This window comes from Miniopterus natalensis, chromosome 16 (genome assembly GCF_054644295.1).
Source record: "Miniopterus natalensis isolate mMinNat1 chromosome 16, mMinNat1.hap1, whole genome shotgun sequence".
Taxonomy (NCBI): Eukaryota; Metazoa; Chordata; class Mammalia; order Chiroptera; family Miniopteridae; genus Miniopterus; species Miniopterus natalensis.
In genome coordinates, this window is record NC_142096.1 from 28,359,181 (window position 1) to 28,419,616 (window position 60,436).

The 60,436-nt window shown below is 37.4% G+C and overlaps 1 protein-coding gene across 1 annotated transcript; it reads right to left on the minus strand.

The window, feature by feature from the left end:
- Positions 1-4,724: 4,724 nt before the first annotated feature.
- On the minus strand, positions 4,725-48,289 carry UBE2W (ubiquitin conjugating enzyme E2 W). Its single transcript, XM_087825444.1, is given in 7 exon segments — positions 4,725-5,012; positions 5,129-5,149; positions 11,948-12,023; positions 15,506-15,661; positions 25,028-25,130; positions 31,505-31,596; positions 48,250-48,289. Coding segments are annotated over 7 exon segments (621 nt in total). The 5' UTR covers positions 48,265-48,289; the 3' UTR covers positions 4,725-4,854.
- Positions 48,290-60,436: the final 12,147 nt, after the last annotated feature.

Here is a 60,436-nt window from a genome sequence, read left to right on the forward strand (position 1 = left end):
CATTCCCATTATTTGTCAGTTCATCTTTGATGCAACAATCAAACAGCCACTAGATACCTGTTTCAGAATCTGAAGAAGTTATTATCCACCACAGGAATCTGATGACATATAATATTGCATATATTTAAAATTTCAGAAGGGAGAAAGTAATAAACTATTCTAGTTACTTTATACCAAATATTTGTGTATCTAGTCAAAACAATAAGGATTAAGATCTTTCTCCAGGTGAACTGTATAGAAAAGCTATTTTTTAGCATTTCCCCTGGGGATTAAAGAAAAAAACCTTTATTTCCCTGCTACCTAAAAGGAAGAATTTACACAAGTCTAGTCCTTTAGGGGTGAATATCAAATTCCTTAAGAGAATATCCATAAAATTTACTTTTAAAAATTTATCTTAAAAAACTGAAAAGCATTTCTCTCTTTAAAATCTACGGCATTAGTACCTACTTGACATTTTTTTTTTTTTGAAAGGGCACCAAGTTCCTGGCCTAAACATGCAAAATAAGGAATTGATGTATTACTGTCTAAACAGAATTTGGCAAACCAGAAGAATGGCCTTAAAATAAATAAATAAATAAATTAGAAAGGAGAGTGTACACGTTGTCTGAATATGAAAGCAGGATTCTGTAGGTCTCCGCAGCAGACAGTGCCCCACAGAGGGAAGCAAGAAAGAGCGAAGGTGCATGTTCCTATGTACATTTTCTTGGCATCCTGGCTGTCCTTCAACAACTTATCACAGAGAAATAAGTCATTTTATAATTACAAAGCCATTAACTGCCCTCTCTAGAGCAATGACCCAGGTAAACGTTGTATGTCTTTCAATAATGTAACTTACATTTAAAATTAACTCGTTAAATCTAAGTGCAAAGGACTTTTCAATGATTCCTAAGATCAAGGGAGAAATAAATTATCTGATTGCAAATTTTGAATTGTTGGTGTTTCTATATTTTAGGATATTTTGCCTTAATTTCTTCTCTTTAAACCATAAAATGTACTGAAATTATTTGGTTTCCTTTACTATCCTCTGCTTCATTTTAATTTTTATGGTGTCTCCATGTAGAGAGAGAGGTATGTTAAAACACTGTTATTCATATTTTAAAAACTCAACTGAGGCTATATATGACCTATTAATATATAGTATAGCATTGTTAATCTTTGACCTGGTATATTGATTCCTTTGGTGAATAAATGTCACAGGTCATTTTTTTTATAAAAGGATTTTAGTACGATGACCAGCAGAATGAAGAGAAATTCACCCATTCTAACCCCCGAAAATGATCAAGTCAAATCAGTTTAGAGCAGTTACGTAAAATATGAAAAATACATAATTTACAACTGCAATTTTCATATTAAAAGGCAGTTAAAAACTAATAGTAGTTCAAAGCATCCCAAAAAACATTTTCTGTCTTGGTTAAATAGGCCATCTAGTAAGATTGATAGGCTACTGTGAGAACTTATGTATGCCTAGTCAAGAGAGAACAAAAATGTTTTGTTTTAATTTTAAAAAGTGGTAGTTGCTAACTAGCAATATAAACAGTGTCCACAATTTGGTGGCTGGCTATAGTTTTAATTTTTTTTTCAAGTTATTTCTAAAGCAGACATATTTTTGAAGTCTACCCACCCCTGAGTTCAGCAATTATACTTTAGAGTGTAAAATTATATGCCATTAACAACATGTACAAAGCTACAAAATGTTGTCTATACAGAGATTAAAAACAAATTTTTAAATATTCTTTGCCAATTAATGATTGGATGGTTTTGCTGGGGTACATATTTCAAACCTTTCAGCCAATTGGCTTTTATTTTTAAGCCCAAATTGATCCATAAATTCACTGCAGGATATGTCAAAAGAGTGCAACAATATGCATTAGTAAAAATAACATTGTAGTAGAAACAGATTTTGCATATGTGAAAAGGTAATTTATAAAATACATTAATCACTTTTTAAAAAGAGAACCTAGTTGCAGTATCATTAACTTACATGGTACTGAGATTGGACTTTTCAACAATTTTTTTCTATAGAAAAATTGTATCTAGCTGTAAGCAAAGTCTTTTAAACAACAAAACAAAACAAAAACCAAATCACTCCAGGAATAACTGTATGGTTGTGTGAGACAAATAAGCAAACATACCATTCTATAGTGTACTTCTGCCTAAATTTTAAAATAAAAATGTCCACACTCTTTTGTTAAAACATTAAGCCTCTGTCAAAAATGTATTTCTTATTTTAGGGTACAGGATTGAAGGACAAGATGATACTTACAAGTAAAGAAAATTTACAAGAAAAAACTTGACAAAAGTTTTTCAAACTATTGTAACATTCAAACTTGACTTAAAACATAACAAAAGAAACAAAATTGCAAACAAAAATGTTTTGGGGTTTTCCAAACATAAATAAATGAAATAGTGTTTAAGCAGTAGGGCTCATGCTGATGGCTAGCAGGAAGTAACAGAATGTACTCTACTTGGAAAATCATTAATGTACAAACAAGCCCAAATTACGGACTGCAGCAGTTTAATTATCACTGCCATTTTTCTTCCAAAATAAAGCCTTGATTAAACCATTCATACCCTATATTACTCATACCTTTACTTCAGAGATTGAGGAACTATATACAACAAATGAATTTATTTTCACCATAGGGATAACATATTGTACCTCTCTGCCAATGTTATTTGAAAACCTTCCATGTCAAAACAATTTGACAGCAGATATAAACAATTCCATAAATACGCAATGATCTTTCATTACAGTCCTTTAAAGATGCATGTTAATTCATGCTGTTAACCTTAGGATCACAGTGCATAGAATCCAAATAGAAACAAGTTGGGGTGACTTTCAAAGTAATGTTGGATCCCTCACTTTATTTATAATCCCACTAGAACCGTTAAGTTCATTTCATAGGCCCTATTAAGCATTAATCACTGGGTGGCAGGAGTTAATGAAAATTTTTCCTGTTATGACGTCCATTGCCGGCAATGAACGTCCCAAAACCGTCAAGGAAGTCATTGTTATTGCACAATACATGAGGACCAGGAACTTTTCCAAAAGCTTAAAAAAATAAAAATAAAAAATGGAATTATATTTGACATTTCCTGACACCTGCATTAATACTGTATGACTAATAAAAGCATGTCAGTTGCCTGGACTGAACCAGCGATCAACATGCGCCCAGAATGCACACGAGTAAAAATGCAGTAAAAGGAAGTAGTCTTCATTGCCTATAGGTCACTTCCAGTCAAAGGTTAAAGTTCAAAGACTGAATGATCAAAGTGCTCATTTTCTCAGTAGGACTATCTTCTGCTAGGAGGATGATAACAGTGGCATCAACAAGTATCATCTTGAAGAAAAGGAGAAAAAAACATAATTAAAGTCAATGTGTGTTAGTAAAATCTGTAAGTTAGTCTAACATAAAAATAATTTCAAGTAGCAAGAAAATATGTTTTACATGTCTGACTTGCTTCCCTCAATTCCTGCAAATAAAAAGTCCAATTTGTGTTCAATTATATAGTGACAAACAAATCAAGTCCTATTCTTTTAGGGAAACAGTAGTTCACACAAATCTTAAAATGATGTATTATTAGTATGTTAGTTCTATTTAAAATAATAGATTAATATATGTTAGCACATGTTAGGATTTATCAGTCTTAAAATAATTCTTTTATGGGCAACAATTTAAAATGGTAATAAGATAAGAAGTGCACCCCTGAGCAATATATTTAACACAGAACAAACAAGTCATGTCTTCAGCCTATTGAAGGAAATAACTTAATAAATGAGGTACAATATCCAAATCATTCAAATAATGTTATTAATTTCTCTTTAGAAAATGATTTTCAGCAAGTATAGATACATATGCGAAGGAGGTCATTTTAAAAACCTGCAGAATTATTTACTAATGCCTTCTGATAGCCTCAACAACACACTGTATTTCTGTAACATGCAGTACAATCTTCTGGGTTTGTGACTTGTTTTACAAAATTTATTTCACAAAACATATCTGAAGGATTTATTTTCAGGACTGGGTATTCTTCAGGTAGAAGCTAGACTAGCTAACTACTCGAGCTGTTAAAGCTCCCTAACAGAAAATTCTGAAAAACTGGCCGAAATATTTCACAAACCATCCCATGTTAGGATCAATATATTGCTAACAACAGTCCCATTCATAAAGACTCAATGAGAGCTAAAAATCAGGAAACTGACTTCTATGCTAGGCAAACTAAGCATAGAAGCATGTACACTAAGGTGTACGTTCTATGATCCTACACTTTAAGGGTAGAATGTGCAACCAACATCCAAAATGATTGGGAGACCCATGAAAAGCTATTCTCCCTATCTTGATTCCCATGCTGGGTCAGACTGAAAAGAAATTTAAAACTAATATCATGCTACCTGCCTTGAATACTGTATCCTTAGAGAAATAAACTTACTAAGTTCTGAAGATGGAGTTCAATGAAACACTACAAATCCATGATGGCTGTATGGAATTAAGATTCTCTGAGCAAGCTCAGCCAGGCATGGCTCAGCAGTTGAGCATCGACCTAGGATCCAGCCGATCAGGGTTCGATTCCTGGTCAGGGCACATGTCTGGGTTGCGGGCTAGACAGCTGATCAATGACTCTCATCATTGATGTTTCTCTCTCTCTCTCTCTCTCTCTCTCTCTCTCCCTCCCTCTCCTTTCCTCTCTCTGAAATCAATAAAGATATATTAAAAAAAAAAAAAAAAAAAGATTCTCTGAGCAAACACTTAAGTACAGAGACAGGTATGAACCAGAACTATGGCCACCTTTCCCTTAAAAAAGAAGGCTGCCACTAAGAAGCAAAAACTCACTGTTAGCAGAACAGTGTCCTGGCTAGATGAATGGATTATTCGATACCAGAACTGGCTTACAAAAAAAAGTTGTTACAGTAAACCCATCTTAGATCAAGACAAATATAGGTCTATAAAGGGTGCTGAAAGAACACAATGTACTTAACCTCCTGGCTAAAGTATTTGTGGCAAAAGGATGGCCTGAAAAAAAAAATCTACTAACCATTTAAATTTTTCCTGGAACTGCAGAAGCCCTACTAAAATTATACCCTCAAATAGAATATACAAATTACTAGTTCCAAACAGGTGACACCTACCATGGCTAACTTCACTGGGTTCTGGGAAACATGAATGAGAGAGAACTATATTAGAAGAAGGTCATCTAGTTTCCCCCAGAGTATAAGAACCACCAGATTACAGTGGAAACCATCTCCCTGGATATTCCCAGGGACAGAAGACTAGAAAAAAAAAAAGAATGCAGTATAAGGTCAGTAGATATGAAGTGGGATGCTACCTCCAAGAAAGACAAAAATCAATCTTTACAGTTAGATTTGACGCTCAACAGTTTAGGGAATTAAAGTTTTCCTTTGATGAACTGATTCAAGACAGATTTCAGAGTAGACAACAGACTGTTGTCTACAGACTGGCAAAAGACTGTTAAAGTGAGTATAAAAGTTTGGACTTATGAATTTAGAAAGTGATTTGTAACCCAAAAAGGTAGCACAAATAAAAAGGTTCACAACTAATGTAGATAATCTATGAATTTATAAGGCAAGGAGAAAAGGAGTTTGTTAATACTAGTTTGAGATTAATTTTATGTTCCTGTATCTCCTTATAATCCTACAGAAAATGTTTCAGCTGAACGGAACCAGAATGTAGTCTATAGTTTTGCAAAAGATATTCCTCTACTCCAAAGTTACAAATTCCTCAGTTTATTGAATATAACATCTAAACATTATGCCGATTTATTTTCTATAAGCCTAGTTTTCTGGAGCCAACACTCAAGAGCATTCTTAAGCTATATAGTTCAATAATCTATCACCTTAAGAAAAATGCTTCAGTAACCACACATCTGTACTCCCATCTGTAGAAAGCAGTAATTTATGAAACTAAGCTGTGAATGTTTAATAGTAATCCCAGAAAACAGATGGGTATTATTAAAGGATTCTAGTTGGCTGCTGGCTCATTGAAAGTTTTATAATCTCATAAAAAGATTATTTTTTATCTTTTTCAAGAACAATTATGTCTACTTTATAACACAGAATGTGAGGCTCAATCATTCATTCACTTGTACACTGAACTGGATATAGACCTGTTTTCTAAAGAACATTCTAGCTCTGAACCACAGGTAAATCCCACAGCCCCTCAGTATGCTGAGACAAACTGTTCAAATACCTATTTTGGTTAGGTCCCTGTATTTTTTTTAACACTATTCTCTCAACTCGATTTTTTCAAAGCATATGGAACCCTGTTTTATCGACATAAAACATTTGCATCCCAATGCAGATATTACCTTAGTCAATTTCAAGTAAGCAACAATAAAGAATATGTATTCACATATTAATGACTTTTACATTACACACCTAGGCCATTTACTATAGCTTACTGCTCCTGGGCTACAGACCAGCACAGTATATTACTGTACTGAATATGGTAGGCAACTGTAACACAACGGTAAACATCTAAAGTACCGAAACATAGAAAAGGTACAGTAAAAATACAGTATTAAAGATTATGAGTTTATAATCTTATGGGAACACTGTTGACTGAAACATCATTACGTGGCACAGATATGTAAGTTATAATGTATACAAAGACAATTAATAGTACGGTAGCAGTGACGGGGATAATTTTCAAAGTATAGTAACTAATAATGTGGACAATCACAAATTTAAGCTGAGAGAGAGGCTTTTTTCAAGAACCCAACACTGGAAGTATCTGGCAGCTCAATTCTGGTGTCAGCTGAGTCTTCTAAAACCAGTAGATGAACTAAATTTCGCATTCGTTGTTTGTCATTAATTGTGCCTCCATCCTGCATCCAGAAGCCCCCTCTGAAGTACACATATATCACCAATCTAAATCCAAAACCTCTCCTGCCTCCTTGATTACTAAACTTTTGACCCATCCTGGCCGACCCAAGGATGTTGGTTAGCACCACTGTGGAGCTTGGTACCTGAGGCCTACAATTCTGCATTGTTTCTAGAAACTGAAACAGTGTTTCAGGGAGTTCATCCAATTCCAATCATGTCTTTGTTTAGTGTCTGATCTTTTTGTTTAGCTTTGTAGGTCTCACCTTGTAACCCCTTCAGAATTAGGAATAACAAAAGACCATATTACTTGGTAACTTGGTGTTATAAAGAGAATATGATCAATGAAGATCTTCTGGAACTAAAGCAGCTAAGCAGAAAAACTAACACCTGCAAAACTCTAAAACCTGATGTGTTCTGTTTTATAACGGAGTATGATTACCCTTTTGATAAGACTTTCCAAATTCAACTAAAATGTCAAGGTAGGCTATTTTTTATATTGCCCATAACTGTTACTCTAAATAAGTGTGAAAAGAAGACACTATATGCTACACAGCTGCCAACACTTCAGCTTTTTAAAGATGAAGAAACAGTTCAAAGAAGATTCTCTGCACGTATCCACCCACATCTATGACAGAGCAGTTGCTTTACCACCACAAAGTATATACTAATATTAGCCTTCTTTGATTTCACATCAGGCTCACTCGTAGAGCAAAACTGTTGATTTAGCCTGGCTGGGCGTGGCTCAGCGGTTGAGTGTTGACCTAGGATCCAGGCAACTGAGGTTAGAATCCCGGTCAGGGCTTGATCCCCAGTCAGGGACATGCAAGAGGCAGCCAATCAATGACTCTCTCATCATTGATGTTTCTCTCTCCCTCCCTCTCTCTCCCTCTCTCTCTCTCCTTTTCTCTCTCTGAAATCAATAAGGATATATTTTTAAAAACAATTGTTGATTTAAGGGTGAATATGGGAAGGGGATGACTTAAGCATGCAGGGTTCAAGCAGGAGCAGAAAACACACTGACATAAGAATGGTCACTATAAGTTAATGAACTGAGGATGTTTGAAACAAAATTATCTGTGAATGAAAAAAACCATCTGTTCCTGGGGCTAGCTGTCCCAGGACTGAGACTGGACTAGGATAGTCACGATTTAGTTGAATTAGAATCCAGTGTCTTTAAAAATGGCTAATTTGGTTTAAGGGGGAGGGAGAGGAAGAGAGAATACTTTTAATCTATTTATTGAGAAAATTAATTCCTGTACAAACCCTGGACTATTTTACATTAAGAAAGAAGTAAATTTTGTTTAAAAAGTCTCTATTTTCTTGGTACTTTTTGGCTAACTTAGAGATGATCCATCCTTAAACTATTAAGACTTTTCTAGTTTAGTTATGAAAGTATGGATTTCTCAGTAACAGATAAAAACTATTAACTCTATTGAAATAACTTCTATGAAGTGTATTTTATTATAAAGAATTAATTGTGACTTTTCTCCATTTCTTATTCAAAAGCAGGTAATAAGAAATTCTGGAAGTATTCTTAGATAAAGGGCTTCTCATAAGTACTTTCAACTATATAAGACAGCATCAGAGAGCTTGAAAGATGATTATCTTTTTGAAATTTTCCTACCAGGGAATAAGGAAGGGACATATACCGTCTAACACTAGGGTGGGATATAGTGGTAGAGAGGGTTATTCTTTCTTATTTTAAAATCTTCACCCAAGGATATTTTTAGAGAGAGGAAGGGGGTAGGGGAGAGGGAGGGATGGATGGATGGATGGATGGATGGATGGATGGATGGATGGATGGATGGATGGAGGGAGGAGGGAGGGGGGAGGGGGGAGGGGGGAGGGGGGAGGGAGGGGGGGAGAGTGGGGAGGAAGAGAGAAGAGAGACAGAAAGAGAAACATTGATTGGTTGTCTTCTGCATGTGTCATGACCTGGAATCGAACCGAAAACCTTTCAGAGCACAGGATGAGGCTCAGCCAACTAAGCCACTCCAGCTGGGCAAAAGAGAGTTATACTTTAAAAATAGATGTATTTTTAAAATTCACCACTCTAAGACAATTTCCTTTCAAAATTTAACACTTGGTTTAAAAACACTAGAAAAGACAATGGAATTTTTCTATTAGTGAGGTTGAGTCTAAAATAAAATGACCACTATCTTAGGAACTTTGACACTTTAAAGGCACAGCAAAAAGAGATAGCATAGTGCTTGGTCCTACAAGGCAAGAGGATATTAAAAAAAGAAAAGTCAGCAATGTGAATTGAAGTACAGGGCCATATAATTAAAGTAGGATCTTGTTAAAAGTTTTAGTGGAACTTCAGTGCTAAGAATTCCTGAAGTCTGATTATCAATGCATCTTATTTGGAAAGTTGTCCTTTTATAGCTAAGAATCCCTGAAACAGAGTTCTCAAGTGACTAGCTATGTCAGAATGACCTGGGGATACCTCAAAAACTAAAACTAGCATTCTAGGCACAGTAATAAAGTTTATTAAATTACTTAAAGGAGGGGGTAACCAACAAGGCTTTGGTGAAGGAGTTCCCAAGAAGAGAGGGGTGTGTGTGGAAGGATTCATTCCAGGCAAAGAGCATGTGGAGAGGCAACATGGAGGATGAGGAACAGAGTGTATGTTATAAATAATGTTCCACTGAACATTTCATGCATAAAATGTTTCTTGTGTTAAAGATGATTTTCTTAGGAAGAGTTCTCTGGAGTTTAGTAACTAAGACAAAAGGTTGGTCTTAAACCTCACACTTAGTAAATATCGCTGAGCTTCCTTAAAGGACTACATTAAGTTGCTATCCAACTAGCAAGTAAGACCACTATTTTATTCTACCCTTCATTCCAGCACTGCACTCATTTACAAAACTCTGTCAATTCAATGTTTCAAAATAATAAATTTGTAATTATTTTAGTGTATTGAGTTTCTTTGCCTATGCTTTTAATTAACTGTATTTATGCTTAAGCAACTTTCATAAATGGCCTTTATTTTTAATAAGCTATGTTTAACTTTTTTTTAAATGATGTTTAACAATTTTTTTAACTTTATAGTGACAGTGATTTGAAGGTTTTTGGTGCTTTCATAAAAGGTTTACATTTTCATATAACTAAATGTTTAATTTCTTTGTGATCCTTTAATTTCAGAAATGCTTCCTTCCAGAGTTAATACCCAACTTTAAAAAAATACCTTTTCAAATGGTTGTAATTAAAAAAATAATTTAATTCAATTTACAGAAGATGTTTTTTATATATAATGAAAATGTAAATTCTTTTTTTCACAAAATGATTACTAACTCTCTAATAAGAGTGCTTACTAAGTAATTGTTTCCCTTCTCACTGATTTGTGACACCTTATTTACCATATATACAAATCTTACATACTTTCAAGAAGACCTAGAAAAGAGTAATTATATTTCAATGTCTATTCTTGCATCAATATGTTTTGGTGTCTGGTAGATTAATTTTCCTTCATTATCTTTTAGTTCAAAATTCAAACTGATTTTCCACCTGTCATTTTTTTCCAAACCTTTAAAACACCTACACCATCATTCATTCCACTAGATTTTTACTGACTGACATAAGACCTATAATTTGTCAAGAATATGCTTTTTTATTTTAATTTTTAAATTTTTTTAATTTTTAAAAAATATATCTTTATTGATTTCAGAGAGAGGAATTGAGAAGGAGGGAGAGAGACAGAAACATCAATGATGAGAGAGTCATTGATCGGCTGCAGCCCGCAACCTGGGCATGTGCCCTGGCCGGGAATCGAACCCTGATTGCCTGGATCCTAGGTCAATGCTCAACCACTGAGCCATGCCCGGCTGGGCTATTTTAATTTTTTTAAATAATACTAGTTTCTCATCAAAGTAGTTTCCCACAGCTCTTAAAAGTTTTGTTATTTCCTCTTCTAGGTTTCTGTATTTCTCATTAACATTATACCAAATATCCCTATTTCTGTGGCTCTTCTTTCATTGTGCTTACTAACCCGTAACTGCCAGAATATTGCTATTGCATTGACTCTAGTCATCTTTTATTTCAACACCTAGAGAACACCTATAATTTTTTGTTGTTGTTGTTGTTAATCCTCACCCGAGGATATTTTTTCCATTGCTTTCGAGAAGGGGGGCAGGGAGAGAGAGAAACATCGATGTAAGAAGGACACATCCATTAGTTGCCTCCCGACTGGGAGTGGGGAGTGAACTCGAAACCCTTTGGTGCATGCCGACACTCTAAACCACTGAGCACATGGGCCAGGGCAAGAATGCCTATAATTTTAAAAAGTTTTTAATGGACTCGAATTAACTGAAGTAACAGATTTCATACTGGATAGAAAGGTAAGGGGAAAGGCTCCATTCCTATTCATTAGTTCTGTTGGTTCTAATTCTTATTAGGTAACATTTTTTAAAAAAGCAAAACAAAGGAAATGCTTTTATGTATACAAAGTCACAGGGAGTGGGTTTTGTTCACTTGCCTCAAAAAGCACATTGAGAATATAAACTTTTTGTTTTTAATTTTAAACATCTCTTTAGGGAAGCAGTAAGGTCAGTTTTGAAAAGGTGCTAGCAGCTTTCAATTAAAAAAACTACCATCACCCTCCCCCCACAAAGAACAAGAGAAATTTAAAATTATGGAGAGTACATAAAGCTACAATCAGCAGAACCTCATACTTTTTGAAGAATAACTACTAGAATAGGAAGCACTTTCTTTAATTTAATGGGTCAGCTCTAACAATGTGGTGCCCCCTCCCAGAGAGCAGCACCAGAACTGAAGGAGTATACAGGAATCAAAATTTCTATTTCAAACAGCAGGTTTCCCAATCACTAGCTCTAATTTGATCTAAAGATTATGAAGGACTTCTTTTTTGTAATAAAATGGTAGTTTCAAAATATTAAAGCAATTTTATGATGGTTATGATTTTATGTGCCCCATTAAGAAGCTAGTCTAACTTACCCATAAAATATCCTAAAGTATTTTAAAGAATTTTCTCTATATTATAAAAATCCAACATCAGTTATATTTCCTTCTTTTTCTCAAGCAAATAGATATATAACCTTTCAAACCAAAAATGCTAAAAAGTTATTATTCTAAAATAAAACTGCTTACCATGATACCACCATTTTGTTTTCTTTGGATTCTTGTTACATGTTCGAACATAAAAAGAATTATCTGGTGGTCGTCTCTGAAACCAAAAAAGAGTTTAAATAGATAAGAAGTTGTAAAACAGAAAAACATAAGGGAAAGATAGTTTTAACAAAAACTTCTGCAAAATTATTACAAAATGCATTCAAAAACAATATAACTGCTGATGGCATTAACTGAAAGAAATCCTAGGGAATACAGGTTCCTGACACTGAAACTGCTTTTAAAAATCTAGGGGTGTGTGGTGTAGTTTGGGGTAGGTACCAGTGGGGTAGGATCCAGTAATCACTAGAGAATGACAATCAACCAAAAGTGGCAGCATTAGATTGTAAAAAATTTTGGTTTCATTTATCTTATCTCCCTAGAAATAATTTAATAATTACTTTTATGAGCTAATTAAAACAAAAAAGTCTACCTAATTAGATTTGTCTGAGGAACTAATGCAACTTCTACGCCTCCACAAAGGATTACTGCTTTTCTGTAAGATCACCAAGGACAGACCAAAGTATTCAGTTTCCAAATAAGAAGAAAAAGGGGAAAAGATATATTGGCATTTCTGCTGTACATATGCCCTGACTAGCACCATATTCCAAACATATGGCAGCTCTGTAAGGGAGCTACATCAGAAACAGTGATGCCAAAAATGAAGATAGGTTATAGAAGAGAATTATCCTGAAAACTGTTATATATTGATTAGACACAAGAAATATGTGACACTAATGATTTGGAAACATGTCAAATCTGTACTAAGTCACTGAGGGCAGGTTTGTAGATAATAGGATAGGTTCAACCAAAAAGCAATGGAGAGCAGGATTACCTAGATAGCAGGAAAGAAAACTCACCTCTAAAACTCACATACATGACTCTGATCTTAGCTGAGCCTCATAATGCCTCTATGAGTTAATATTATTTAACAAAAGGGAAGAGTAGAACATAAGACGTCCAACAACTATCCCAAGATTACCCTGTTAAGGAAATCCCTGAAAAATTAATATTAGGAAATTAGACGCCTGACTATTTCAAAGAATAGACGGTCTGCTGTTGCTTGGCCTGCAAAGTCATAACCAGTGTTCATGTGGAATAAATTGCTACTACTATGGCAAATAATTTCATAAACTACTTTTATGTGTATATTAATTAGAACCCAATTAAAAAAACATTTAAGAAAGAAAATAAGCCACTCATTCTATTTGCTTAAGTCAAGAATACAACCAAACTGATAAGTGATCAAGGAGATTGGGTTCTTAGAAAAAATGAACTATATAAAAAGACAGATTACCAAAATTGTTTAGAAATGGAGTATAGGCTGGGAAGTTCGGACTATCTATATTATAAGGGGGCTGACAATAAAGGGTAGATTACTGAAAAACCCCTGGTCTCAATATCAGAAATTGTCTTCAATCTTTTCAAACCTACTGAAATAATAGATTAAATGCCTTCAGCTTAGGAAACCTCCTTGACTATGAAAAGGGAAACTGAAACAAAAGAATTATAACTGAATCAAAGTTCTCAAATGCCTATAGTAAAAATGAAAATTTGTATTCAATGAGTCGACTAGTAAAGTGAAACTCACACAACCATGTCCACCACAAAATAAAATTCACCTGTTTTACTAGAAGAGTTTTCGGTAAGTATTTAAAAGACTTTGTAAAGCTTATTTGAAGCTAGATCCCCTCAATGTCAAAGTAAGTTTCCTCTTTGTCTTTGTAACCTACTCCTTAGCACAGTAAAAATAGCATATAGTAGGTACCTAATAAACGTTTGCTGAATTTCTTATTTCACAGAACTAATGCTGCCAGAATTCTGACTTCCAGATCATCCTCACTGAATGTATTAGTTTATATTATGTAATATAGTTTATCAATAATTTAAATGGAATGATTAGTCTTATATACTAAGTATGCAAGAAATAGTAGCAAACCACTAGAATGTGAGGGTCATGGTGAGGCTTAGAAAAAGATGAAGAAGGTAGAGAATAGTCATTTTCTAGTTTTTAATAATAAATAATTATATTTAAATGTTAACAAAAGTTAATAATCATCAAGCATGAGAAGCTATGTGTGCAGAGATCACTGGTATTCATCTCTTAACTTTTCTTATTCAATCCTATGTTACTGCCTCACCTTTCTATAGACATTAAACATGAGCAGGGACATAGAAGCCCTTGTCGTCACAAACTGCTCTGCTCTACACTTAAAGCTTAAAACTGGTATGTGTGCTGTGGGTGGAGTTGGGGGAGGAGAAAATATGAAAGTAATAAATGAGAAAGATTTGTTTCCAAAGCCCTCGGGGTTAACAAAAGCTCAAGTGTAGCCTTAAAATGCAGCTTAGAAAAGCCAACAGCAAAGAGGAAACTAAAGTTAAAAAGTGATACTAACATTAAATAATATGTACCCTATTTCACCTCTTCTAAAATGTACATTTTTCCTGCACATTTAATATTCCTGAATGGAGATGCATGTCTTAACTAATAGTGTGTCACAAGTTTAACTGCCCAAGTTAATTTCCTTTCTTATATGGTATATAAAATTGCATATTAAGGGCTCTTAATGCTATAATTTGAAAAAACACAACCCATTATTTCCCATGCCTAGTTGAACAAACTCCTCCTTTTTTCTTTTTAAACCTAACATCAAGAAATTTGTTATGGAGATAACATCCCAAGAAACTTACTTTGCAAATAGTGACTTAAAGTGTTTGAGTCTAGATAACGTACCGTTTAAAAATAAAGTACTATTTAATAAAAATGATAGTTCAATTTAGAGAACAGGAAAATAACCTCTCAGCTCTCTAATCTCAAAGGTAAATTTGTTTCTTCTGTAAACAGAATACAAAGGAAACTCCCATGGGGAAGAGTAAGGCTTTAAAACCATAGAACTCCAGGAACATTGAGCTGCACTAACCCTCAAGCAGGAGTGACAAGAGGACCAGAAATGCAGAGGATTTAGGGACTTTAAAAAGATATCCTAAATTTAACTCACGTGACTTTTCTTTTTGGTCTTTTCTCCTCTGCATCAGACAAAGAATCTGTAGATTTGTAAAGGAGAGTAAGAGGAAAAGTCCTAAAAATTCTACTGGTAATCTAGTCTTCCTTCTGCAACCTAATCATGATAACAAAGCTCTGGTTCCTGCGAAATGCCCTAAAGAAGAACTGACAGGGTAAGAGCCAGCAGAGGGGAGAGGGGAGCTCCCTATGAAGCTTGTTCCTGGGGCTTTCCACTGTAAAATCTAGAAGCAAGAATTTGTTATACACTTTTGTGCATGTTTATGAAAATAAAATTCAGATTGTTTAGAACATCTGCAGTTATTTCCTGTTTAAGAAATATAAAACAATGTTTGACTTCTATTTGGAATGAAAGATTATCAAAATAACTTCCCAATCTATTATTAAACATGACATTCCCTATAACTTTATAATAAAAAGCATTAAGAGCTTCCTTCAAATAAAATGTGTACCAAAATAGTTTCTCTACCTAAACTGAAAGAAGAGATATTACCTGGAATAATTCTGAAAAGTCCTACCTTTTCTTTGCAGCTGGAAAGCATGCTAATAATGCTAAGACAAACTGATTGGACTGAGAGCGCTGGGGACCAGTCTTCTGTTAGAATGGATAAACAGATATGACCATTGCTATAAACATGAGGATGAACGGGAATATTTTCACCAGTAAACATGACCTAAGAAAGAATAAAATTCCATTAACACTCAAATATTCTGTATTACCAAAAAAAATTTAAAATATTCTCCACATAACTTAGTATTTTTAAAACCAAATAAAAAACAAACAAAATCAGTGCCAGGAACAGGATAAACAACTGCTTGTTTCTCCCATCAATTCAGTAAATGCTGGGTTCAACTGTATGAATGCCTATGTCAAAGAGACAAAAAAACCCCGTTATCTATTTTATATTTTTTACAAAACCCCTATAAAAATGTCCAAATTACCATGTATTTTTAAACTCATGAAAGACAACTCGCCATTTATAAGAATGGCTTTTCAAATTCTATTCATTGATCTCCGCATATAGACATCAATACAATAAAATTTCAAGCAGAAAGTATTCAATTGTGAGACAATGAGTTACAGTTGGGAAGAACACCCCTTCCACCAGTAACAATGCTATCACCTCAGGTGCTATATGCAAAAGGAAATGACTGCTATATATTCCACCTCCTCTAAGCTCACACATCCATTATGATGGGCACAAATTACTACTTATTAATCAGCAAATAACTAGGTGCCTAGACCCCCCAAAAAGGGGGGGAGGGGTTGAACGAGTCTCCCAATTACTTGCTCTTTCTCTGCCTTTTCTTTTACTCAATTCTTATAATAGTTTTTTCTTTCTCCATCTTGCTTCACCACTGTTTTGAAAGGTAATCAATCTATTATTTCCTTCCTTTGCCCTAAAAACTCAACAAATACCCTAACAGTAGTTTCTTATACCTAAGCATCTTAATAGGCAGGAGAGTATGTCCATATATACTGAGGAATCTGTAAACATAGTGCAAAGTAGGTCAAAGAAAGTAGAAGTCTTATATTTAAGAATGCTTATATGTTACTTCATAATAAATTATTAATTTTGATATAAAAATTAATTCACCAGTCTTTAACTGAATTTTATACTGCAATAAGATGCACCATTTTTATTCTGTTTAATATTTATTTCTAATTCCTGACCTGGCCTTTAAAAAAATTACCTGAAGATCTGGCTAAAAATACAAATTTAAGGACCCCATTTTTACAGATTCTGAATCAGTAGATATAGTGGGATTTTTATAAAGCTCATCAAATATAAACCAGTAGTTCCCAAACAAGACTTTCAGTATCTTTCTCAGTACTGCAAACTGCTTCACACCTGAATATAGCAGAATCTTAGTAGGGAAAAACTTTACCTTAATTTACGACAGAAACTGATGAAACATACAGGGTGGGGCAAAAGTAGGCTTACAGTTGTAAATAAGCGAAAGACAGATTATTCTTATATTATTATTTATTAATTATTGTATTATTTTTCCTTACAAACAACTATAAACCACTTTTGCCTTACACTGTATATTGCTCTAGGCATACCTTTCCCCCACTTAAAGAAAAAGAGAGAGCCAGTGAAGTAGCTGTGGTCAGAGTAAGGTATGCCATAGTTTAATATAGGACACATTGTGGAAAATTACCATAAGCTAGGATTTTGCTTTTATTTTTAAACAGCTAGCTACAAAACTAATTTTATTACAATCTTACAAATATTTACATTTTAACAAAGCACTCTTTCATACAAGTAGGAGTTCTCTACTATTTCAAATACACTACTAACATATGGGACTCATTTCCTTGGCTGAAGCTAATATAAGACAGAAAAAGGATTTTTCTTCTCAAAGGAATGCCCTTACAAACACTTTTTTTCTCTCTCTTTAAATTCTGGCCATTCACCCTCCATTCACACTGAAGAGAACTAAAATAAAGCTGAAAAATAAAAGTAAAATCTCAAAATAAGAGACATCAAGTTACTTTTCCTGCCAAGTGCAGAAACCCCTCTGAAAGACTTGGGCACAGCTGTGTTAGAAGTATGCCATTTATCTCATTCTATCTACCAGTGCTAATGCCTTTTTAAATCACTTTTTGCTAAAAGAAAGTGCTGCTCTGCAAAAGGAAATGACTGGTTACATGGTCTTGCAATTCCACACTTTGTGTTTATCCACAATTAATTTTTAAAATTATATTTTTTATCAATATGAACTGTAGTCTATTATGACATGCATTTGATATTCCCACAACATTGTAGATGTTCACAGTGGGTGTTAACAAACCTCACAGAATGTGCATCTGCTTTGGGTATTCATTTTGCCAGAAAATGCCATGTGACCAACAGGATATATTTATTAAGAATGCAAGCATTGTCCAAGAGCTTATCCCCTGACCACAATTATTTTTTTAAAGGTTATTTCTTTTTCAGTAACATCTTTTTTAATAAGTCAAGTAGAATAGTTCTTTGAAAAGTGCCAAAAACGAAGAACTGCCAAGTTATCTTCTTTGGTGAAAAAAAGAATCAACGTATCAGCAACCATCAAGGAAAATACACAGCCAGACAAACACAAACGTCACCACAGCATGCTCTGATTAGCCAATTCACAGAGCAGAAGGAAAGCAGTATTCTAGGACAGAAATGATGGTAAACCAAATCACTTGGTCTAGGAGCCAAGAAGTATGCGCCTATCAAAAGGGAATGAGAAGAGAAAGGAAAGGGGCAAGTAGCAGTAGACACCTGAAGCAGAAGCAGCAGTCTGAAAGCAGAGAAGACCCAGAAATCAACAGAGTAGCTCTGAAGTATGAGTGGACTGAAATAAAAAATCAGATCTCAGCAACCCTTAAAAAAAAAAAAAAAAAAGCCCTGGCTGGTGTGGCACAGTGGTTAGAGCATTGGCCCATGCACCGAAGGGTCACAGGTTTGATCCCCTGCCCTGCTCCATGCACATGCAGGGGTCAGCCAATCAATGTCTCTCTCTCACATCAATGTATGTTTCTTTCTCTCCCCCTTCCTCCCTCCCTTCCACTCTTTAAAAAAAAAATCAATGGAAAAAAAATATTCTTGGGTAAGGGTTAACTAACAAAAAAACCACAACAAACCAGGGGGCTTTCTAACATGCTGCATGCAGGGCAAACGCAGCTAGGTCTGAAACTTTTAGCAACCATAAAAACAAGGGGAATGAATTAGTTGTACATACTATAGGTAACCCCTAGGGCCTAACCTGCCAGATACAGAATTTTAGAAGTTTGTCTAAACATGGAAAGGCTGAGTTTGCATGCCAGAGATGAATTCCTGAAATAAAAAACAAAACAAAACACTTTTCAACAGTTTATTCATGTAAAAGGCTGGTAAGTAGTTTCCACAGGCTGTTTTAATGTAAACTTTGCTATTCTGGTCCTCTGCATGTGATGGGGAGAGTAACCAAGGTTGAATTTCTTCAAGATCACTCTCTTAATCATCCTCATTTACTTAATATGCAGTAGAAGGCAAAGGAAGAAATGTATATTTCAGTTATTTTAATGCAGCCAAGTAGGTTCTAAAAACTTAAGAGACGAGTAAGCTATTTTCAGAGTTCAAAACTTTTTATTTGGAGTTCCAAGTAGCTGACAAAACTATCTAAAACAAATCTGACAAGACAACTGAATACAATGAATTTGAAACCAAAGGGAGTAAGAATGTTGCTAATTTATTTATTTTTTAAATAATTTATTCAGGTACAAACTAGTCATATAGATTAAACAGGAACCAGATACTCCACACATTCCCCATAGCATAAATCAAACTGATTAAAATGAAATTACAGATGTTTAAGAACAATATATGTGATAGAAATAAAAGTCACAATTTTAGAAAAGGAGCTTAGGCCTAATGCATGTAAACCACATCTGAAGTTCTCAGTCTGCATTAAAGCAGTCCTCAGATGTCTCTAAACTTCCAAACATCTCCCTATCAGTGTGGCTCATTTTCAAGAAAACAGGTGAGATTTAAGAGAGAATTGTGCCCAGGATCTATATAATTTTGTAAGTATGTATATTCCACATCCAACCTGAAATTTTAAGCAAGCCAACCTTTGGGTACTGAATGTACTGTCATAAAACTACTAAAATCTAAACTGAAAGCCACCAATAATGACAAAATAAAGGATGGAGTTTAGCTAAGTGTTTCTAATATGAAATTAATGGTACTCCTATATAAGATTTCCAAGCATCAAACTCAACCTCACAATACTGAAGTCTTACCACAAGGAAGGCACACTACTGTGTTCAGACTACTGCTCTAGAGGTAATTATAAAATCAGACATCTAATCTGGTAGGTCAAAATAGCATATATAGATGAGCAGTACAAAACAGGCTATAATTATAATTGCCAATCGATAATATGAATACCAAGATTTCTACAGGGACAATGTGAGAGAATGCTTTTTTTTCTGATGAAAATTATAAGATGAAATATTTAATGTGTAACTATAAAAACTGAACATACAAAGAGATTTTACTGTAATAAACCAAATCAAGTATCTAATTATGTATAATATATGATACAGGTAGTCTAGTATAAATGGTGAATCTTTGAAAAAGTGATTGGGGGTTAAACTTTCAACATAGTTTTCAATTCGTTTCTTCCCTTTGGTCATCTAATATGTATTGGCAGAGTCAGCATTAACAGTTTTCCCCATCTTTCATAATTACCATGACCATACAGCTATACATGTACTCATTCTCTCCTTTATGCCCTATGTTCTTCAAGCCTATCATCTTCTGTATCTTCCCTCCACTTTACCTCTAAGGCTTCAATGAACAGGGTTCACTGTCCACCTTCTCCTTGTCAGGTATCCTAGGTGCCAGATAATTTAAGGCAACAGAAATTGTTATTAAGACTTTGGAAAGCTTAATCCCACATGACAGAGCAGGGAAAATCAGAGTATAGGCTCAGGATCTCTGCAGTGAGGGAGTTCTGAACAATCAAACAAAATGTCTATGTTAGGGGCATGCAGAGGACGGGAATAAGGGTGAGGGAGAAATGACTACTCTTTTGCCCCAATGTTTCTAAAGCTTTGTAGTCAAGGCAAGTATATTTTCAGCACTGTTCTTAGCATCAATATAGTTTCAAAACTAAAGAGACAGTGTCCTCTTTCTCCTAAAAAATATTCCCTCTCCTATTTCTAAAATGTCTAAAATTTGTTCAACAAATTTAGTTGAAAGCTTAAAAACAAGTATAACTGGGACATTTACAAGATGACAAAGATGTGTTTCAGATTTGTTTCATTCAAATAGGATGCTCTTACAGAGGAAGGGGTCTAAGATAGTGGATGTTCGCAGGAAGGAAGAGCTGTGAATGTAGAGGAGGTAGAAAAGAAAAGAAGCAAAACAGTGAAGACACTGAGCTTGAAGACGTCATAGTTTTGATGGAAACTGACCGTACCTCCCAATTCCTTTGTGATAAATTTCCAACTCCTTTACATTATCGTTTTGACAGGCCCCCATATATCCTCTCATTTCATCTCCTGTTGTAGCCCTCCATGATCTGCACACAAAACTACAACATATGCTCACAGATCTCAGAAGAGGCCATGTCCTCTCATGCCTTGCCCCACATTTGACATAAACTCTTCTTGTCCCTTAAGTTCCAGTGCAAACAGGTTTTTCTTTGCCCCCCTCATTCTACTTTAAATCGGTCACTGCTTTCTCTGTTGCTCCCAAGCATACAATCACACTTCGTTTCATAGCCCAAAAACTGTGGAGACTTCCTTGACTCCTTTCCTTCACTCGCATTCCACACAGATCCATCAGCAAATCCCATTGGCTTAATGTTTAAAATAGGTACAAAATATGGCACCTTCTATGACCTCCACTGCTATCCTTTCTGGACTACTTCAATAGCTTATCTGGTCCCCCTGCACCTGTGTCCCCCAACAGTCAATTTGTTAAACAACAGCCAGCTTTTACCTTTTAAGTGGGATCATGCCATTCCTCTGCTCAAAATCTTTAAAGGTTTCTCATTTCAGAATAAAAGTCAAAATTTGTACATGGGCTATAAATGTCCTATATAACTTGTGATGAATCCTTCAGCCCAAATTACCTCTGCTCTATGCCCTACAATCCCCCTCTTGTTTACATACCACTCCTGGGACCACTATACAACCAATGGAGTCAGGGCCTTTGCATCTGTCTTCACCTGCTCGTCCCCTCACCTGCTACACGGCTCACTCACTGATCTCTTTCAGATCTCTGCTCCAATGCCACCTTTACAGTGAAATCTTCCCTAATCACTCTTCCCAAAGCTACAGCACCCTCATTCCTCTTTTCTACTCCCCCCCCCCATTTTCAGTACTATATGTATTTTATTTATTGTTTGTCTATCTCTTTCTACAAGAATGTGAACTACCCAGGATTTTTTTTCTTTTCAGTTTTGTTCACCACTGAATCACCAATACCTAGTACAGGATCTGTCCTATGCTATGTGCTCTATAAATACTTACAAAATGAATGAATAAATGTCTACCTGTCCAAATACTAAACAGACTACAAGGCAGGGCCAATGCTTTTTAATTTCTGTATTCTCTCCCATCTCTAAAATATTTGGCACACAATTCATGCTCAATACATGTTAAATTAACCAATTATTTGCATCCTAGCACAGAAAAGTGGTATATACAAAATTATTTTATTTTCTGTATGGTTGGTTGTAAGTGCACATTCGCAGAAACCAGTGATGAAAAGGTGTCTCATTTTGGCTCCCATATTAACTTAAAATGTTTTTGTTGTTGTTTTCTTTAAAGCAAATAGCTGGGCCAAACACCATATTTTAGATGGGCGGCTTTTTCATTATAAGGTGAAATAATGTGAGAAATTAATTATAACTAGTAGGGGAAAAACACAGCAAACTATAACGTTTATGTATGGTCTTACAGATCTCACAGATACCAAAGTATTAATTTCACACTGAGATGGGTCTATTCTAGGGATATTTCCCCAAATTCTACTCTTGTAAATAGTGGTAAATTTAGTACTGCTCATTGCACAGTACTAAGACACTATCCAACGAGTCCCAGTGTTTGCAGGTCTCATCAAACGCAATCTTTGCTGAATGGAGAAATTTACTGCCCCAGACCTCTGCAAAGTTTGTTGTTGCAAAAATCTTGAAATCTATATGCATATCAAGCATTTTCTGTTAGACCAGTTATAATTACATTATGACCATACAGATGATGTGATTGAAAAATAATTTTAAAGTATTACTGGACTCAGAGTAGCTCTGTCATGTTCTCAATCATTGATATTAGAATATGCAACTTCTATGACATGGGAGAGACTACAAAATTAATTGATGTTAAAAATGGAATCCTTGTACTCCAGAAATTGGGAAACAAGTGCCCTGGAGCTTTCAAAAATATCATTCTACACATGATCTTTCTCTTCCAGAGGTGACATTACAGAACAGATAAATAGGCATTTTTTTCCATGCTGGTACTACGCACTCCTAATTGGCAGGATAAAAGAGAAGTAATTTGGGTTTGAGTTGTGACTGTTCTACTAGGTAGCTTTTAAACCATGAACAGGACATTTTACTTGTATAAGCTTTAATTTCTTCACTTAAAAAATGAGGATGAACCCATCTCCCCCTAACCTCTTCATTAAGAGCTGTTAAAGATAAAATTAGGATGGATGTTACATTATGAAGTATAATATAAATATTACTATATAGTAGAATGCATGGAAGTAATGTGTGGCTAACATTATTAAATTCAGACTTGAACATAAAGGGACGACCTATACTAAGCTTAAGAGATTTTAGACCTGACAGAAAATAATGAACCATCAGAGGTTTTACTGAGAAAGGTGGTGGTGGTGGTGTGTTCTGTGTGTACATGTAAAAACCAATGAGGTAATTGCAACTTCAAAGAAATCTAATGGTACTGTGAAAGGATGGCTAGGAGTGAAAAGAACTAGGACTATAGCATTGACAGTAAGGTAAGAGCAGAGTGACCACAAAAGGATGTGAAAAACTGTGTTGAGGGTGCGGGAAAGGGAAGAATTTTAACATAAGTAGATAGGTGGACAGTAACCCAAAGGGAAAAAAATTTCCCCCATATTTTGTAATTGAAAAAGACTGAGTTTAGATGTGTTAAATTGAGGTGTCTGGAGTTATTCAAGAAGAGGTGTTCAAGATGGAAGTGAAATTAAACCTCAGAAAGAAGAGGTTGTACACAGACCTGGGAGTCAGCTTCTTAAGATGGTTGAAGAAGTCAGAGAAGAGTGAGAAGAATAAGGGAGAGCTGAATAAAGAACTTGGAGAACTCCCAAAATCAGAAGTACAACCAGAGAAAAAGAATAAAAAGAATATGAGATAAGATGACAGAGGGAATTTATTAGAAATGCCTGTATATTAAAGAAGAAATTCAAATGATGCTTAAGTTTGATATCTGATTTACAAATAAATGCTAAGGATTAGAAACACTTTTGATAAGTTTCATGTTTACAGAAATAGTATTTTCCTGATGAAAAATGTGTGAACTCCCACAGTAAGCCTCTAGTATCTTCATAGTCAAAAGCTTCCGAGTTGGTTAGTTGTATTCTTCCTTCACATACCTGAAACCCCTTTGCCTTGAAGCATTCAAGTCAGCAATGATGCTGATAAGCCAAAAGGCAAAAAGTGAAGATCATTTTCTGAGAGGAGGACATTTGCTTTTGTTTTTTATTATTACAGTCTAATTCTATTTAAAGTGGCAAGGAGATATGATTTTCCTTAAAAATAGCATATTTAGCACCCAACAGGTTGAATTTCAGGTATTTGGGAAATTTCATCATCCAGAACACCTCATTACCTAGCAACATCAGACAGAGTTGGCATTAAATCTTATCGTTTTGACACTGTGAGTAACTCATTTACTCTTATCAAGCCAGAAATCTGAAGTCATCTTAGATCTCCCTTTCTCTAACCTCCAATTGATTAATCATTCACCCAGTTAAACAATGTTCCTCTACCACCATTTTCCCATGTCCACGTATTAAGGCATTAACTAAACTGACAGTTCCTCAAATTACAATGATCAGATTTGGGGCTCAGGTCTAGACATTTAACACCTTGTAATATATTTTGCTCTTACAGTACTAAAAGCTGCAAAGACAGCATGTCTTTCAAAAATCAAAGAAGTGCTCCTTTAAACAAAGCACTTGCCTCATTATAATGTTGTTCTATCATCTTATCTAGGAACAAATGCCTAGTTATTCCAGAATGCTAAATTGTCCTACAATCCATGGGCATGGGTCAGATTTCCACCCCCCTTTTCACTAACATCTATGGATAAGAAAATCTTAAATTCTTGGAAGTACAAAAGTAGCAAGGCCCTAATCTCAATAACATAAAATGTTCATAAGTTCCTGATCATATTACGGTAAGAAATCTATTTACATAACTATAATGAATTTATTTTACAAAGTTTTTCTTAGTCAAAAATCACTAATTTAGCATTTTGCTATTATCTAAAAATATAATGAAATTTTAAAAAGCAAGACAGTTACCTGAGGAGAGTCAAAAGGATATCGACTACTAAACTTAAATAGAAGTTGAAATTTTTCCCCTTCATATAAGGTACCTGGTGCACCTTCCATGTCTACAATCCACCTAGAAAAGAAAAAAAAAAATTAAAACTTCAGATAAATGGGGTTGGGTTGAGAAGGAGAAAAGAGAACACCAAGAACTTCCTCTATGCCAGGCACTGGGATATGAGGCATTGGTGTGTAACAGCACATGTCATCCTCCCAACAGTTAGAAACTCATCCTTCCAACAGTTATAAACGTAGGCAATTCACACTCTTGGACCTAGTCCCTTCTCTGCCACTCAAGTGTTAAATAACTAGATCAAGGTCAGACAGCTAGCAGAGGACAGAGCCAAATCTTATCCCAAGTCTCAAAAAAACAAACAAGAAAGAATGAATGAAAAAATGAAAAACAAAACAAAATAAAAACCCAACTCAGGGTGATAACAGCAAAGCCTGTGTTCTTCCTACTCAATTTATGCTATCTTATTTTTTCAAGACTATTGCTACAATGACTAAAAAAACTTTATAAATAATATCAAACTAATCAACTGCCATTCTGATATCAATTATTTTAGAAGCAATGGGGGGAGTAGGCATCAGCAATGACTACAGAGAATTACAGTGGTCAGACTTACTTTCTCATGGGTATTCTAAAGACTAATTAGGAAAAAGATAGCTAAGTTGACAGTGGTCCACTTATTGATGGGTCTTCAAAGCTCTATATGGCCTTCCCTATGTCTCTTACTTTGTCTCAACTGTTTAATAAAACCCAGAAGAGATTTCTATGGTATCTATGCAAGTTTACTTTGTTTCCATATATAAAAACCATGAATATAAGAGAGATATATATTAGGAACTCATTCTTATGACGTTGGTCCACTCTGCTTCTAAATACTGCCCCTTCATCATTGCTATCAAACTATTTCTCTACCCCACCCCCCATTTTTTTTTTTTTTAAAAGAAAAGAGGTGGTATACAAAATATACTTATATAGCTGCCACTTACAGTAATTATTGTACACCTGGCCAATTTCTTCAATCTTATGCTTTCAGGTATAAAAATGTATTATTTTAAATGCAGGGAAACAAAAGGAAAGAAGATTGAGGACAATTTTGAGGTTCTATTCATCACCCCACATGCTATGGATTTAGGAGTACATAAAATAATAAATGTGCCTATTCTCTCAGAGCAATCACTGAACACAAACAGACTCTTAAGAGCATGGCTGCTCATTTTCAGAATGCATACTGAATACCATACGTGGTAAAAAAAGATATGACCACAGACCCAAGAGGCAATATTTTACAGTGAAATTAGATAGATCTGCCCCTTAACTAGCTGTGTGGCCAAGAGTAAGCTGTTTTACCTCTCCCATTTTAACTATTTCAATTATAAAACAGATATTAAAAAAAAGATTCACTTCAAAGTGTTGCTGGAAAGATAAATAACATTGCACATGCAAAAGAACCCTTAGCACATTCCTGACACCAGAGCCAGAACACAGTAAATTAAATACAATGCAAAAGCTGCACTAAAAAACAAAATCTAAAACCTATTTATTCTCTTTACAAACTAGATAAGTCCTTCCTAGCCATCAAAATCCTGTTTACCCCCCTCCACTTGGGACACCCACTGCAGAGTGATATTTTGAGGAAAACTCAGGACTTCCTGGTGCCCTTTCAATCTGTTTATAATTTAAGATACAATAAACTTAAGATACAATAAGCTGTGATCTATCCAAGCACAGCTTTTTTTTTCTTCTAAATCTTCACTGAAGGATATGTTTTTAATGATTTTTTTTTAGAGGGGGGGAGAGAAAGAGAGGCAGAAAGAAGTAAAGAAAAAAAGAAAAAAAAAAAGGAGGGAGGGAGGGAGGGAGATGGGTTGCCTCCTGTGGGCCTCCTGACCAGGGATTGAACCTCAACCTAGGTAGGAGCCCTAACTGGGAATCAATTGAACCCATAATCTTTTGGTATACCAGACAATGCTCCAACCAACTGAGTCACCTGGCCAGGGCTACAGTTTTTAAATAGCTAAGCAAATACCTCAGTAATTCCTCCAACAGCTAAGCGAGATAGGTCAGAAAAGGCATAATTTTCCATTGTACAGTGTAATTTTAATTAACATTTTACTAATTAAAAAGTAAAATATGTCTACTATAGAAAATTTAGAAAAAGTATAAACAAAACAAAAGTCACCCACAGCCCAGCCGGTATGGCTCAGTGGTTGAGTATCAACCCATGAATGGTTCAATTCCCGGTGAGGGCACATGTTTGGGTTTCGGGCTCAATCCCCAGTAGGAGGCAGCTGATCAATGATTCTCTCTCATCATTGATGCTTCTCTCTCTCCCTCCCTCTCCCTCACCCTTCCTCTCTGAAATCAATTTAAAAAAAAATCACCCACAGATAACTAGTGTTTAACTTTTGGGGGTACATTTCATTCTAGTTATTTTGCATGGCAGTTTCTATATCAATGGTATTGAAGGCTAGTAGAGTTGCATTACATGCATACTTAAGTTACATAAATTCAAATCATCAGTGCTTATGATTCCAATCACAAGCACACACCCCAGAGTAAGGATGAGATGGGAGACATCTCAGTTTCTAACTTCTTGTGAGTAGCTACTGCTCTATGATTCTAATGTTTAAATAGGTATTTTCACATATTCATGGCTCCTAATCAAAGAAGCAGCCATCTCTATTCCTCTCTGAAGGAAAAACCAGCATAAGTAGGTATATTAAGACAGGATACATGCCAATATGGCCTCTCTAAGGGATTTTCAAAGGTAATTATGACTAAACAAAACTTCTGCCTTATCTGCTGACTGTAGACTAAAACTCAAGAGATGCCACTTCACTATACTACCTTGAGAAACCATTTCCCTACTATTAATATTTATAATACTTCCAAATTGTCCCTAGAAATAATGTTGAAATGAGTACACAGCTGAACCTGGAACAACACGTGTTTGAACTGCACAGGTCCATTTATACGTGAATATTTTTTCAATAAATATGTACAGTACTGTAAATGTACGTTCTCTCCCTTATGATTTTCTTAATAACATTTCCTTTTCTCTAGGTTACGTTAGTGTAAGAATATAGTATATAATACACATAACATATAAAATATGTGTTGATACATTATTTATGTTATCAGTAAGGCTTCTGGTCAACAGGCTATCACTAGTTAAGTTTTTGGGGAGTCATAAGTTACATGTGGAAATCTGCCTACATGGGGGTTGGTGCTCCTGACTCCCACACTGTTCAAGGATCAACTGTAGTTAATTCTAAAGTCAACCCTTCTATATCTTTGTTCCTTCCTTAACACAACATAGGGGTTTATTAGGTCAAAGGATATGATACTCATGTTTTTTAAAGTCTTAATATATGCTACCATAATGTCTTCTAGAAAGTTTTATGTGTTTTCATCATCTTCCTTATCCATATCCACATCCCACATAATCCCACTTAACTATTCAATATCTGATATCTACAAGACTATTTTTATATCCTGGATAATGGACAAAAGATAATAAAACTTTGTCATTCATTCACAATGTTATTTTAAAAGAAAAGTTACTGCCTGACAAAAGTCTCTAAGTGACAGGGTTACTCAAAGATAATGCTCTTTTCAAAAGAAATATCAACAAAACGGCAACCAATCAAATGGGAGAAGATATTTGCAAATGATACCTCCAACAAGGTGTTAATATCCAAAGTATATAAAGAACTCATACAACTCAACAAAAGAATAAACAATCCAATTAAAAAATAGGCAGAGGACCTGAACAAACACTTTCCCCAAGAAGACATGTGGATGGCCAACAGATATATGAAAAGATGCTCAACTTCACTAGCTATAAGGGAAATGCAAATCGAAACCACAATGATATACCACTTTACACCTGTTAGAAAGGCTACTATCAATAAGACAAGAAATAACAAGTGTTGAGATGTGAAGAAAAAGGAACTGTTGTGCACTGCTGGTGAAAATGTAAATTGGAGCAGCCTCTATAGAAAACAGTATGGAGGTTCCTCAAAAAATTAAGAATAGAGCTACCATATAACCCAGCAACCTCTCTTCTGGGTATCTATCCAAAATATTTGTAAAGATATATGTATCCCTATGTTCGTTGCTGCATTATTCACAGTGGCTAAGACAAGGAAACAACCTAAGTGTCCTTTGACTGATGATTGGATAAAGGAGATGTGGTATGTATATACAATGAACTATTACTCAGCCACAAAAAAGATGAAATATTGCCATTGGAGACAGCATGGATGGATCTTGAGGGGATCATGCTAAATGGAATAAGTCAGATGGAAAAGGAAAAGAACCATATGATTTCACTCATATGTGGGATATAAAACAAAAAGCAAGAAAAGAACAAACAAAAAAACATAGATACAACAGCTTGGTGGTTACTAGAAGGGAAGGGGGTTGGGGGAGGATGGAGAGGGTAAAGGGGGTCAAATATTTGGAAGGAGACTAGATTTTAGGTGGTAAGCGCACAATGAAATATACAGATGTTGTATTATAAAGCTGTATACCTGAAACATATAATATTATGAACCAATGTTACCCCAATAAAATTAATTTTTTTAAAGTAATGCTGATTTGAGTTATACTTTGTAGTACACTACTTGTTTATTTATGAAAATGTAAAACATTCTTTTAACTTTTTATAAATCATTGTGTTGTGTGGTTACGCTCCACCCCCCAAAAACTAAAGGTTGAAAGAGGAAGCAATAGATTAACCAATTTCCTTGAGAACTATAAGACTAACCGTTACAGGATATTGAGGTAGGTTAACAAAGGGAGAGAGAAAAAAAGATGAAAACAGAGTATAATCCATCTTACTTGTTAAATTACATAGAACAAATGCCATACACACAAAATGTGTGCTCCATTTTCATATTTTGAAAAAAATGAAAAATGAGAGCCATAAAAACATCGAAGAACCTTAAATACATATTACTTAGTGAAAGAAGCCAATCTAAGAAGGCAACATACTGTGTGATTCCAACTATATCACATTCTGGAAAAGAGAAAACTACAGAAACAATAACAAGATCAGTGGCTGCCCGGCTGGCATGGCTCAGCAGTTGAGCACTGATGTATGATCCAGGAGATCGAGGTTCAATTCCCCGTTGGGACACATGCCCAGGGTTGAGGGCTCAATCCCCAGCAAGGAGGCATGCAGGAGGCAGCCAATCAATGACTCTCATCATTGATGTTTCTCTGTTTCTCTCTCTCTCTTCCTCTCCCTTCCTCTCCCTATCAATAAAAAAATAGTAAAAAGAAAAAAAAAAAAAATCAGCGGTTGCCAGAGGTTGGAGGGGGCAGAGGGAAGGAAGGATCACTACATGGTCAACACAGAATCTTTAGAGCAGTAAAAATAATCTGTATAATACCATAATGATATACATGTCATTATACATTTATCCAAATCCACAGAAAGTTCAACATCAAGAGTGAATCCAAATGTAGACTTATGGGTGATTTTGATGTGCTCATGCAGATTCATCAATTGTAATAAATGTACTACTCTGGTAGGGGCTGTTGATAATGGGGGAGGCTGTGCATGTGTGGAAGCAGAGAGCATATGGGAAATCTATGTGCCTTCTGCTCAATTTTGCAGTGAACCTAAAAATGCTCAATCGAGAACCCAGCTGTTTTAAAGAGATTGTTATAGAACTAGAGATGTGTATTACATTTTCAAACACCAATATGTGTATCCATCCAAACATCAACATTTTCATTGTCCATATTCCTGTTCTTAAAGCTTGACTCATGTCTTAATGACTCAAATGTCAAAGTGAAAGGTAACCAAAATTGTTTCCTCTGGAAGGATGAGTATGTCCACAGGGTGTGTAAATTTTAGTCACTTCTGCTCTCTGGACCTAGAACATCACTAAATATTTTAATTGTCCTATTTGTCCTACAAGTTGATCTATAGTAAATGTTTATCTTGTTGGCTCCTATCCCTTTTATGTTTTTTGGAGATTTTTTTTTTAAGGAAAGGATCAATTATTTTAAATTTTCCCCTATTTCAGAACATTTACCCTTATCTAACAGAACTATTAAATCAAAGGAATAGTAAGAACAGACCATACTGGGGTGTGAGATCTTAGAATGATACTCTTAAAAACATTTCTAACTAATTCAAATTCATTTTTATGAGAGGGACGCATCTCTCTCTACTCTTCTTGGTATCATATCTAGGAAGACACTTCTCCATTCCTAAGGAAGGAGCTGAGTTAGAGAGAATACTTGTGTTCCCTTCCACCCTTCACTTTTTCATGCATAGAATAAGGTCTGTTAATTGTACTTACTACTTAAAGAGAATGTGATAAAATATGAAAATAATTCTGTATTTAAAAAAATAAGTATACATTCATACATTACATTAATAATAAAACAAATAAGTACTTTAAAAATTAAATACTTACTGTGTAATTGAATTTTGAACACTCTTTTCATTTAAAGTCATCCCAGGAGGTGGGTCATTTTGCAAAGCCAACAGTTCTTTCTGCAGTCGTTTCTAGAAAGAAATCAATAATAATTTGTACTTTTTTGTTATAATATAATACCCTTCTAGTTATACAGTCTGAAATCCTTGATTAAATTTCCTCCAAATGCTCATACCTTTTCCTTTATAAACACCTTACATCTTCTATATATTTTATATAAACTTAATAATATTCAAACTTTCAATTGTCTGTCCTATAATTCACAAGCTATAGTCAAAATATTTCTAAATATATTTGTAAAACCTGATGCTGTAAAGTGGTTATGAAGAGTAGCCAGTAACCTACAAAACTTCATAGCTACTCCATGGTGGTTGTAAGGTCTCAGCCTAGGTTATAAGTGCTGAGTTTTGGTAGTGTTTCTTTTACTGCTTTTCAATTATAAATACCAATGTTCTCCATAACCCTTAAAGAACATGTCATTTCAGACAGACAAGCTTTCCAGAGGAATTATACAAGTAACCTGTCATGCAAAAAGCTTTTGAATAAGTTTTAAATAGTTTTAATTTATAATTTACAGCCCATATTTGTTTTCTTAAATATGATCATCTACACGCATTTTAATCTTTCAACACCAGAACATAACATATCAGGGCCCAAGATATATACACTTATTTTTCCACGTACCAGATGTTCCAAAATGGCTATGTATTTTGCATTCTTGTTTGTGCAGCTTTTATTGTTAAACTCTTCCATTATTATCATTAGTGGACGTTACTTTTTAGTTTACAGCAACAACAAAAAACCCCACGGCAGTTCATAATTTATGGGTTTAAAAACCAAATAATCAATGTTATTAGAATTGTATGCAACATTATAAAGATTATGAGTAAACGTCTTTTCTTGGATTAAAGTACACAAACATAAATATCTGTTCAGAACTCAAGAATCTGCTGCTTAAAAGCTAGTATCTGCTTTTTCTGGACAAATATTACTATCAATATAGCAATGTTTCTAGATCTTTTCACATTTAAATAACCTTAACATCATCCAACACCACAATTTAGAAAACTCCTCCCCTTTTTGAGAATCACTATAATAGACTTGAATAAATGGCTCTTTAAGTTGACAAGAATGAACTTTTCCTCAGATCTTGCAATATCATAATTACAAGTAACAATGAAAATAAGGTATCAACTACTTGCAATCTCCCCGCCCCCATTCTGACCCTACCCTGCATTACCCAGAAAAGGGTTTATTTATTTTGGTGAATATATCACATTATTTTGGTGTAACAAACCCGAACTCATATTCAGTGCTGGCATTTACTGCTTCATGAGCTCTTTACTTTTAAATGTTTTATTGATTGATTTTAGAGAAATACTGATTTCTTGTTCCACTTATTGATGTATTCCTTATTGATGTATTCATTGGTAGATTCTTGCATGTGCCGTGACCAGGAATCGAATCCACAACCTTGGGGTATGGAGAAGTTGCTCTAACCAACTGACCTATCAGGCCAGGACCTGCTTCATGTGCTCTTAAACTATATTATATACTGCCTCATGGAAACTAACTAGAGAAGTTAGGAACGATTTCTCCAAGTCCTCAAAAAGTAAAAGCATGGCCCAGTAATAGGTCCACAGACATTTTGTGCAGGACAGTGCTAAATCATGGAGTTCCATCCCAGTGATGTGATTTTTGCTTCTTCAGCTCCTGATCATTTGCTTTTTCAGACAGCTGAAGATGATGGGTATTAAAGCATAAATATGTACTAAGGTGTTTGTTTAATAGTGTTTAAGTTGAAGAATACCACATCAAACAAAATGCTCCTGGTTAAAAAAAAAAAAAAGTGCTGGCCAGTGTCCCATACATGGAAAGGTTGTGGGTTCGAACCCTGGTGAGAGGAAACTGATTGATGTTTCTCTCTCCCCCTTTTCCTGCCTCTAAAATCAATTAAAGAATATATTTTAAATAAGCCCTGCCTGGTGTTGCTAAATGGTTAGAACAACAGCCCAAGCACCAAAGGGCTTCGGGTTCCATTCCCAGTCAATGGCACATACCTAGGTTTCAGGTTCAATCGGGCCCAGTCGGGGTGCGTGCGAGAGACAAGCAATCTATTTGTTTCTCTCACATGGATGTTTCTCTCCTCTCTCTCTCTTCCCCTCTCTCTCTCCCTCTCCCTTCTCTCCCTCTCCCTCTCTCCCTTCCTCCCTTCCTCCCTCCCACCCTCTCTCCCCACCTCCCTTCCACTCTATCTAAATATCAATGGAAAAAATATCCTCAAGTGAGGATTAAGAAAAAAAGGCTATTAACATCTAAACCAGTTCAGCTTCTACTTCTAAACTAATACATTTCTGGAAGTATTATCCCATATGCTGAAACCAAGGCACAAAACATTTAAATGATATCCTTGTGGTTATAAATCAAAACCAGAACAGAATATATTCCTCTTAGATACTAACAATGGCAATACATAAAGGGACAAACTGACGAGATTCCTGGACCTGTAAAACCTAAATTCCAGTGGGGAAAGAGATGGTTGATAAATAGGAACAAAACAAGTAAGTATATGGTATATTAAAATGTGATGAGAAATGGAGCAAGTTAAGGGGATGTGATGTTAGGTCTTGCATCTTGTGATGTTTTATCTCCAAGCGACAGTTTGAGAGACTATTCTAAAAGACAGAAATCCTTGTATAGCATAGGAAAAAATAGAAACAAGGAGGAAAAACATTAAATGTAGAAATGTGTGTGTATATATAAATATATATATGACAATGGCTGCTAATATAGCAGTACATAAAATGGCCAACAATGTTTTCTCCAATTTCATCTAATAACAAACTAAAGGTTAAAGGATAACAATAGGGGAGCAAGACAGGAAAAAAAAATTGGCACACATTAATATCAGGACAGCAACAACCACTACTCCATTTCCCCCAATATATTAAGAAACATTTATAACAATAGCCATTTATTTCTGGGTGAGATGCTAAGCAATAAAATTTTATTTTAAAATACTGATTCATGCATATTAAGGAAACATTTCTTTCCTACTGAATTCTAAGTACACTTCTAGAGACCTTTACTCCTAATAGTAACTTATCAACACTTTTCCCCCTTAGGAAATGGAAAGCCTTCAATAAATGGAGGTATTCATTCTTATTTTAAATTGACATCTTCAAAAATCACATTGGGATGCAAAAAGTGACAAGACTAAATGATTTGTTTTTAAAAGTCCATAGCCTAAAGAGAGACAAATACATAAATCACTTCTCCATGCTTTCAGGGTACAATAGTGCCCAAAAGGACAGTTTGGTCACAAAGGAAAAAAACTAGGGCTGTGGTCAACTGAAAGCCAAAGAACATGTTTCAAAGACAAAACAGAATTTCATCTCCACCACAATGACAGAGTAGATACTCTAAATAATTCTATAGGGAAAAAAAAACCAAAGTGAATGCAGGGACTCTGAAATTTTGCCTTGAGGGTTTCTACCAAACCAAGGAGGGGAGAACCAAATAGTGAGGAATCTAACAGAAAAACTACATAAAAATATGACCCCTCAGTATAAGGATGAACAAGGTTAAAGGGTGCAGGAGACGGCAATGAAATCTGCCTGTTTTGAACTCGTCAATGAGTAGAGGAAAAAAATTCTTCCATGAAAGGTCATAACCTAAGCAGATGTCTACAGAGATGTGCAGTCTGAATTCTTGTGACCTGAGAACCTAAGGCAAGAATTTAATCAAAAGTGCTCCATGAAGCCCACCCGGGTGTAGCTCAGCGGTTGAGCATCGATCTAGGATCCAGGAGATCACGGTTCAATTCCAGGTCAGGGCACATGCCAGGGTTGCAGCCAATCAATGACTGTCTCATCATTGATATTTCTCTCCCTCTCCCTCCCTCTCTCTGAAATCAATAAAGATATATATTTTTTAAAAGTGCTCCATGAAGTAATGCCCCAGGCCACTGTCAGAGCAAATAGAAATCCTGGAGGAATACAAGTTCTATCTTTGAAAAAAAAATAAATTATTGATTTCAGAGGAGAGAGAGGAGACACTGAAACATCAAGGATGAGAGAGAGTCATTGATCGGCTGCCTCCCACAAGCCCCCTACTGGGGAGCAAGCCCAAAACCTGGGCATGTGCTGTGACCAGGAGTCAAACCATGATTTCCTGGTTCATAGGTTGACATTCAACCATTGAGCCACACCGGCCAAGCAAATTCTATCTTTTGAAGCAACAATTTCACTTCTCAGAATCTAGAAAGATACACAAAAAAATTAATAAAGACCAAATGAGAAATTACTCAGAAAACAATAGCATGCAACACCTGATGTGATAAAAATCTATCTTCCCTAGCTGGAAAAGCCCTACATCCCCAATTAATTTATGTTCTTATAGCATTTACACAACTGAGCAATTCTAAGGCAGAGATTACAGTCTACTTATCTTTGTTTTCCTAGCATTCAAAACTGTGCCTGGCACATAATTTTTTTTGCCTCAGTAAATTAAAAAAAAAAAAAATTAATAAAGATGGTGACTGGCTCACTGTTTGTAAAAGATAATCCAGAAACAATATATGTGTCCATTAACAGGTAAGTTATACAAATTACGACATATGAAAACAAGACTACTGAAACCATTAAGCATTATATGAACTACGTGTACTAACAACAAAATAACTGCAAAACACTGAAACAAAGAAAAAGCAAGCCTCAGAAACACATATAATCCCTTTATGGTAAAAAAAAGCAAGACATTTATTTATACAAATGTTATATAATGCATACAAAAAAATCAGAAAGCAGCACATCCAACTATTTTACAATATTTCCCTTCTACCAGAAGAAATGGAGAAAAAGGACATCCCTATTTACACTATATACTTTTATGACTCTTTTACAAAAAGAAAAGGGTATTTCTTGTATAATTAGAAAACAGATTTAAGGGTCCAATGGATGATAAAAATATGTCCACATAAAAACATGTCCACAAATGTTCATAGCAACATTATTCATAATAGCCAAAATGTGGAAGCAACCCAAACATCCACTAGTGATGAACGAGGTAAACAAGATGTATCTATAAAATGGAACATTTGGCCATAAAAAAGAATGAAGTACTAATACATGCTGCAACATAGATGAACCTGAAAAACATTATGCTAAATGAAAGTCAGTTACAAAAGACCTCATATATGATGATACCATTTATATGAAATGTCCAGAACAGGCAAATCTATACATACAGAAAATAGACTGGTATCTGCCAGGGGCTGGGAGTAATAGGAAGTGGAATGATGGTGAGTGCATGCTTATGGGCATAAAATTTCTTTTGGGAATGATGAAAATATTCTACTATTAGATTATAGGAATGGTTACACACCTGATTGTACACTACATAGGTGAATTTTTATGGCATATAAATTACATCTAAATAAAACTTTTCAAAAAAACTCAATGATAGATAAAACAGCAGATTCAACACAGGTGAAGAGAGAATTAGTACCTAGGAAAATGATCTGAAGTATTTATCCAGGATGTAACAGAGAAATAGAGATGGAAATATGATACGAAGAGAACACAGCATTTAAAGAGAGAATGCCCGAAAATCTCCCAGAATTGTTGAAGACATCAATCCTCAGGTCCAAAAGCCCAATGAATTTGAAAAAGCATAAATAAAAGGTATTTGAAACTTAAACTCATCACTGTGAAAGTACAGGACACCAACTAAAACAGAGCAAATTCTAAAACCAGAGAAGACATATAGATTACCTAACAAAGATATAAAAATTAAGAGTGATGGTTATCATTCAAAAAAATTTTTTTAAAAAAAGATCTCAATTACAGTTGACATACAGTATATTAGTTTCAGGTGCACAACACAGTAGACATTTACATAACTTACAAAGTAATCACCTCAGTAAGTACAGCACCCATCTGACACCATACATAGTTATTGCAATATTACTGACCATATTCCCTATGCTGCACTGTACATCCCTGTGACTATTTTCTTATCTGGCAATTTGTACATCTTAACCCCTTTCCCCTTTTCACTCAACCCCCCTCCCATATGGCAACCATCAATTTGTTGTCTGTACCTATGAGTTTCTGTTTTGTCTGTTCGTTTTTTAGATTCCATATGTAAGTGAAATCATATGGTATTTTTCTGTCTGTCTGACTTATTTCACTTAGAATAATACCCTCCAGGTCCATCAATGTTGTTGCAAATGGCAAGATTTCCTTCTGTTTTTTAATGGCTGAGTAATAATCCATTGAATTTATGTACCGTATCTTCTTTTTCTAAAAGCTATAACTATGTTTAAGGGTAAAAAGGGTATTAGAAGTCAGTCTGCATTTCATAGACATCAACAGATATTCTGTCCTCGCAACATCTGAAAGAACCAATCGCAAAATCCTTATACCAAAACACCCTCAGCCCACACAACCTCATGCCTCTTCCATACACAGACAGATCTACACCCAGACACACTCAAAGAATAAAATATTTGGAAAAGTAATACAACATCAAGAATGAGAAATATCCTGACACACAACATTTTTGTGTTTAGGTAGAAAACAATCACATAATTTCAGTATCTATGAAGCAAGATCTAAGATTATTTGCTGTCAAGGTTTTAAGGGTTGTGAACTGGAAGCTTAAGGGAAAAAAAACCTACCATCAGAAAAAAATAGAATTTCACTGAAACATTATCTACAAAGTGAAAGAATCACTAACCAAGTATTACTCTAGTTGAAAGAGATGCATATAATTAACAGAAAATTTACACTGATTTAAAAATATTATATACTTTTTCCTATTCAATTCAATTCTTTAGTTTCTTTAACTGGGCCAGGAAGAAGCTGAAGCAAAAGGAATCAAAGACAGGGAAAGAAAGCAATGTTTGCATATTGTTTATGACGTATATTGGGAAAAAATATTTACCTGAGTCTCTACTTAGAAAACATCTGAGTGCTTACCACCAATAGAGCATTGTCTTCAGTGAGTTAAAAATCTAATAGACAACCCAACCTGCATGGCACAGGGGTTGAGCATCGACCTATATGATTGCAGTTTGATTCCCAGTCAGGGCACTTTTCGGGCTTGACCCCCAGTGGGGGACTTGCAGGAGGCAGCCAGCCAATCAATGACTCTCTCATCATTGATGTTTCTGTCTCTCTCTCCCCCTCTCCCTTCCTCTCTCTGAAATTAATAAAGACATATTAAGTCTTTATTAAGACAAAGTACCTCTAAATTAAGTATAAGGCAGAAATGAAAAATCCTATGAAAGAAATAGAATGTGCTATGAGAGCACACATATAAGAAAACGTGTACAGCTGTGAGAACTGAGGCTAAGTTTGGTGGGTTCACGATGTCAGGTATAAAACTGTTGAGTAAAATATGAATGCAGAAAAATAGTACAGAGTGGAAGGGCTAACTAAATAACCTGCTAGATAAGTTTTTTAAAAATCCCAGGAACACAAGAAATGAAGACAAGAAGGGAAGCTACTAAATTAGCTAGAATTCAAAACGGAATTTCAATATAAAAAGTGTCTAAAAAGCGCAGCTATGTATTCCTAGCAAATAAAGGAGACTAACAGAATGCACACATTTGCAGTAATGTCCACTTCAACCTAAGGACAAGGGAAGATAGACCGAGGACAGAGAATTAAAAAAACACACCTAACTCTCTCAGGGAATTTAATGGACTGAAAAAAAGTTCAGCATAGGCTTTAGAAAGGGAGATGTAAAGGGATAGCAACAATGGCCCTAATGAAGGGCCAACAGACTTAAAAGAAGGGTTGTTCACATTTTAATACAGGGCTCCTAAGATTATTTAAAACAACAATAAAAACTTGAGGCTGTAATTATTCAACTCCAAAGATTCAAGATATAAAATTTATAGGTTTGTCTGTGCATACAACTGGTATAGAAGAATCACTTAGCTTATAACTCAGTCTAGAGGACCACCCAGGAGTCATATCTTTTTTTTTTTTTTTAATGATTTTATTGATTTCAGAGAGAGGAGGAGGGAGACAGAGAAACATCAATGATGAGAGAGAGTCATTGATGGGCTGCACCCAGCAGCCATATCTTAATGCACTTTGGTTCACTAATCCTCCTCCACAAGGAACTCTCATGGCAGATACTTCGTTCCTTTGAATAAAATAGTTATCAAATGAGATTTCACTAAAATTATAGGGCAGTCACTATTCGCTCTGATATTTAGTTCAAGATGAAGGTTCTTTGATAGAAATGTGATTATGTAGACATCCAGAAACATGTATAAACATTTTCATAGTCTCAAATTTGATTCTTAAAAATCTCTCCAGATGTATCAACTTTCCCAAGTCTACCATCTCCTGGACTCTAAATCTGGTCCAAGATGTAGTACATCTCATCCAATTTACAGAACTTTCATACCTAAATTCCCCCATTGTGGTGAAGATGAGCTCTAAACTTAGGGTGCACATTAGCTGAGAAAAATTCTAATACCCAAGATGCATGCCAGACTAAATAAACTGATCTCTGGGGATAGTTCGTTTTGTTTTTTTAAAGCTTCCCAGGTGACTTAAAATATAATGCCAAAATTGAAAACTACTAACTTGAATTGTGTGGGTAACTCAAGGAAAAAAACTAGGGGAAGGTACGGATCTACAGTAGAAAATGGAAAAAGGCAAAGAAAGAATCTGAATGTAGCAACATTACTTTTTACCAATTTTAAGCAGGCTTCAATGCATTTCAAATTAAAGGTGGACTGGTAATTTAAATCAAAATAGAGTAATTTCTCATTAAATTTGCAGTAGTTATGGTCTATGAAGTCCCAGCAAATAGTGAACCACAGTTCCTAGAGGAAATACAGGGTTAGGTCACAATCTTCTGTCACACTCAACCAAAAATAATAACGAAACAGATTGCTGGTTCTTTAACACTGAATCCAAGGCCAAAAGCACATGCCTAAACAAAGGTTACCTAACATACACAGTCTTCTTGCAATTAGGAACACTAGGCAGCACTTCAGTCTTCCACCTGGGGGCCATTTTAAACACAGAAATGTGAAAAAAATGCACTAAAGAGACTGAGGAAAGGACACTTGTTTACAGTACAACAGCTGAAACAAGGCAGAGCATCATCTTGTTTGACCCCAGCTGGAAACATGAACTTACAGCAACTCAAATATTTTGGTTTTTTGCTGAACTGCAGTTGGGCTAAATGGTTAGAGAGTCGGCCCTCAGACTGAAGGGTCCCAGGTTTGATTCTCGCCAAGGGCACGCACTCAGCTGCAGGCTCAATCCCCAGCCCTGGCCAAGTGTGGAAGGCAACCAATTGATGTCTCTCTCACATCGATATTTCTCTTTCTCCCTTCTACTCTCTCTGAAAAAGCAATGGAAAAAATATTCTTGGGTGAGGATAAAAAAAAAAAAAAGACATGAGTTTTATTAGGTTTCTACGAAGCAACATCAAGAGCAAAGATGGCACCAACATGCCCACTGTAGCTTTCTCCACAAGAATCCTTAAATTGCTTTTCCTAAGAATGTAACAATTTTTCTCATATCAAAACCTATATACTAAAAAATCTATATACCTAATTTGCTCAAAATATCTTCCTTTCATGTAGTAAAAAAGTAAGCAAGTTATATTTTATCAACTACCTCTAATCACAAAATGCAGCAATGATTTCAAAGGTATGATGGTTGGACTATATGACCTCTAAAATGCCCTATAGCTCAAAGTTTTTTAAGTCTGAAAATTAAAGTTGTATACCTATTTTAACTGCAATAAAAGTCAGTATATGAACATAAATATTCTCAGGATTAGTTATTAGGATTATAATCACATTTTGTTTAGTATTTAGGGCTGCAATCTGAAAAACAGCCAGCAGCTCCACTCACCTAGAGAAATAACTTGAATCCAGCAAGATACTAACAAACCTGGAGGATTCTCAGCTTGAAGCTATGCAACTTTTTTTTCTACTTCTTTATTTAATATATCTTTATTGATTTCAGAGAAAGGAAGGGAGAGGGAGAGAGAGAGAGAGAGAAACGTCAATGATGACAGAGTCACTGATCGGCTGCCTCCTGCATGCCCCCCACGGGGGATGGAGCCCGAAACCCAGGCATGGACTCTGACGGGGAATCAAACCGTGATCTCCTGGATCATAGGTTGATGCTCAACTGCTGAACCACGCCAGCTGGGCTGACCTACACAACTCCTAAAAGAAAACAAGCTGCCACATTAATGCTGTAAAACTAAATATGCCTCACATCATATAACTAAAGTTTACTCAAAATGAATCAAAGACCTAAATGTAGGAGCTAAAAATATAACACTTGTCTGGCCAGTGTGGCACAGTGGTTGAGCATCAACCCATGAACCTGGAGGTCAGAGTTCGATTCCCAGTCTGATTCTATGCAGAAGTATATTTTCAGAAAGATGCCAGATTACTTTTAAAACTGTTCTTGATAATAAAGATTATCTTTGAACAGTAAAGATTTGCCATTTTATAATTTTACTCAATGCACAGGTATACGCATAAAGAACCTCTCTTAAAAATTTGATGCATAGCCCGGCCGGGCATGGCTCAGCAGTTGAGTGTCGACCTAGAATCCAGGCGATCGGGATTCGATTCCCGGTCAGGGCACATGCCCGGGTTGGGGGCTCAATCAATGACTCTCTCATCATTGATGTTTCTGTGTGTCTCTCTCTCCCTCTCCTTTCCTCTTTCTGAAATCAATAAAGATATACTTAAAAAAAAATAAAAATTGATGCATAAAGAAACTTTGTATTATGAAGTATAAGGAATATTTTCCTCTCATTTTCTTAGCTATGGAAGCTATATTATTTTAGCAAGTGCCTAATTCTTAAATGAAAAGTTAAATAATTATTCCAATGATTTCTCTATAATGCCAAACTTGTTAATATGCTCATTATCTACAACTTCACAGTACCTATGGATTTCAGAGCTTGGTTTCTAATCACAGCTTCAGTACTCAGTTGCTATGTAGTTTTGGGTAAGTCACTTTCCAAATAAGTGATTACTTACCAAAAGTCACTATGTCTCTATTATAATGAAATAAGATTATTTGACTTTCCATTTTACGACAATGGAGTAAGAATCCAGAGAGAAAGAATATGAAAATACATTGAAAAACATTAAAGTTGTGGCAAACACATAAATCAAGAAAAGCCAACCTTGGGTAGAATATACACATATAGAAATAGGAATTTTAAATTATTCCTTTATAGGTTTCCCAACCTTACTATTATAGAATTGTTTAATAGATCTCTAAAACAGAATTAAACTGATGCAGAATTTGGTATTTAGGAATGGTTTTTGAAGTGTCAAGTGTAGTCACTATGAGCACATTTAAGGGACAAAGAGAAAGCATGCTTCCTATTCTCATGGAATCAATGGCCCAGGGGAGTGAACGAGTTAAATAAAAGGCTCAAAGAGCCCTGGCTGGTGTGGCTCAGTTGGATGAGATTCCTCCCATGCACAGAGAGATCACTAGTTCAACTCCTGATCAGGGCACACAGGGTTTTGGGCTCAATCCCCAGTAAGCGGGGTGCAGGAGGCAGCCCATCCATGTTTCTCTCTCACTGATGTTTCTCTCCCCCCCCGCCCCTTTCTCTCTCTCTCTCCCCAAAATCAATTAAAAAATTTTTTTAAGGTGCAAACACTTTGGGACAAAAACAGAAGGCATCTCATAAGGCAGCAATTAATAGCAAACAAACAAACAAAAGTAGCACAATGACTGCATTGAGAGTTAAGCGAAGTTGATGACCTAGCTTTACGCTTTTGTTAACCTGCAAGTTGACTCTACTATCTAGCAACTGATGTTTTGAAGAGAACACCTTCAATTCTATTGTATGCTGTTCCTCCTTTTCCTAGGCACTTGCTCCAACAGTTCCAGAACAGCCCTATTCCCAGCCAGAATATCCAGCCAAACTTCTAAAATACTATAATTCTAGCTATATTCCCCAAGTTCCCAGTGCTCAGTAAGCCTCAGTATCCAAGATGACAGTCAATTTTCTAACTTTTGATTATGCTATAACCCCTTATAATGAGATTAACAAATAGTCATATGAAATCTAATTGTCAAGGTAACATGACTACAATAGTAATGTAGGTAAGGGCCCACATTCCACGTCTCCCAATCACTATACTCAATTACTTGAGTAAAGAGCAATGCAGTTGTGAATAATCCAAAATAATTTATTTCCAAGTCACCTGAAAATAAGCACACATTCATAGGCCATCGTCTATTACTAAATTGCAATCTTCTTTCATCTAGCCAAATCAACTGTCAATAATCTAAGATCCAATTAGGTAAGAGAGGGGAAGGCAGAAAATCCACAAGAGTAATTCGACTGACCATTTCTCTTAATTATATCAGTTTTTAGATTTGACAAATATTAACTATTATGCGCTTTCTAAGATCTTAGATATAATGTAAGGGGGGTCTACACCTGAAGTTAATAAATAAATCTAGATGGTCAAGTTTGAAAAGTATACCAAGTATACTTAAAAATTTCCAAAGTAAGAGAAGTGTGAATGAAACAGCTGTATTCTACAACCAGAAAATATATTCAGGAGGCCAAGTTAGTTAAATATTTCATAATACATTGTGAATGAAATTACCCAATAGGGAAAGGGGAAAAAAGATTAAATACAAAATGAAAATGAAACATAACAAACAATATACAATTTTATGATTTAGCTGAAAACAGAATACCCCAATACTGCTACACTTTTAGAAATGCTTAGAATCACATAAAAATTCACTTTAATAGTGCTTTTGTAGTTTGGGGATAGAGTTTGTAGCAAAAAATGAAAAGCCCTAAAATGCTAAACCTAAAAATTTGCTACAAAGAATTTTTATTTTAATATCTTAAGATTTCTAGAATTATCAAAATTAAATGTATTACTACTTTTTTATTCTAACTACTACCAATTTTAAGTACCATCATGAGTCTACCATTCTCTAAGGATAGTTTCTTAAAAACATAATCCGGTCCAAATCAGGTAGTTCAGTTGGTTAGAGTGTCATCCCAATACACCAAGGTTGTGTGTTCAATCCAAGGTTGTGGGTTTAATCCCCAGGCAGGGCACATAAAGAATCAACCAATGAATGCATAAGTAAGTGGAACAACAAATCAATGTCTCTCTCTCTCTCCCCCCCCCTCTTAAAAAAAAGAAAAAAACAACAACAAACATAATTGAATCATGATCTTCTTGGTGATTTGTGACTTTGTTCCAAAAATAAAAAACCAGGAAACCATGTCTCAAAAGGTTCACTAGTTTGAAAACCCAAATCTTGTGTATTATTAAAGGACAACTCTAGCAATATGATAGAGCAGAGCTTCCCCAGCATTACAGGTGTGCCAGAATACTGATCCTTACACCACCACCGTTTCACAGAGCTGCCTAGGTGCTTTCAACCTCCAAGAACCTCACCATTCTTACTTAGCATGTGATTCAAAACTTATCTTCTCCATGTATCATGACCTAAAAAAAAGGCTGGGAGGCACTGATAGAGTACACCGATGCAGTTACAACTTCAACTTTAAAATACATACTCTCCAAGGAGAAATTCAAAGTCTACTCTTAGTTACTGATCCTAAAGACTATTTCACTTTTATTAATTCAAGTAATCAAATCCTATGTTACATTTGTGTAATATGCAAAATATAGCTCCTCTTACTGCTTAAGTAATCTCTTGGCAGCAGTAATATCCTGGTGTGGGTAAGATAAAAAAATCTGAAAACTTTTTAGGTAATGACTTGGTCAGAGCACAGCATTTGTGTACGCCACACTTTTTCTTAGGCACTCTAACTGAAATCCCCAAATTCCATTTCCTAACCTCCTTCCAAGCCTTTTCTCCACAACACTACCACCTTCTAATATAATACACAATTAACTATTTTGTTCCTGTCTCTAACCAGACTTTTTATATTCAAAAAGGCAGAAATCTTGTCTCCTTTTGTTCACTGCTGTATCCTCAGCACCTAGATGAGTACCCGACACACAGTGGGCCCTCAAAAAATAACTGATGGCCCAGCCAGTGTAGTTCAGTGGTTGAGCATCCACCCATGCACCAGGAGGTCACCGGGCAGATTCCTGGTCAGAGCACATGCCCAGGTTTCAGGCTCCATCCCAGGCATGGAGAGTGCAGAAGGCAGCTGATCCAGAGCAATGTTTCTCTCTCTCTCTCCCTTCCTCTCTCTCTAAAATCAATAAAAAAGTATTTAAAATAATAGTAATAATTAATGAGTGAATGAACAAATTTTATAATTTGGTTGCAGTTCTATGTGCAATTGAATTGTTATGAAAAAAGTTAAGCTTTGCTGTTAAAACGGTCAAGAAAAAAATTTTCACCTAAGACACAGAATAACCACAGAAAGTCGTGCTGTGTTTGAAAAATCTTGATTTAGCTATATTAAAATATTTGCCAAGATACTACCAGAAAATCTGTATCACATGTTTTAAAACTACAAATAAAAAGACTTAGTTTTATTTTAGTTAAAATAGGGAACAGTTTTCCATTCCTCCCATCATAAGACACAATGGAATACAGGGTGATAAGACAAAGACTAGAACACAGAAAAACGCAGTATTACACTGGCAAGTATTTTTTTTCTGTTGCTTAAGTCGCCATGTAAAATTCACAATTATCAATACTGAGTTCCGTAATGACTCATTTTTCTCTTAAAAACAAACTTGTTGCCCCATCCATTTATGCCCAGTGGTTAGAGCATCTGCTGGTGGGCTGAAGGGTCCCGGGTTCTATTCCGGCCAAGGGCATGGTCCTCCCTTGCAGGCTCAATCCCCACCCCCATCGGGGTGCGTGCTGGAGGCAACCAATCAGTGTTTCTCTCTCACATCGATGTTCCTCTCCCTCTCTCTCTTCCCTTCCACTCTCTCTGAAAAGCAATGGGGGGGGGGGGAATATCCTCATCTGAGGATTAAAAACAAAACAAGCAAGCAAAAACTGGTCTTTTCCAGACACTTGAAGCCTAAATCTACCAGCAAATTAATCATTCCCATAATTCTCTTGTGAAATATAATCACAAATACTGTGGATTTTCATTTTAATTTTCAGTCTTAAAACAAATACTTTTAATCTTAATACAAATAATCTTAAATTGGTCATATAGCCCAGCTACTGTTCAACTGGTGTTCCAGTTCCTTTGGGGTCCTCAAATGACGGAACTTCTCTAACGTCTCTGGGGAGATTAGTGTAAAATATGTTTCCTGAAATTGTTCTTGTTTTTTCTCTGCACCACTTCATGACATCTTTTCAAGTAGGAATATTATATACATTTTTTTCCCTATTCTGCAGGAAAGTCCTGAGGGACAAGCAAGTAAGTAAAAATACTGTATGAGAAACAGCTTGAAAGGGGATTACACAAAAGCACAGACGTAAATGTGAACCAAATACGTGCACAAAAGAGGAAGATGATGAAAAAAGGAGAAGAGATAAAAGAAAACCACTGTTCTGGCCTTTCTAGGAGAAAAATCCAGAGGGGGATAGGGAGACTTGCTTATTTTTCAAGAAACAAAAGCACAAAATCCTTCTAAGAAAACAAGTGGTCTCTTTCTTTACTTGAGCCGTTAGAATCTAAAAAGCGCTCAGTGGACACTCAAACCAGGGTTCTACCTTCTCTTCCTAGGTTTCGCTGGTAAAGTAAGTGCAGGCTATAAACAATGAGGAGTCAAGCTCTACAGAACTCCAAGTGTGGTTGCCACAAAAACACACAAACTCCTTGGGTTCGGAAAAAAGGGGTTATATTAAGTTGGAAAGCCAGAAAACCACGCATTGCCAAGTCAGGTAGATGTGACACGGGTTAACACACACCTCCTACCAAACTAAGGTTCCACCAGAGATCAGGGGAAGAGAAAGGGCAAAGAGCTGTAGCCTGACCCCGACTACAAGGGTGGGGCGCCGCAGGGGGGCGGGGGGGAAGTGAAGCCTAGCTATCCCGGGAGGTCTAAGGGGGCTGGTAACTGGGCTCTCGGAGACATCGCATATTCGGCTGCAAGTGATGTCGATGTACTAAAGGTAGCATCGGAGAGAGAGAGAGAAAGTGAGAGTGCGGAGGCTGAAAGAGAAAGGTACCCAAGAGGCAAAAAAATTAAGGGGCAAAGGGAGAGCCGAGGGGCTGAGCAGGCAGCGAGGCCGGCGTGCGAGGCCTGGGCAGAGGCCGCCTGGCGCCCTAGCAGCCAGCCGCCCTCCCCGGGAACGCCTTTCCAGCTCCCCCCCACTCAGCCCCTCTCGGGGCCGCTCCTGCCCCGGCGACGACGACCAGAGCAGCTGTTTCCGCGGGGCCGGGGACCGCGGAGAAAAGGCATCCCTGGGGCGGGGGAGCAGGCCGGTAGCGGCCGACAGTGCGAGCGGGAGACGACTCTGAGACGACCGCCGCCGAGCCAACGCCAAACTTCGCCCTCTCCTTCCCTTCGCATTCTTTATCCCCCAACTTCCCGAACGGCTGGTGTCCGCTTCGACCCAGAGTCCGCCGCCTCCCCCCCCCCCCCCCACCGCCCTTCTTTTCGCCGCCTCTCACTCCTCCCAAAGGCCCGAAGACTGAGGAAAGACGAGCCGCGAGGGCCGCTCCCGAGCCCGCCCGGTGCCCCAGAGTCCCAGACACCGCCCCCGACGAAACGCTCGCATCCTCTCGGAGGCTCCCTCGCCCGCCCAGATGCTGCAAACTCCTCTCACCTGCATTGACGCCATGATGGAACCATCTCCCCCAGGGCCGGCGAGGCCAGAGACGCAGGGGGCGGAGCCGCCGTGCTCGCGTCACGCCGCGGGGGCCCAGCATCCCGGGCGTGGGGGGCGGGGCCTCCCATAAAGGGAATGGCGCGACGGGATTGGCTGGCGCGCGGGGCGCCCGCGGGGAGGGGCGGGCAGGGGGTGCGGTAAACGGCGCTGTCAGGATCCTCCGTCCGGTCCAGCGGTCGGGCGCCCCCGGCGAACCTACCCGCGGTCACGATCGCTTGCGGGATGCGGCTCCGGTGCTGACCTGGCCACGGCCGCTTTTTTTCCTGCGTATGCCCCGAGATCCTGATGATGTCCTGGCCAGTGGGGGCTTTTATTTTCTGGCTTTTCGTTTTCCCAGCCGCAGGCGTACGGCTCACAGATCTTCCCTTTGGGTGTCTCTCCCACCTCCCCGCCCGCTTTCCCACCCTCGGGGCCGAAGAAAACTTTCCGCGGGGCTGCTCTATGGTCTTTCTGAACCTGGAAGGCTTCTCACATCCCTAATCTGGGGAAGGCACGGGCTTCCTTGTGCGATGGTCTGAGAATTGAAAGCAGAACAGCACTTGGCTCTAAAGGCAAGGGTAGATTTTGTGGAGCTGAAACCCGCCCGGAAGGGAAGGGAAAGTTTTGAAGATTTTTTTTTGGACTGTGAGCGATTTCCGCCCCTGCACCCCAGCTCCTCAGTTTAAAACTTGTGTATCAGCAGAAGCTACGGCCGTTCACTAGCACTGACATTTTATTAGACAGTTGACCCTAGACATGGATTTTTTTTAATGTATCAGTGTCATGTGACACACTTATCTCCTATCGCAGCCGGACCTCAGCCTGTTTCGCGGTGGACAGTTACGTGGTCATTGGACACACAATGGATTTGATTAGGGAAAGCTGAGCGCGCAGAATTTACTCTGGGGCTGCACCAGTTCTGCCAAGTTATCAAAAGCCACGTTTAAAACTTCTATTCCAGAACTGAAGATGCCGTTGGTTTATAATAGAGGAAAATGGAAGCTAAAGGCGTCCACTTCGTGTTCTACCTCAAAATAATTAAGGCGGCTGATATACAGAATTGAAGCCGTTTACTTTACCAGAATGAAAGCTTAAAACCTGTCATTTCATTCACTTGGAGATCTTTTAGAAATTTCTATAAGATTTAAATACAAGAGCAATGTAGGATATCGTCCTTTCCACTCTTAAGATAAATTATGTTCTCTGGGAAATTCCCTAATATAAAATGTGTTCAAAATGAAAAAGATCTTTAAAATACACCGTCTATGGTATAATAATAAACACACTATTCTCCATCACTAGAGAGGAACTTGTTATATTGTTACACTATTTTTGCTCTCAGGCTTCCCCCCTAATTGCTAGAAGTGGGCTGGTTTTCCCTTTGTGGTCCTGAAGGAATATCTGGAGGCTCTTGGCAACCAAGAATAATCCAGAAGCACCTGAGGCATTAACCCCATGTGTTGTCAACATTTCAACTGTGAGTAAAACCTACATATACCAATGAAAGAGGAAAGCTTTTCCAGATTCATTTTCTTCTGGAGAGCTTACCTCTATGACCTCAGAAAATTGGTCCAGAAGAACCTTTACCATTTAAAGTTCACGTTGTTTAAAAGCTGATTCTGCCTAAGTGACATCAGATGACCCCACAAAGCAGCATGACATCACCAGAGCCAACAACCTGCTCTGACAAATACTAATAAGGGGTTATAGGAATCTTGACATGCCTCACAGTAAAATCAGCATCTGTCTGGTCCCTTGGGTTTTATATGTGTTAAAAAGGATCTTCATGGGAAGGAAAAGGCAGTACCAGTCATATCTTTCCTAGGAAATATTACGTAGTATATAATTTCCTCACTGTCTTCTTCATTCTTAATATGTAATAGAAAGATCCCAATGTACTCAGGACCTAAAACAGTGACTTTCAGATGGGGTGGGGGCATAAATTATCTACAGGGAACATGAAATTTTTATATCTAAAACACTTCATTATACAAGGTTCGAAGACTAGGCTCACATTTCTTTGCAGGATACGGCTTAAGGTAAAAGGTAAAGTGCCTGACAATCCCAAAAGTGAGACAGGAAGTGGGGCTCTCATAAACTCTAAGAATGGAATTGGTACAATCGCTTTGTAAACAGTTCAGCAACAGTAAATTTAATGTTTCCTATACCCTTAAAGAATCTTTTTAATAGCCCTGGCCAGGTAGCTCAGTTAGTTACAGCAATGTCTGGATAGGCTAAGGTTCCATCTCTGGTCAGGGCACACACAAGAAGCAACCAATGAATGCATGAATGTATGGCACAATAAATTGATATTTCTCTCTCTTTCTCTCTCCCTGAAAAAAAATCTTTTTTAATAGCATAAGTTGCAATAAAAGATATGAAACATATTAAACAAATATTAACCTTGCTTGGATCCTGATTTCTACACACCAATGTAAAAAAGATATTGTGGAGACAACTGGAGAAATTTCAACATAAAATGGATATTAGATGATATTAAGGAATAATTATTTATTAGATTTGATGATATTCATTTTTGAATATCCACAGCAATTAGTAAAGGCCATCAGGTTCAAGGAAGTTATTATCTCAAGAACTAGCCACACCTCCACCTCCCTAAAAAAACTCCACAAAAAACAGGACACAACAGGACAGACAAAAGCTATGCATGTGCCTAAGGTCTTTCCTTCGAATTAAAAGGCAGAGCATGTGACAGGACTAAAAGTGGCTGGACTTGCCCTAGCCGGTTTGGCTCAGTGGTTAGAGCGTCAGTCCTTCGGCTGAAGGGTCCAGGGTTTGATTCTGGCCAAGGGCATGTACCTCAGTTGCAGGCTCAATCCCCAGCCCCGGTTGGAGAGCTGTGCAGGAGGCAGCTAATCGATGTGATGTGTGTCTCTCTCACACACACACTGATGTTTCTCTCTCTCTCTCCCCCTCCCTCCCTCCCTCCCTCCCTCCCTCCCTCCCTCCCTCCCTCCCTCCCTCCCTCCCTCCCTCCCTCCCTCCCTCCCTCCCTCCCTCCCTCTCTCCCTGAAAAGCAATGGAAAAAATATCCTTGAGTGAAAATTAAAAGAGAAAGTGGCTGGACTTTCTGGCAGAAGGAAGGAGGACACATGGGGAACCAAATAGCATAGTAACGTGAAATACCCACAAAGGGATCCACTGGGCAAATGTCACAATATTGATCATTTGATTTACAAATGCTTGAGTTTTAGTAATTCACTAGACTGGAGCAGTCAAATGGGAATGTGCTGTGGAGCATGAAGAGGCAGTGTTGGTGCGTCATTGCTTGAGTCTGTGACTCCGCAGCAGAGTGCTTTGTTCTTGGTCTCCTGCTGACTGATCTCATCTGAGACATTGAAGCAATTCAGCAGCCAACAGCTTATTGGGTGTTGGAAAAGGCACCAAGCTAGGAATCCAAGACACGTATTTTTGTTCCAGCTCTGTCATTAGCAAGCTGGGGAAAGGCTAGTAATCTCTCTGGGTTTATTATCAATAAAATGGACAGGTGAGACCACATAATCTTCAAGGTTTTGTCCAGATTTCAAATTCCATGCTCTTATTTTAGAATCAAAATTTTAAATGATTTGTCTAAAATACCATGTTAAGAAGTCTTAAGATAAAATGCAATGGGAATGATGCACTATTCTGAGGTAAAAATCTCTTTTATAAATATAAGGAATGAATGTGGCTTTATTGTATGTAGAAATACTGGGAGGCTTTAGTTAACAATTTAAAAATACTAATGTAATGCAGTTGAACTACAGATGGGATTTTATAAAGTAGCAAAACTTCAAATTCACAATTTAGAATGCTACTTTAAGAAAAGCATGTTTTAAGAAGTATATTATTTTTCATAATTTTGAGCCCAAAGTTCAAAATTATTCATCCCTAATAAAGGACAAAGAAAATTAACAAAATAACAAATGGTTTATATGTGTGACCTATTCTGAGACTTATTTTACATGTTAAAATAGTTGATTTATACACACGTCTGGTTTGTAAATAAAATTGTGAATCAAGAGACGTTTGTCTCTAACAAGAATTCTTTTATCCAGATCTGCAATCCTTGAGTATATTCCTTGCTTGCTTCTCCTCTAGACCTCTTACCAACCATGTTCTTAGCAAGTTATCTTTTTTCTTTCTTTTTTTTGCCATAGACCCCTTTAAAAATCAAATGAAAGCCATGGACCCACTCCACAGAAAAACATGCATACTCATGAAATTTTGTATTTCAGGTAGTTACCTGACTTTTGCAAGTCCATCCATTGGCAGAGGTGTGTAAACCTCAAGATAAGAACACCTTTACTCAAGAGGAGATCAGCTCAATCTCTTGCCCTTCAAAACCTGTCTTTTACACAGACATAGTTTCATAGCATTTGCTTTCATTTGTTTATTTTCTGGTCGTCCTGAAAAGCAGGGTGCTGTGTGGAAAGCTCTGGATTGGGAGCCAGAGGAGTTAAGCGCTTGCCTTGATCCTTCCCAGGGGTGATACTAAACTTATTTAACAACAGATGTAGCACAGATGTGGCACAGGAACCAACTGTACAGAACAGAAGCTGCTCAGTGCTGGGGAAGGGCCTAGGTGCTCCCTGCCTGGTGGATGGGATCATGGGGAGCTCTGTGGGTATTCAGAGGCCACTGAAGGGAGATCCTTTTGGGGGGGGTTGAGGGCACTGGCTATTAACTAACCTCTACAGAACTATTTTAGTGTTTTCTTCTGGGGGTGACAGAAATGTTCTAAAAGTAGATTGTGGTGATGATTGCCCAACTGTATAAATTTATTCAGAATGATTCAGTCATTATTATGGATGAAGTTTATGGTAATAAATTATACCATAATAAAACTGTTCAATAAAAGAGAAAGTAATTTCAATATTTTTATTTATTTTTATTTTTTTAATCCTCACCTGAGGATATTTTTTTCCATTGCTTTTCAGAGTGGAAGGGGGAGAGAAAGAGAAACACTGATGTGAGAGAGACACATCAATTGGTTGCCTCCTGCACACTCCCCTACGGGGGCTGGAGATGCAGCCTGCAACTGAGGTACCTACCCTTGGCCAGAATTGAACCCCGGACCCTTCAGTCCACATGCTGACACTCTAACCATTGAGTCAAACTGCCTAAGGCCATTTCAATATTTTAACACAGCCACACCAGTAAGGCCTAGATGGCCTTCAGATTAGTTCTCCCATTAATGGTATGAGACAATGGTATGGTCAGTTATCTTTCTGGGTCTGCATTTCTTCAAAGCTTTCCAGATAAATTATTTCCCTTGTGAAAAAATTCCACAATTTTGTCATCACAATTCCTATTGCTCTCTTTCATCGGCTCATCAGGCCTTCATTGCCCAATCACATGGTTACCTTTGCTCTACTGCTTAGGGGGGGAAGGCAGCCCTAGTAATTTCTGTCCCTGCCAGACAGTTCTCTCTCAGCCTATGACCTTATGTCCTGCCTAGCTTTCCCATCCCGTTTTTGTGAGCATTTTTGCCTGATCTGCTTAACATGTGTTAGAAAAGGCACTAGATGTGAAATCAAAAGGCCTACATTTGAATCTTAAGTCCTTCTTAGTTCTGTGACCTGGAGTTGGTCAGTTAAATGTCTCTAGACCTTAGTTTCGTCCTCTGTAAAATGGGGGTAAAAATGCCCACATGCGGTTTGTGGTGGAGTATTGATGAGACATGTGAAGGAGCTCTGTGAACTGCACAGCGCTCCTGGATGGATGAGAGGCGATACCTGGCTTTTCTTGTACGTTACTCTCTTCTCTCTCGTCAGCAGATGAGATGTTGGCTAGAGATAAGATGTGAGTATGTGGCAGTGACTGAGAAATACCTGTGCCAAGATCCTCAAATGTCATATCACTGTGAACACAGACGGGTCTGGGCAGGCACTCTCTCTGACCTGAGCTTGCCATAGACAAACTTTCGAGGTTGGAATGTTGTCTCTCCCCACCCCACCCAATGTCCTTGCCCGAATGTGGCATCCTCCCAGACCTGCCCTTATTAGTGACAATAATGATAATAGCTACCTTGGGTTGGATATTTGCATGTGCCACACAGGCACTGTGAGAGGCACTTGTATTTCCTGTAGTATTTAATCTTTAAAACAGTCCTATGAGGTACATAAACCAATTCCCATTTCTAGGTAAGGAAGAGGCTTAGAGAGGCAGCCTATGGACAGCAGCCAGGCCTCCACTTTGGGAAAACTTATTCCGTCACTCTGCAGACTGAATTATTTGACTGATATACTAGTAATTGATTCATTTTAAACTATGAACTTAATAGGCAAGGTGGATTTTACATTTCACCAAGAATATCTGATGCCCCCAAATATATCTAATTGGTGAATTTTCACACTGTTCGACAAAGTAAAAAGAAAAAAAAGTGGCAATTTTGACTAAAAAGCATAATCACATTGCTTACCATCAGGAAAACAAATGAAAGGTTTTGATAAAACATGGGAAAAGCTGCTTACTGGCTATGATGGGAGCGCAAGTGAGGCTCACATAGTCTCACCTAGGAGCTGAAGACAGCTCCCTGGAAGAGCCAAGGCCTGAGCAGAGGTGAAAAGGGGTAGAAGAGAGGCGTTGGGCGGAGGGAGCATGGCCCATGTAATTGGTGTCTACAGGGGACGTCAGTTTGGTATGCCCGACGGAAACTGATGGAAGAAGGTGGGACAGGAGCCAGGCAAGACCTAGTCATGGAAGGCTTTGTTGGCTTACAAGGAGGTTGGACATTATCTTAGAAACCTTTTGGCAAATTTGAGGTGTTACCAAATGGGAAGTGGTGAGGCCAGATTCGTGTTTTGGAATGACTGCTCTGGGGGCCGATCACATAAGATCAGACAACAAAAATCAGAGAAGGAGGCTATTGCAAGGGTCTGGAGGACGGAGGGCGAAGGTTTGGATTAGGGCATGTCCAGGAAGGAAATGAAGGGCTCTGAAGATATTTAGGAAGGGACTACACGGGACTGGGACTGTTAGCATGTAGGGACCAGGAAAGAGTTGAGCGCCAGGTTTCTGATTTGAAAATACAGAAGTTGGTAGAAATAAAAGGAATGACAGTAAAGGGGGAAAATAGAATTCCATTTTGGACGTTTGAGGATTTAAAACTTCCTATAGGACATCTGTTATACCCTTTTCAAGTGGAAGTTGTAAACTCTATCTCACGTGAATTCACTAGGAGATCCCGGGAACAGAGGCTCAACTGATGAGGAGGGCTCTTTTCTGTCCCTCTTGTGGTGGACAAGGTGGCCTGTAGTCCCCAGATTCTCCTCCATCCAACACACGTCTAGTTCAGTAACACCAGTAGATGGTTCCAGCTGCTAAGGTCTGGGAGGGGCTCTGATCGGCTTAGCTTTAATCAGCTCCATCTCTCAAACAATCAGTGATGAAGGAGGTGGGGTACTCTGACTGGCAGGGCCTAGGCTGACTCTTGCAGCCTGGGTGGGCAGGGGGTCAGCGCCGCTCAAATCACACGTAAGAAATAAGCTGCTTATACTAGAATGAGGGAAGATAAGAGGAGCGATGCCAGAGAGACAAAAAGTACAGAAGTCCACTACTACATCTGGAGAGAATATGTTCAGCAGGCAGTTCTGTGTCACAGGCCTGAAGCTGGAGAGGGTAGGGAGAAGCTTTCCGTTAGGTGTAGTTTGAGATTATAACATTAGATGGCCTGAAATTTTTAATGACTGACAAAAGACTGTTCTTGTGACAGAGGGACTGGAAAGTGCTGGTACCTTCCTGAGATTTCATCCAGGGCAAAGAAAGCCCAGGGAGCAGGTTTGAGAGCACAGTGGGAGACAGCCCCACAAGGAATCCAGCTCATTCAGTAAAATGATTACATCTGAAAGCATGAGAATAAAGAGATCATTCCAACTGAGAGTTTAGGAGAAAGGAGATTATAATCCTGAGGTGAGAGGCTAGGGGAATACCAATATTTAAGAGGAGTGTAGCCCGGCCAGTGTGGCTCAGTGGTTGAGCATCGACCTATCATCCAGGAGATTGCCGCTGGATCCCCAGTCAGGGCACATGCCTGGGTTGAGGGCTCCATCCCCAGTATGGGGCTTGCACAAGGCAGCCAGCAATGACTCTCATCATTGATGTTTCTATCTTTCTCTCTCCCTCTCCCTTCGTCTCTCTGAAATCAATAAAGGCATATTTTAAAAAAAAGTTATAAGAGGAGGAGAGTAGCTTAGAAGCCAAAAGAGAGGGGAGAAGAAAGTAAGTTGTCAGTAATGTAAATTCATCTAAGTCAGACTTGTTAAAAAAAACCACCAACACAAAAACTGAACTGGCAATGTGGAGTACATCTGTGATCTGCATCAGATTACTTTTTGAATTGTGGAATGAACTGCTGAGTGAAGCTATAGAGACATCAAGAGGCTTAGCTGATAAGAGAAAGAGGGATATCAGACTATACTAGAGACAAATGCGAGATAGAACGTAGGGGGAAATTTTGTGGGTTTTTTGTTTTGTTTTGTTTTGAGATAGGTATTTGAGTATTTTCTATGCAAAAGAGAGTCAACAGAAAGGGAGATAGAAGTTTGAAGAGGGAAGTCTGTGGATCATACATATTTAGCTTGATTTTGAGGAAGTTTCCTACTAGCTTCTTCTTTTTTTTTTTTAATATATCTTTATTGATTTCAGAGAGAGGAAAGGAGAGGGAGAGAGAGAGATAGAAACATCAATGATGAGAGAGTCACTGATCGAGCCCGCAACCCAGGCATGTGCCCTGACTGGGAATCGAACCCCGATCGCCTGGATCCCAGGTTGATGCTCAACCGCTGAGCCATGCCTGGCCGGGCTTCCTAATAGCTTCTTAAATCTTACCATAGAACACGGGGGAAACAGAATCCTAGGATATGGCAGGGTATATGAAACCACAGGATAAACACGGTACATCACCCTAGAGCATGAATTTCCTAATTAGTAGGTTATTTAAAACAGAACATTCTTCAGACTCCTTGATATTCAAGTGCACATTTAGGGTTACTTAAGTGGAACTTAGAGAACCACTGAGGTAAATATTACATTTCATCCTGTTGCTGGCTTCTTTTGCTTAATTGGCTTTGTCAAATGCAATGAAAAACAACAAAGAGAAGCCAACTTTGAAGGGGCTCTTCCTGCCAAAGATAAGATGGTCTGAGCATCAAAATAAGCAAGGACTGCAATAAACTGAAGCACATACTTATACACATGGAAATACATGTATATGTATGTATATCTATGTACACACATACACAATCATATTATGTCATAAATTCATAACTATATTAAGAAAAAAACCACATTGGTCACCTTTTGAATTTGCTAGGTCACCAACTCACTGGGGAAAAAGGGGAAACAACATTTTTCTACCTTTCCTATATACACTGTATTTCAAGGTAACCAATGGTTGGTAAAGGGGAGTTCTTCTTTATAGAAGAATTTCAGCTATTGCACATAGAAGCTATGAAGCAATAAGAACAATAATTTGGCAAACTTTAGTGAAATAATGCAGCCTTACATCAATCATTAATGGGTGCTAAACTATCAGATGAAAAGCTGAGGGGGAACTTTATCATAATGGATCATAAAGACACACATAAACCAACCCGATCAATTTTAATATCAGTAAAAATGGGGCAACCAAGCATTATTTGCTTCCTGAAGATGGTACAATAGGAAGTAACATGAAATGCTCTTGTTCAAAAGTCTAATCAAGACTATGTCTCATAGAAAATAAGGGCAAGAGAGGTGCAAAATAGAGAACTTGTTAAGCCACACCCTGAGGCTGTAAACAGCTGAAGTTAGATAGGAAATTCTACAGGACAAATGATGCAGTTTCTTCATTAAATGTCTACCTAAGGGGAAAAAAAAGAGAGAAGACACAAATTACTAATACGAGAAACAAAAGGGGACATCACTACAAATCCCATGGACATTAAAAGGGTAGCCCAGTTGGAGTGGTTCAGTGGTTGAGCATCGACCTATGACCCAGGAGATCATGGTTCGAGTCCAGTCAGGGCACATGCCTGGGTTGTGGGCTCGATCCCCAGTGGGGGGCATGCGGGAGGCTGCTAGTCAATGACTCTCTCATCATTGATGTTACTCTCTCTCTCTCTCTCTCCCTCTCCCTTTCTCTCTCTGAAACCAATAAAGACATATTTAAAACAAAAACAAAAAACAAAAAAACCTTAACATCATAATTAATGGTGAGAAATTGGAAACTTCCCCACTAAGATCAGGAACAAAGCATGGATGTCCCTTCCCACCATTGCTTTCCTGGGAGGGTATCTCCAGTTGTGAGAGTCTCTGCTTCTTTTCATCTAGAAGATGGTGGCAGATTGATTTAGCTGTTGAGGAGGGTTGTAAGGGGTTGAATATGATCCCTGTTTAATTTTTTTGGTTCTCACTCTTTTCTCAATCAATACACTGTTTTCCATGGTAGCTGTGTAACTACCAGTTGCCAACTCAACTGACACTTTAATTCAACAACTTACGGGATCAGTCTTCAAGTTTGGTTTTATGCCTGTCAGAAAGCTGTCTGTGGCTGAAGAGTAAAATACTAGAAATTTCCTAGAATTCTAACTGTGCCTTGTAAAGAAATAGGGTTTGAGGTTGTTCTCTTGTTCTCTTTCTTTAAGCTGTCCGGTATCATCAAAAGCAACCAAACCACTTCTCCTGCTATAAATTCACACTTAATTCTTCATGCATTGTAAGCTTCCAAAGCTCTGCCTCAATGGGCAAGAAATAATGTGAAGAGCTGTTTACCTCCCCTGGACTTTTGGCTTTCAAATTCCTATTTATGAATATTATGGAACTGCCATAGCTAGTCAAGGTAGTCAAAGTCAGATTCCCCCATTTTCCTGTGGGTTTGTTGCCTACAACCTACCCTCAATATAAATTTCTGTAAGAATCATAGTTCTTAACTGAAAGCAACTGAAATAAACTAGAACTGCCTGAGCAGAAAAGAGAAGGCAATCATGGGAAGAATGTGGCAGGCTCCTTGGTCACGTGCCTATGCCCTGGTAGTCAGGAGCCAGGGAAGAAGACTCTTTTAGCTTCTGTAGTAGGATGTTAGGGTCCCATCTTCAACTAGATATCTTAATTGTCAATTGCCCTTTTTCCCTTTTGTCCATGAAAGAGGGAAATGCCTTAGTTGTCTTGACCCAAAGATGTGAAAGCCAACATAGGTCCTTAGGATACTATAGTCAACAATTAGATATGGTGGCCAAAGGTCTCCCTCCCTGTATGAGAGCTATTGCAGCCACTGCCAATTTACTACAGCATGTGCAAGAGACAATAACGGGCTCTCCACTGACTCTTCCTGTGCCTCATTCAGTGTAAGCCTTCTTAACTCTCATCAGACTCAGGGTCTCTGGTAGCAGACAAACCTATGAGGTTCTTTTCTTATCTCCATCTAATGTCCAGTGCCTGCTGTGATACTTTGAACCCTGCTACTCTCTTTCCTCTTCCCTCCCACAAAACCCCTCATAATTGCCTGACATTAGCAGACTGACTAGTAAGTCCTTAAATTGATTTACAGGAAACACCTCTTGAAAGTACTGAATTAGCTTGATTTACTGATAATTCTTACTAAAAGATGAAATGGGCCAGTATCAAACAGGCTATGTTGTTATCTCTATAAATGAAACCGCTAAGGGGACAAAGGGGGGGAATGGGGGACATCTCTAATACAGTCCATTGCATCAGGAACCTTCTGCCCAACAAGCAGAGCTCTCTCTATGCATTAACCTGAGCTTGAAATTTGGCCAAAGGTCAAATGGCTAACATTTACACTGACAGTAGGTATGCCTTTGGTGTTACCCATGACTGTGGTATGCTTTGGAAACAGAGAAGATTCTTGACTTCTGGACAAAAGATAAAAAATAGTTCTTACATTTTCAAACTCTTAGAGGCTATCCAATTACCTAGACTTTTAGCCATTATAAAAATTCCTGGGCATGCAATGGCAAAGCTGGAGGAAAGTCGTGGTAATGACTTGGCTGACACTGCTGTGAACTTAGCAGCACTATAACCACCTCAGCCCTAAAGGAAGCATCTGTGCTACTGTCTTGAAGCAATTGTGGGTTTAAAAGATAACATCATGCAGGCACAGCACTGAGCTGTTTGACAAAATTCATATGGTTCGAAAAGGCTG